The 72,089-nt window shown below is 42.1% G+C and overlaps 2 protein-coding genes across 4 annotated transcripts in view; one reads left to right on the forward strand and one right to left on the reverse strand.

The window, feature by feature from the left end:
* The first annotated feature begins 17,040 nt into the window (after positions 1–17,040).
* LOC147628966 (uncharacterized) lies at positions 17,041–42,254 on the forward strand. Its single transcript, XM_086812146.1, has 8 exons — positions 17,041–17,392; positions 17,477–17,934; positions 18,051–18,248; positions 19,152–19,424; positions 39,799–39,901; positions 40,013–40,131; positions 40,747–40,950; positions 41,025–42,254. The coding sequence occupies exons 2-8, from the start codon at positions 17,641–17,643 to the stop codon at positions 41,880–41,882; spliced, it is 2,049 nt and encodes a 682-aa protein (XP_086668272.1). The 5' UTR covers positions 17,041–17,392; positions 17,477–17,640; the 3' UTR covers positions 41,883–42,254.
* Positions 42,255–59,851: 17,597 nt separating this feature from the next.
* LOC147628967 (uncharacterized) overlaps positions 59,852–72,089 on the reverse strand; it is a 37,643-nt gene continuing 25,405 nt past the window's right edge. For 2 of the 3 annotated variants that reach the window (XM_086812149.1, XM_086812147.1), the window contains 3 exons: positions 61,334–61,654; positions 60,907–61,224; positions 59,852–60,357 (listed from right to left, as the gene is read on the reverse strand). In XM_086812149.1, coding sequence (XP_086668275.1) covers positions 60,006–60,357; positions 60,907–61,224; positions 61,334–61,654 — 991 coding nt within the window. In that variant the 3' untranslated portion in view covers positions 59,852–60,005. Of the gene's footprint in view, positions 60,358–60,906; positions 61,233–61,333; positions 61,655–72,089 lie in introns of all 3 variants that reach the window. The other variant, XM_086812148.1, reaches the window with a different exon arrangement.

The following is a 72,089-nucleotide window of genomic DNA, read 5'->3' on the forward strand; positions in this document are numbered from 1 at the left end:
AAAGTTAGTATGGAATCTAGTTAAGTGTGCTTAGTGGTGTAAACGCACTAGTAGGTGTGAACACCCTCTTTTCTCACTCTTTTGGTTCGCAGTCGTTTTTGCGCTATTTTGGGTGATTTTTAGTGCTTTAAGGGCTATTTTTTGCCTCGACTTTTGGGTCGAATTTTGAGGCTACTACTGGTCAGAGGCCAAAACAATCAATTTTGCCTTCAGACGGCCAAGACCAAATTCGAAGAGCTTGATATCGACTTTTTAATGAGCACTAGAGTACATTCATTAGACTCATGGTTTAGGTGATACGAGCCTCCGAACATGGGTGTTTTCTAAAGGTTTTTTTTTGGCCGATGGACCCCCTTTCACATCGTGAACTAGCAAGGTACAGTTCACGACGTGAAGCGGACCACGGATTTTATCAAATTTGATTTTTATTTTCATTTACCGCGTGAGGCCTTAATTCGTGAGACTCTTAAGGCGTGAACCGTGAAACCCATGGCTCACACGTTTTTTGTTTTTTTTTGTGCGCACCGACTGTTTCACGGCGTGAGAGTCCAAATGGTTCACGGTGTGAGAGTTCAAATGGTTCACGGCATGAAACACATGGCTCATGCGATTTTATTATTTTTTGGGCACACGGACTCCTAGGGCATGAGACCTTCCGGCATGAAAGTGTAGAAATGGTTCACGACGTAAGACACGTGTCTCACGTGGAAAAAAAATAAATTTGTGGAGTCTAGAGGGAAATTCGAATTCCCTTGTTTGGGGAAGATATTTTTTGAATTTTGAAATGGAGAGATATGGGTATTGTTCCAAAAAGGTAAGTGGGAATCAAAAAAGTACCTTTTATGACACCCCCTTACACCCTTCATAAATGACCCCAAAAATGGACAATTGGACAACCCATTGGCATCTTCTCATTCAATGCTCATTATCCTTAATGAGTTATGTAAAAAAGTGTTTAGAAATTAATCAAAGATTAATCCTTCCATTGATCTTTCTCTCTTTTAGACTAATCAAAGGCTCTAATTAACCATTAGTCAATAATTAATTCACACCATTGAGCACATCATTGGATAGAGCATAGAATTGCTAAGCTATATACATCAACTAATGTGTAAATTAATGTATAACTAGAGATTAATTAAACTCTTAATTAATGTCTCTTCTCTTTATGCAAAATTAAGCAAACAAAGGAAAGTTCATCCAATTGATGTAATTAGATGTTTTGATGCATCTAGATGCTCTCAAAACACTCAAAAACATTAATTTCAACTTCTTTCATGATCAAATTAGACCCCAAAAAATATATTTTCTAAATGTTTTGTCTCTTGAATTGGATTAATTACTCTTAATGATAAAAACCAGTCAATTAAGAGACATTAGTCAATTTCAAGCGTTTTTTAATGGTTTTGATCATTTTTTAAATTATTAAGCTACTCCTAATGCTTACTAACACTCTAATACATAAAAATCAAACAAAAAATACACAATTTAAGCAAAAATTAATGATTCTAGTTCTATGTTTAACTCTAAAAAGAGCTAAAAACCACTAAAAATTGTATTTTATTGCATTGTTTGATGCAATGGATGCAAACTAAGCCTAATACACTCTATGTACAAGCCTTAGGAACATTAAAAACTACATTATAAACAATAAAAACAATAAATTAAGCTAAAAATTAAGCAAAAAAATCTTTACAAAATAAAAAAGAGAGCTGTTTCTCGCACAATCACACACAAATCTCCATCAAATCCACATATTTTTCATGGAAAACCATTAATCAAGACAATGTGTAATGTGTAGATTAGAGAAAAATAATGGAAAAATCCAAGGGATGACTCCCCAACAGCGGCGCAAAAAATGTTATGGCTCACCCTAACCCCCCTTGTAACACATCCAACAAGAGATTACTTGGTGAACCAGAATTGTCGTGTGAGGATCTTTCCAATGGCCAAGCTCATAATTCTTGAGGTCTCTAAGCTCTACAACTCCTTGAGAAGCAATTCCATTATGCCTCCCGCGAGCGTTGTCACACTGCTACGTTGCACTATGGGTACTCATCCCTCCTCTCACCTCACTTCACTCACACACACTCACTAGCATGCATTAGAGAGAGAGAGATTAGCATGAAGATTAGCAAGAGCAAGACTCTATTGCACAATGGGAGAGTATATTGTATTATGATCGAAATTCACTTATATACATGGCCATAAGCATTCACACTCACTTAAACTGTGGGCCGACTAGGCACTTTAGGCTCATAAGAGGCCTAATGCTATTACAATGACTACTCTTATAATATATCCATGAAGTACATCACTTAGGACTTCATCCTAACTTACTACCGCACGATCTTGAAGCAGGAATCGCCATAAGTATTCTGTCAAACCATTATGGGCACCCATCCAAGTTGTAGATTTGGACGCCATTGCTTCATATCTTGAATGTATGACCTTTTGGTGTATATGCCTTGACTCCTTCATATAAGATAATGGTAGTAGCTCTTGTTAGCCCTAGAAATGGGTTAACACCAAGATTGCTGCTTTTAAGAGATTTAGTTGTGAACAGAGTCTCAATCTAGAAATCCATTCTCAAGACCTTGATCTTTACATTCATTTGAAGGGTTTAAAGGAAGACCATATTAATTTTAGGTTTTATAAGGACCAAGATTGACGCTTTTAAGGGATTTATTTGCAAACATAGTCTTGATCTTGAAAATCCATTGGGTTCAAACTATGGGAATAATTAAGACCTTGATCTTTACATTCATTTGAGGGGTTTAAAGTAAGATAAGGTGTGTGGGATATGTTGTGAATCCCATCGTGTTTAAAATGTGAATGCATCATTTTACACTTAAGGGACAAGAATGTATATAAACCCATGGCTTCCTATCTTCAAGAGAGGGAAATTAATAGTCCAAAGAAATGTGAACTCAAAGTCTCGATGTGGAACAAGTCTTATGGAGCTCCCCTAATACTTAGAGCATTCCACAAGGCTCATAGAGAACCTCTCTTGAATCTTTGAATTAGAAAAGAGGCATCAGATGAAAAAAGAACTCAAAGGAGGGTACCCTATAGAATGTTGTGGGAAAGAGTTATGGCTGGCCTGATCAATTCATAGAAGCTTTGAACATGATAATCTAGGAGAGGGATATGGACCCCTCCAAGATATCCCAACAATAAGTGTGTGTTTTGTTAAAAGAGTTACATTTCTAAAAATAAGATTATTATAATAAGACACTATGAAGCATTATCTGGTCTATTTTTTATTTATGCATAATAAGAGGCTCTACGAAGTCATTTGTTAAGCCTCACTACTACGTTGGGTCAATATGACACACTATTATTATAGGTGTTAAAGCTTCCATAAAAGTTTATACTTTGTAGAGCTAATATGGACCCCATTTGCGATGCATATTTGACTTCTAAGGAAGTCCTAGTTGCACCTCTTTGGGGGGATAGTGTAATAATGTCCTAAATTACTATAGGATTATGAATGAAACATTGTGATGCATGTTTAACTTCTGATGTAGTCCTCGATTAGTGGGATTAGTGGAACTACCTACCTTAGTTAATTTAGTTATCTTAGATTAATGAGATTAGTGGAACTGCCTACATTAGTTGAAAGTGGTCTCACTTACCTCCTTTAAGGTTTATAATATATTAATTTTAGAAACAAATGAAGAAGCTAAATTACAAGGTCATGTAGTTTACATAAATCTTACAAACCTCTTGCTTTGTACTTATTAGCTTAACACCATATTATAATAGATTTTGTTTAAGTATATTCTATTGTTCTTGTGTAAAAGTGTGATCCTTGTTTATAGTGGTGTCCGTTATTCTCAAAATTAGAATCCCAATATTTTCCTTCAATTAGTATCACAGCCTTAGCTTGTCTTAGATAGTGAGCTCCTTTGTGTTCTTGTTAATTAGCTTTAGACTAGCTTCAACCTAGTCCTTTGATCTTGTGTTTAGTTGACCTTAATTTGTCTTGTACCTTCTCTACATCACCTTTTTGGAAAGCTCATAATCTTTTCTTTGGCCCACAAATTGGAATTCAGTCACATTGAGCTATTTTTATCCATCATAATGCTCCCTTATATCCATTATTTAAGCACTTTTTTTCTCTGTTTCTAAGTACTCACAAAATTGTTCCAAGATTTAAACCATTATATCTTGAGTTTGACAAAGAATTTGACTGTGTACATGACATTATTGGCTATATTCATACAAGTTTTGGTGGGTTATTTAAACTCATTAGAGTGTGTTTAGGTCCACCATGTTGAAAGAAGAGATGTTGGCACTGAGGATTAGTGGCACTTAGAGAAATCCATCATTATCGAATGACTAATCACCTCTCTTGATTCAAATGTATACCATTCTAAAAGGTAATATATGAGATTACCCAAGCCTTGAAATTCATCAGATGTGCATTTTAGTGTGGTGGCAATAGAAACACTATAAGAAGCCACAAAATAAATGTTACTAGTCTTTTAAAGACTAACCTTGGTGTGGTATTTGACAAACGTGACAAGTACATAGGCACACATTGATTTGACCGTGCACCTTTGTGGATGGAAGTTCTTATCGCTGGAGGCATTAGAATGTTTTGAAGTGCATAAAGCTGTTAGTGTTTTCTTATGTAATAATGGTTTTCCACAATAAATGCATGTCTATGGATATTAGTGTTTTCTTATGTAATGTTGGTTTTCCATGGCAAAGGCTTATCAATGGATATTTTTAATGTTATAATCATCTCCTTATGGAATAAATATTTTGTTTCTTTGATTGTACACTACAAGAGATAGGCCTAATAGTAAAGAAATCGTGCATAAAGCAATCCAAAATGTGGAGGTACTTTTTGGTGCTTTTTTGTGTTATGGGCTCACTGTTATTTTTGCTGCACTGCACCAAATTAGTAACTTACATAGCAATTAATTTTTTAAGAAAAAATTAGGGCAAATTGGGGGACTCCAATCCACCCCATATTTAGAAATTATATTAAAGATGATATAACATTAATGGAACTATTCCAAAGACAAATAATACTTTCAATAAATATGTTGTGGGCTTGTTGACATATGGGCTTATGGGGGCTTACCAACTTACCAACTTGTGGGCTTGGTAACTTGCAAACTCTTGTGCTTGCGGGCTTGTGAGCTCACTTATATGAGATAATGGGCTTACCACCTTACTAGTTTACACGCTTGGAAAATTATAAACTTGTTGGATTTTTTAGTTTGCAAGCTTACCGACTTATGGGCATGCAAATTTACAGGCTTATTAGCCTGCTAAATTATGGGCTTGTGGGTTTACTAGCTATTATGACGAGTAACTCATGAAATTTAATTCCCATTTTTTATATTATTTATGGATTCTCTTGTATGGGTTCAGATGGGGATGTCGAACTTAATTACATGTAGGTGACTCTATAAATGCTTGGGATATTAGTTGCATCATCTTGATTATATTTAGATTTTATATGGTATTTCATCAATTAATTTATTAAGTGATTGTCATAGTTGATGTAAACTTATGATCCTTGGGTTGGATAATAGAAGTGAGTCAATGGTGGTGGTCATGTAGATTTTGAGACCCTTGACTTTGGTTGTCAACAGATAATTATTTCATTGTGTTGGATGCCTCCCATTTACTCTACTTTAGGGAGCATCCATATTATTTATTGGCATCGAATAATTGTTTTCATAGGGCATGTGAAAGCTCTTTTGTAGACATATAGATCTCAATGCAAAGGTTATAAACATTATTGGGTTAAAGGTTACCAACCCAATTTTGAGAGAAAGACTTGCAAGTAAATAAAAGCAAGCTATTTTTGTATTAAAAGCTATTTTGAGCCCCAAAAGTTATTTTTGAGAATAATGGATTAAAATATACCATATGAAAGCATGGGCTCACGATTAATCCAATTATAGGATTAACAAGAGCTACCACCATTATCTTACATCAAGGAGTCACGGTAGATACACCAAAGGGTCATACATTCATGATATGAAGCAATAGGGTCCAAAGCTACAACTTGGACGGGCGCCCGTAATGGTGTGACAGAGTATTTATGGCAATTCCCACTTCAAGAGCGTGTGGTAGCAAGTTAGGATGAAGTCCTAAGTGATGTACTTCATGGATATATTATGAGAGTAGTCATTGTAAGAGCATTAGGCCTCGTAAAGTGCCCGACCAGCCATAGTTTAAGTGAGTGTGAACACTTATGGCCATGTATATAAGTGAATTTCTCTCATAATATACAACATACTCTCCCATTGTGCAATTGAGTCTTTCTCTTACTAATCCTCTTGTTAATCTCTCTCCCTAATGCACACTAGTGAGTGTGTGTGAGTGAAGTGAGGTGAGAGGAGGGACGAGGACCCGTAGTGCAACGCGGTGGTGTGACAACACTCGCCGGCGAGAGACATGATGGAATTGCTTCTCAAGGAGTTGTGGAGCTTGGAGACCTCAAGGGTTACGAGCTCGGCCATTGGAAAGATCCTCGCGACAGTTCGGTTCACCAGGTAATCTCTTTTTTGATGTGTTTCAAGGAGGGTTAGGGTGAGCCATAACACTCACTCACCTGTGGGGGTGAATTGGACCCAATCTTAAGTATCATTGATGCTTTATGCAAATTGATTTTATTGGTATTCTGCAATTTAATATGCTTAGGTCTTTGTCTCCCAACAATGGTATCAGAACTACCGCAAGGTCAATTTGTGGAGGCAATCAAAGAAAAAGGCCTAAGATTGAAGGGCTGCAAGAATTTACACAAAGGGAAAAGAATAAAGGTTCAAAGAAAGGTGGAAACCATCTCTATAAGACCAAAACCACCTTTCTTTCTCAAAAGTGATTTTTCCCAATTCTTCATAAGAGCAAGATTAGAACCTATGGATGGAAACATGTTGAGGAGGTAAATAATCAACTCTTAGAAAAAGAATCGAGCAACGGTAGTTACAATTAGGAATTGGAGGGCTCAAAACCTCTCTCCCACTCTCCATGAAGAAAAGTGCATGCTGAAATTCCCCCCTCCCCAAAAAAAAAAGTTTTTGCAAAAGCTATTTTTTAAAAGAATTGGGCCTTCCCTAATTTTCAGTTGGTTTTCCACTACTACCAAGTAATTTATAGTAATTTTAAATATTTTCAGCATTTTAAAATTGTTTGAGCCTAGGAATACCCCAAAAATCATATTTTTAGTACCTTTTAGTGCCTAAAAAGCCCAAGAATGCATAAAAATCCCCAAAAAACTCAAAAATTTACAAATTTTTCCCAATCTTCTTCTACAATTTTCGGTGCATTTATGACTCGCACATCATCGAACAACCCTCATCAACCTTCAAAGCTTTTTTACAACTCATTAAGGAATGTATTCGATTAAAAGTCATATATGACCATGATGCTTTTCTTTTTCAGCTACTTTGCATCTTCAATGACAATTACAAAGAAGGTTTGGTCATGAGATCATGAGGTATGTCATGTATTTATTCCGATAGGAAGCACTCAATTATTTAACAAAAAATTTAGATTTTGTCAAATTATGAAGCAAGATGACATTATCCTTAAATATCATATAAAGGATGACCAACCATTATGAATGAGAAATTCCATGAGAGGTTGGAGTACCTCAAATCCTAACTCCCCCCATAAAATATTGTTATCCTTTATCATGTCCATGTTGATAGAATTCTTTAAAACTGGCTTATAGTACATGTATAGAAATATCATCAAAAATTTCATACAACATTGTAGTTTTGCCTTATAAAAGGACTTCCTAATTTAGTGAAATTTTGTACAACCATTTTAGTTTTGCCTTGTAAAAAGACTTCCTAATTTAGTGAAATTTCATACAACCATCGCAGTTTTGCCTTATAAAAAGCCTTCCTACTTTAGTGAAATTTTATTACGACATATTCCAATCGATTATTACCATGCAAACTAAGTACCAAATTTTTTCATTAATTCTTTTTATGAAATTTGAATTCAAAATTTTAAATTATTTTTTATGTTTGTTTAGACTAATCTACTAATAGTTAAGATCATTGTTATGTGTTTGTTTAGACTAATCTACTAATAGTTAAGATCATTGTTATGTGTTTCTCATGATATCAATATTTACAAGGCTTTCTTGGTGAAGTATAAAGGCCACCTCATAGAAGAGGCTCAATGGATACCTAATGATGCCCTCATTACCTATCCATCCTTGATTGTATCTTATAGGCATACATGGGCTAAGAAAGCCATGGAAGCTTGAAAAACTATAATTGTGATTAGTAGTAATTAATGGTAATTAGTAAACCTACAAAGTTATACTTTATACCAACCCCCATGTTCATATTCACTTAAGCCTTTGGCCCCTACACTTGGCCTTGGCCCAAGCCCGTTACCCATGATCTTGTCCTCCTTATTTGATCCACAGCCTATGATTATGATATTACATGTGCCATCCAACCTCCCACATCATTACAATGTGTGGTATTTGTGTGTATATGTGTGTGTGGTGAGAGAGAGAGAGAGAGCCACCCATGCAGCACCAACCTACCGCCCATTGTTGTTGCTTCTGCAATGCCGGTCTTCTGCCTGCTCTGCTACCTTTTCAGTGCCTATTTTCTTCTACCACCCCCGTTGTCACCTTTCTAGCAACTTCTTGTTGTTGTTGCCCCACTGATGATGTAGCGCCTATTGTGTGTTACTTTTGTAAGGCTATAATGCTCATCTTTGTCGATGCATGCAACACTCGTGTGATGTGTTTATGTGTGTGTGTGTGTGTGTGTGTGTGTGTGTGTGTTTTCATTTTAAACATAATACAATACCCTATATAGCTGAATACCAAATTCAAAAGACACTCTATACTCAAGATATGAATGGAAACATGATATATTTCATCATCTGTGTAATACATCATGTTTTTGGAGCACTGAGTCTCAAGTAAAACTTCAAGATGAAATTTAGATCTAGTGAGATAAAAAAACACAATAAGCCGAGGGCAGATCCTCAGCAGAGAAACCCTTTTTCACACATGCAATCCAGCGAAGGTGAGTCCTATTACCTGCATCCATGCAAATAGATAAACAAAAGTGTTAGTCTGGATGTGTATTGCGCGTGTCAAGGGACTCAACCACTTGTCATCAATGTCACTCAACACTACACATGTCATAGGTCTCTATATAGTAAAGAAATTTTAAACATAAGTTATATCAAGAAAGGAAGCTGTACCCAATCAATGCAGCCATTGATTAGACCAAGAGCATTGAGAGAATACCATTAAGATTTCTCTTTTATCAGTCTAAGCCAAACCCAGATACTCGCTATCAGAGCTATCTGTAGATTCAGAATCTTTGTAGAAAAAATCTAAATCCTAATTCCAACCCTGTTTGGTCAAAAAATCTTAATATGTACCTATACAATATACAGATGATTGTTTCTTGATTACAAAGGAAATAAGAACTTTTCCATTCTATACAAAATTTGCCTGTACAAAATTAGCCTATTGAGGCAAATCTTTAATTGAAGCAAAGTTACCCTAGTCTTTACAAAGTTCCATGTAAGGTTATTATTCAGATTATTTCATTAAAGTTTTTTTATTGTTTAGATTTAAGATCATCCAAACTAGTCTAGAATTATAAAATTTTATCTTTTTGGTAAAGTAAAAGTGAATCTGTCAAAACAGAGAATTGAATTGTGTAACATTATAAAATCTGAGTGAGTACCTACCATACCTACCATGTACCAGAGTGTAAACAATCTATGCAAAAAGTAATTTGGAAAACTAAAAAACATCACAGCTATGTGTGTATCAATAGGCTTTGCAACAAAGCTAGTTTCAACATTTTGTCAAAAGATAAGCACTTGGCACTTTTAGCACACTTACCTTAATAGTACATGAAAAAGGGCACTTGACCAAAAAGGATGAGCACTTAGCCCAATCAAGTACACTTACATATAAACAAATTTCAACAGTAACTTCAAAAACCAACAGCATCAAGCCACTCATGTTTAGGAGCAATACTAGCTAGTCCAAGATAAGTATAGCAATCCTATAATAAAAAAGGCCAGCTACTAGAGGCAAGATAAGTATAGCAATCCTATAATAAAAAAGGCCAGCTACTAGAGGCAATAGTTAGCCTATACAATCTGAAATACTACAAGAAATAAGAAAAAATTCTACAAGTAAGAGCCTGCAAGGCACAGAATGTCCATGTTATAGCATCAAACAGGCCCACCCACCACAGTCATAGCAAGGGAATGTGTGAAACACAACCCTATTAGCATCACAGCATACCATGTGCAACAGAGTATAATCATAAAGCATGAACTAGAATGTGTGAAGCAGCATAGCAGAACCACACCAAGTGATAGAGCTAATTCTCTGCACATAGAAAACTAGTAATGCCCAGAACCCTTATAATATGCAGGGTACCTCCAAGTCAACCTATGACATGAGTAGTAAGACTCATGGTATAATATCTCCACAAGGAACAACACTGGCTAGCATCGGCCTCATCTAAAAAGGGTAGCTACTAGAGGCAATATTCAAACAATCCAGTTTTGAAAGCATAGAAGCTGCAAAAAATAGTTCAGCAGTCTGAGCCTGCAATTCAAAAAGTATGCATGCCAAAGCAACAAACAATACCTCCTATAATCATAGCAAGAGGATGTGTGAAACTGCACTAGTAGCAGCATATCATAATATGTGCATCATAGTATGTGAATCATACTGAATATCTCAGAATGTGTGAAGCAGCATATCAAAAACCTTCTACATGCAATCAAGAGAATCCTCTGCACACACAGCAACCTACAAATACCCAAACCCCATCCAATATGTAGGGTACCCTCACGTCAACAAAAGAAATAAGTCTCATGGTAAAAATACCTCTGCAGGATTTTGCCAAGCAATATCTAGGTCCATGTCTTGTGGACATGTATTACCCATTAATCATTAGAAGTGAAAGTCCAAAGGACATCTATCTCAAAGAGATGAAAGCAAATAAAGTCCCTAATACAGAGCTACTATGCTAACAATACCTACAACATACTAGTATTCAGACCCTATCTACCCAAGTAGTGAGCTAGGGTTTACCATACATCATGAGGCCAAGCAGATTATTTAGTACATAAGCCACAGGTTCATATGTGGAACCATTCTGATGAGATCAAATAATGGCATGTAGTCTGTACAAGTAATGCATTCCACCAGCAAAACAATTATCTCTTATGTGCTATGTAATCATTAATGAAAAGCAAAGGGTTTTAGAATAGAGCTCCATTATCCAAATCAAAGACATTGTGCAACCATATTAGGTAAAAACAAAAATTCAAATATACATTGTACTTGTGAAGAAGGCGCACCGATCATAGTAAGCAATAGAGCTATGATCATAAAACATACCCAAGGAGCTAAGTGAGGGACCCGAGTAAGCAATACACAAGCAGACTAGTGAGTGTGTGCCACTCACCCCACATTTGTCTTGATTTATAGAAAATCCTCAGTCGAGGCATCTTCATGCATGAGCAGCCCATGTGGCCTCTCATTATTGCAGGCATATAGTGGAGCCTTAAATAGAGCAGTCCAAAAGCATATAGTGGAGCCTTAAATAGAACAGTCCAAAAGCAGAAACGACGCCATCATCTTCTCTGTCTAGTGCTGCCCGTCTCCTTAAGCCAAATTCATTATTGCAGGCATATAGTGGAGCCTTAAATAGAGCAGTCCAAAAGCAGAAACGACGCCATCATCTTCTCTGTCTAGTGCTCCCCGTCTCCTTAAGCCAAATTCATTTATGGTCTCCAGATGAAAATCCAAGAGAAGCTAAAAAGAAATCTCAGCTCATACCAAAAAAAGAATGAAACATAAATTCTAGCATTTAGTCATTAAGTGACCCAATATTGGGTTAAAGAACATGTTCAACACTGCCCACAAGTTCCCAAAATTATCAGAGAAACAGGTTAGAAAATTCAAGGGTCCAATAAAAACCCTTAGTTTAGAAAAAATCAGTAGCAAAATTGTATAAGTTAAGAGATGTGTGTGTGTGTGTGTGTGTGTGTGTGTGTGTGTGTGTGGCTTCTTGCTCACTGCCTCCTTTCTTTCGGGTGTGCATGTGTGTCTATGTGTGCCCTCTTCTTTGTCTCTCCTCATCCAACTGTGTTTAATAGTTTGCCTTCTCTTTTTCTTCTTTTTCCTCTTTGCTTCACCTCTCTCCTATTCTTCTTTGCTTCTATCTCCGCCTTCTCTTTTAGTTTTGTGTGTTTGTGTCAGCTTATCTTTTGTGTTTCTTGTGTCTGTTTCCTATGTTTTTCATCTCTCTTCCTTCATGGCCCAATCTGTGGGCTACTTATCATAGAAGGGAATTGTTTGTTGATCCCAAATGTAGACAATTGCATTCTAAGTTGTAGCCTCTCCATTGTGACAATCCCAAACTGTAACAGAGCAGTAGTTCTGCAATAATCTTGAGGAAGGTTTTACAGATATCCAACATGCATGGGCTATGCCTATGTCGGATTTCCATTTGAAAATCATGGGTCATGTTCTCTTCGACCCTATAACGAGAATATATAGGAAAACGGTGATTCTTTTTTTTCCCTGGTCAAATGACTACTGCGAGCAAATGTTGGTGGTCAATGGATAAAAGCCATGCTTGACAAATATTTTGTGGAATGGGTTTACTATGCAACAAGAGGTTTTTATGAGGTGATTCTCATTGAATCTAAATATAAACAAATGCTGTTAGAAAAGTCACCCTTGTTCTTTGGACAACAAATGGTGCATGTTTTTACCCTTGGTCGCCCACCAAGGATATTAAATACAAGTGCCCTGTATGGGTGGAAGTGGTGGATCTCCTGGTTTATATGTGCCTTGCATTGCCTTTTTTGGCTGAAGACCTTAGCTGTGACTTCTAATTTGATGTGTTCTCTAAAATCTTCCTTGACCACCATTTTATGATGCTACTGACGGTCTTGTGTAAATCTTACTGATCACTTCTTTCAATAAATTTCATTTTCTTCTCACAATTTTGTTAAGTTGTTCGAGTAGGTAAATGTCCCATGTGCTTTGTCACGTGGCCAATGGTATTCTTGTTGATGCCAAAGCCACTCCATAAAGGAAAGCGTTGATGTTCTTGAATGCAAACACATGTTCTTGAACCCACTCTTAAAGCTTGAGCACAGATAAATATCTTTATTTATTGTTGTTGTTTTTTTGGTAGATCTTGCCACAACCACGAAGAGGTAGATAAGCCGTATTTTAAGTTTGCTATATCATGATACGATGCCTTGTGTGATGAGTGTTGGGACATGCTTGAGTTGGATGGCTGTTAACTGGGGAAGTCCATGTGAAATGACCTCACAAAACCTTATCTCAAGGTTTTGTTTTGTTTTTTTATGTGGGTGATGTTGCTTTAACGAGCGTCAATTATTACTACTAATGTTGGCTCTTGCTTAGGTGGGTGAGAGAGAGAGAGAGAGAGAGAGAGAGAGAGAGAGAGAGAGAGAGAGAGATGCAAGAAAGTACTACTTCATGCATCAACTACCTTTGACATCTTTAATAAAAGTAAAGTAGCTTCTAATGGGTGGATAGCCCACTATACATTTTTTAGTTGCTAGATTTAAATGGCTTCTTCACACTAGGTATTTGCTTATAATCTTTGCATTTGGAAATGGTGTGATGCATATTAGCTTCTAATATATTGGACTAATTATAGGGGTGCTATATATTCATCTTCTTACAAGAATGTATATTCAAATACGCTATTACTACCACCCATATATAGATGATAGGTGGTTTGCTTAGAAGTGAGCTCCTTGGCTTGATTTCCATAGTGGATGAATCATGATTACCATAGTATTGTAGCTAGTATAAAGACAAAGCTACACAACATGATAATGATTGTATTATTCGTGCCTTTTAGCAAGAAACGTTGAGAGTGTTACTCAAAATGTGTGTTACGAAAAAGAAATACAAATAAAGTGACACAATATAGTAGATCTTTGCATGGGTGATGGGTGCCTCAACATCTTTTTTTAAAGGGCAAAGTTACGAATAGACATCAAAGTCTAAAGCTCCCTTACCATCATCATGAGGCATAAGTTATACCCCTAAAACGATGTTGAAAGTAGCTCACCTTGTACAAATAAGTTGATGTGTCTTACTTTGTATTTTCATTTTTAAAAACCAAGAAAGCACATTGGTACCCCTTAGACACATTTGATAAATTAAAAGCAATGCTTTAAACTTTGTCATATATAGAGATTTCTAAAATGATATATTCATTAAATATCATGTTTTTTTTCAAGCTTCCTTGAACTTCTCTTTTTATATGTGCTTTCTTTAACTTTTGCACAATTTTGAGCTTCCTTTAACTTCTCTTGTTATATGTGCTTAATAATTTGTCATATATAGAGATCTCTAAAATGATATATTCCTTAAATATCATGTTTTTTGCACAATTTTGAGCTTCCTTGAACTTCTCTTTTTATACGTGCTTTCTTTAACTTTTGTCCCCATCGAAGCCATTCTTAAGGTTACATTCAATCTCGAGTGCAAGCATGTCCCATGAAAGCGCATTCCCTTGATCTCAATGACAAGTACTTACACATGAGTCTTAGCCCACCTTTTTTTTTGCATTTCATTTATGAGGAATTGATAACGAGAGTACTAACCCCATAAGAGAGAGCTATACTACAACACACCATCTTTTAGGTCACATGTTTGAAAAAAATCAGTGTGTGTGTGTGTAAAAGAGGACACTCTCACTACCTTTCTGCCACCCATTGTGGGATAGAAATGGCTAGTGGGATTGCCCTTGGGATGACATGGACCCACCTGGGTTCAAGTCTCTCTGTCAATTGGTCTCTCTAGATCAATAAGTTGACGTTAAGCAGTTCTCGTCTCTCAGGTGTGTGTGTGTGTGTCTCACTACCTTTCTACCACCCATTGTGGGGTAGAAATGGCTGCCCTTGGGATGACATGGACCCCCTGGGTTCAAGTCTCTCCGTCGATTGGTCTCTCTAGATCAATAAGTCGACGTTAAGCAGCTCTCATCTCATCGCTCTCTCTCTCTCTCTCTCTCTCTCTCTCTAACATGCCGAAAAAGCTCAATTTTGTGGCCGCCCTGAAGGCCCTCCCCACCACTCATGTAAACAAGTTAACAGCATACTTGATCGGGCAAATAACATTGCTCAAGGATCTGGTGCATGAACTTGAGGATCACCTTGCAACCATGGAGAACAATTCAAGATCGAAAATTGGAACACAAGACGAAATTATCACCAAAGTTTACCAACAAGAGATGGTGAGCAACATCAAGATAGGAATCAAAAAAGATTTGTGAGAGCACCTCAAATCAAAAGTTGCAATCAAGGTCAGGGAAAAGCAACTAAGGTAGTCAAAGGCCCTTTAGATCCATGTGGACGGTTTCCCTAAAGGATGACATATGGATGGAGACATAAATGGGAAAAAAGATGAATTTTTAGATTAGCAAAGGTAGCCAACCCAATGATAAAATGGAGTCCCTTTCATGCCAAAGTTTCTACAAACCCAAATGTAAACCCGAAAATTAAGTTAAGGTGAAGGTATTGGATGTGTGGCATCATAGCTTTATTAGATGGTATATTGGCTTATGTATTGTGTATTTGTTCTCATAGGCAATTTTTGGTGTTCCATATATGCTAATATAATTTTCTTTCTCTCTCTCACACACAAAATCTCAATCCATATGATTTTTTAATGCAAATTTTTTCAACATAGCTAGTTTTTATATCACAAGGCAATCCCACTGGCTATTTCTACCCCACAATGGGTGGCATAAAGGTAGTGAGAGTGTCCTCTTTTACACACACACACCCGGGAGACGAGAGCTGCTTAACGTCGACTTATTGATCTAGAGAGACCAATCGACGGAGAGACTTGAACCCAGGTGGGTCCATGTCATCCCAAGGGCAATCCCAGTAGCCATTTCTACCCCACAATGGGTGGCAGAAAGGTACTGAGAGTGTCCTCTTTTACACACACACACACACCCGAGAGATGAGAGCTACTTAACGTCGACTTATTGATCTAGAGAGACCAATCAACTTATTGATCTAGAGAGAGAGAGAGAGAGAGAGAGAGAGAGAGAGAGAGAGAGAGAGAGAGAGAGAGAGAGAGAGAGAGAGAGAGAGAGAGAGAGAGAGAGAGAACCGAAGGAAGGGGGGCGTTGGCTGCATTGTTGGAGAAGCAACATGCACATAATTGTGAGGGATAAATCATATGCTTGAGTTATAGATGTGATTATAGCTAGATTACTATTTTTTTCCTTTTAATTTTTTTAATAAAAATTTTAGATGTAGCCATGGGCATTTCATTCTCTTCCTTCTCTCCCTATGCAAACAAGTTGTGGTAGTGAATGCTCTTTCCCCCCGGCTTGCCACCCCTTCTCCATAGCAAGAAACGAGGTCTTAAAACATTTGTGTAACCCTCTTAGGCTTTGATATACAAACACTGCACATGACCATCACAATCTACTGGGAGGTTTTCGACTTTTCATCTTCATGATTTAGGAGATGTCCTATGGTACATGCACTTGTGTCATGATTAGTTCAATGGGCCTTTTCGGCCATTCATAGATTATCATTTTCTCTCTTTCAAAGCGACAAGAAGTGTTTTCCTCTTCCCCTATGTGAACAGTATCCCCCTCCCTCTCTCCCTCCCTTTGCACCCTCAAGTGTTGAATATGTTGTGAGACGAGCAAGTATCAGAGGAGCGCCCGTCAAGATTAAGAAGCCACCTTGTGCCCAAAATCTGGGATGGTTAGTGTTTGTTGTTGTGGTCACACCATCAGATATAAGACAACCATCAACCAATCACATCATTTATTGAATTTTGCACCGCTTCAACTGTTCTTGTGCCTTAGGGGGGTATCGATCAGCTTCCAGCTGGCACGTGTCGAAGATGATGTGGCATATAAACAAAAAATATACACACATTTTAATTTGTTAAAAAGATTCCCATTTTCCACGGCTTATGATTGGTGCGTTTCTACAAATTCATAGTCGGCGCTAGTAATAAAAGAAGCAAAACGGCATATTTCCTTGCAAGCGAAGGGTTTTCCAGGATCTGAAATTAGGGTTTGTTGCAGGATCGGCAAAATCCCTTAGAGAGAAGAGCGGTGCGCTGGTGAATATAGTTAGATTTTTGTTTTGTTGCAGGACCGTTTGTTGCAACAGAGGTTTTCTGCACGGAGCGCAGGTACGGATCGGAGATCAGAGGCGACAAGAGCCGCAGAGGTTTAGGGTTTTGAAAGGCTTCGAAATCTGGAAAAGGGAGGAAAGCAAAAAGCGTAAAGCAGAAAGCAACAACGGGGGGGAAGAAAGCCTTGCATTTACTTATTTATGGTTTTTGATCGGCTTTTTGCAAACACAGGTAAACCTCCTACCCGCCTTTTTTCTTTGGGAAGATATCTCTGTGTTTATCTAATAGTCACTCAAAGGTTAACACATTGCCCAGAATGTACATGAAGTGAGCCCACATATGAGATCAGTGGTAGTTGATATCAGAAGCATACCCGTCACACACTAGGTTTTCTTCTGATCCTTGAAGGAAGATTGTGATTTACATACATCCCATCATCAGTTGCGTACATAAAACGTACATGGTTTTGAGTGCCTATCATGGCCACTGCAACAATGGCAACTGCAGCAGGAGCTGCGGCTCTCTTATACTACGCGCTTCGGCGGCGTGTTTCCGACAACAGCCCGGAGATACTGCAGGATGGAACATTGAATTCTACCACAGACTCGAGCAGGGCACGAGTTAGGCTGGGGCTTGCTCGGCATGCTCCTTCCACATGGTTTGAAGCCATAGCTACTCTGTCAGAGACTCTAAGGTTTACTTATGCAGAGACGCTGGGGAAATGGCCTATTGTGGATTTAGCTTTTGGCATCAATTTTTTAATGAAACGTCAGGTAACTGTTGTTTCTTGCCTTTCATTTAATGAAGACATGAAAACTGACTTTGACAGCTTGATTGTGGATGTTGTTGGGGATTCCGTAGGGTTCATGTGGCTGGTACCATTGTGCAGGGCCAATTACAAGCTTCAAGTGTCTATGCGGGTGAAGGCAGCCATGAGCTGAGAGGTCCAGAGGTTATTGCAGAATTGAAGGAGCTGTTAACCTTGATTACGGCATGCATTCATTTCTCCAAGAAGCCTTTCCCACTGTTTTTGGAGGCTACAGGATATTCACAGGATTGTGTACTCCTGCAAGAACCTAAAGCAGGGGTATGCTCTTTTTTCCTCACGTCCTTTTGAATGTATCTCGCATTTGTGTTGTAAATAGATGTAACATATGTGAACAAGTTAGTTGAATCAAGAAAAGATCACAAGGGGCCGCATGCCACCCCGATTTGTGTATACTGCATGTATGGCTGAGATGCAGGGTAAAGCCCCACTTCCTCTCCTCTTAAAGCATGGATTTAGTTGTTTCTTTGGTGCTTGGGAGGGAAGGGGGTGGTCACTGACAAATGAAGACAGAGACCGTGTCAAATATAAGAGTGAAGCCTATGTAAATGCAAGCTGAGGTAATAAGGCATTGGTTGTAGATACTAGAAAACTAGCAAGTGAACTGTAAACATAGTATATGTCTGGAAACAGGGCTCTGAACTGAGCTGTAGGGATCTTTTCTGTTGGTTAGAGATGTTGAATATCAACAACCCCCCATTTTCTTTTCCCTTCTCATCCTTTTTCCTTGGACTCTTTTGCTTCATTGATGGTGAGTAAACGTGCAAGACTGTAGGAAAGAATAGTACAAGGTGTTCATCGGGGCTTGGAGCGTGGAGGCCTCAATTATGGACAATTTCAGTCCCTTCAGAGTTGATCAGCTTGCTGCACACTTGCATCTGACCAGTCTTATGCATGTTTTTATGCCTTCAAGGTCCCAACATTCATCTTTTTTCCTGCCATCTTTTGATCAATCATGCAGGTGTGATTTCTGGCTGTTTTACTTGCTGGACACATGATTGTTCTCCAACTTGGATGGTCCTTAGAACGCAATTGTGATACTTTTGTTTATCAAAGTATGGTTAATTTGTATGCAGAAAGGCTGCAGCCTGATCAAATCTACAACTTAGAAGATGGGCAAAAATAAATTGAGATTAATTCAGTGCTTTTTGTCCAATTATGCAGCTTTTGAAGCCGGCTTTTACAATCTTGGTAGATGATAAGCTGCAGTGTATTCTTTTGCTAGTAAGGGGTACACATAGTGTAAAAGACACGCTAACAGCAGTAACCGGAGCTGTGGTTCCATTTCATCATACGGTTCTTGATGAAGGTGGTGTCAGTAATATTGTTCTTGGCTATGCGCATTGCGGGATGGTTGCAGCTGCACGATGGATTGCCCAGCTTGCGACTCCTGTTCTGTTACAGGCCCAGAATGACCACCCGACATATAAGCTTAAGGTACGTGATCAAGCTTATTTTTCACTCATTTTGGTTAAAATGAGTTGTGTTTTGTCTCTCTCTACCTTTATATGTAAGATACATATTTAAAGACTGGTGAAGATGGATGTTAGTCAAGTATTCTTATACACCTACTTTAAAATTACTTTCTATATTTCGTCTATCAAATCAATTAAAATCAATTATGTAGGATATATCTCCCTCTTCCAAGATTGTTCTCACATTGGGTGCTCTTCTGGAAGTGCCACAACATCACTGCCAAATTCTTTACCTCTCATGTGGCTTGCACACTAGATAGTACTTCCATTATGTAAATCTTTTAATGGTTTGAGAGTTTCTAAAGATGAGGCAGTAGTTATAATATATATGCTGTCTATCCACCTTGACTCTTCTGCGTTTCCTCTCTGTTGTTGATGTGTGTGTAAGCTAATTCCACACATACACTTGCTGTGCTAGGGTTGCCATAGAGTACACCATCAAGTTACCTTTTGGATGAGCATTGAGCATGTTGTGAGCCCTAGTCCAGGGACAAGTGGCTAGTTGCCATCAGGTCTAAAACATACGTGGTGTCACTTAGTATGTTGTCCCGCACACAATTATAACCCATTTGGGTTATTCATTGGACAAAGGTCGAGGCAACTTTTTAGGTTAAAGCTGGGCACCGGACACAGTGCAGAACAGGTCTAGGATCCTCAAGACAGTGGAAGGGCTGAAGACCTAGTTTTGGTGTGTTTTCACATCAAACAGGAAGGGCTGGCAGCAATGGGCAGGAGGTCAGGTCCAGGATTGGCTGAGACTAAGGGGAGTTTACCCTACTTTCCCCCCATTTTCTTTGGTTGTGGATGTGTAGGGCTGGCGGACCAGCTGTAGGGGGCTGCCAGGCCTCAATATTAAGGATCCTTGGCGCTCATTATTCCTCATGTTTCAAGTGTAAGTATGAAACTGGGTTTTCTTAAAATTGTCACTTAAATATGCTTAAACATTAAACCATGAAAATGATTGAAAAGACGATTCCGCGACACACTCAGTCTTCCAGCACTTGTTCAAAATGCACAAGAGACCACACTAGGGCCGGAATGGGCCGACCCTCCCTAAGGAATGTAGAGTGATGAACAAGTATGGGGTGCCAAACACCAAATCTCCAATTGGAAAATGAAAGTAAAACAAGAATTGTCTTGACCGTCTAGGTAGCTATGCAAGGAATAGGAAACTTGTTCTTCACAGTGATCGTGTTAAGAGCCCTGTAATCAATACACATACGCCAAGAACGATCCTTTTTCTGAACCAATAAGACTAGGGAGCAAAAGGATAATGAGCTAGGTCTAATCAAGCCCTTTTCCAATAGCTCGGCCATTTGCTTCATAATCTCCTCTTGTTGAGCTTCTTGGCATGATGTCAATCTGATGATCTTCCAATCTCTTTGGTTTCTTACTTTGGCTTGTCGGGACAATTTGCAGCCAAGTGTCCCTTCTTTTCCTTAACTGTTCTGAAGAAGCGGCATCTGAGATAGCAGGCCTATGAGTAGCCTCGTTGTCTCCTCCATGAGAAATAGACCAAGTAGCTTTAGATCCTTATGAGAGATAAGCTTTAGTAGCTTCAACTCCTTCGGCTTCGGTGGCTCGATAGTTGATGAAATCTTCAAACATTTGAGCCCTTGTTTGGTCCCATTCCCTCTTGGTTCTCCAAGCAAGGAATTCTTCATCTTTGAGAAATTGTCTGAATTGCTGAAAGTCATGGTACTCTTTTGATGACATGGTTGCGGTCTCATGAGTAATGACACTGGTTCTTATCCTGAAGTCCTGGATCGGCTTGATAGTTATTCCCTTCATTAGACCCTTGGTTTCCCTCTTCTCTCAACATGGCTCTGTCACCCCAAGAACGTTTCTTGAAGAGAAATCCTACTTTGATACCACTGTAAGCCCAACAGCGGGGCGTGCAGTGACAGACTCAACCATCTCTCCAAGAGATAAAGATATAGAGATAGAAGGGAACAAGGATCTTGCACAGTACACCACATTGAGTGGGAAACAAACCCCGCTCCCTTTTATGAATTTATTCAGGAACAATTTACGGGCACATTGGCCAAGATCAATACAATCAATGAATACAAAACAAACAGATATGCCAATGTAGGATATCCAAGTCGATGTTGATGTCAAGACACGAGATCTTTGATGCTAAGCACACCACGGGAATGACCCACAAGTATCTCTTACCGGACTAGTACCAAATCTAATATCCAAATCCAAATCCAATGAATCCAAGTCCAATGAATCCAAATCCAAGTCCAAGTCCAAGTCCAAGTCCAAGTCCAGATCCAAGTTCAAGTCCAGATCTAAGTTCCATGTTTCATACCCAAACTTCATGCCTAAGCTATATATCCAAGTTCCATGCTTCATGCCCAAGCTTTATGCCCAAGCTTTATGCCCAAGCTGTATATCCAAGTTCCATGTGTAAGTTTCATGCTTCATGCCCAAGCTTTATGCTCAAGCTATATATCCAAGTTCCATGTTCATGTCCAAGCTTCATGCCCAAGTTCAAGCTTCCAAAGCTGGGTGGCGGTTGGTTGGATCTGGGCAGAGCTAGAGCGGCTCTGGAGTGGCTAAGTGGCAGCGACCGCGGCTCTGAGGTGGCTGAGCTGAGTGGCAGTGGCTTTGAGGTGGCTGAGCTGAGCGGCGGCTGGGTTGAGCTGAACGACGGCGGCGGGTGGATGAAGATGAGGGTCTCCTTGCTCTTCATAAGCTTGATGCCCAAAACGAGAGGGCTCTAGCTTCTGTTATACTTGAGAGGATCCCTGCTTTTTGCCAAAAGCTTGTTCATGCTTTTGCTTTGCCTTTTTATGCTTTGCTTGTTCCTTTTTGCCTTTGCTTTTGCTCTTTTTATTTTTATTAATAAAATATTACTCAACTTTTGGTGCTTTGCTTTTATGGCTTTAAGGCCTTGCTTTTTGGCCTTAGAGTTGCTTTTTGAGAAAGCGCCTTTTAGCTTTTTGGTCTGGCTCAATCTCCTCTTTCCAATGGTGCCCTTGGCTCGCGGTCAACCTTGTTTGACTTTTTGCTTTTTCTTGCTTTTTGACCAGCTTTTCCTTAATCAAACAATATGAACCATGTCCCCATGTCTTCTTCCACGTGTTTGTTGTCTGGGCATGGGTTTCATCATGTGAAATAGAGCTAGGAGGGCCAAATAGTTACACCCAAAGCTTGTACCTTCCAAATATTTAGACGTCTTGGAGTCCACTATGTTAGCACATTCATCCCCAGTTTCTGCCCATCTCTGGTGTCCTTTTGGTCCCTTTTGCATGGCCCTTGATTGTGGGTTGGCCACCCGTATTTTATATATTTTTCTGGGATTTTTCCCAGCCTGTATGGTTTTTTCCCAGTCGGCCAGCTTCAGTGTCTCCAGTCGGCCAGCACTCCCCACCTATAAATAGGTGGGCTGGCCTCTCAGTCTAGTATCTTGCCTAGTCTCCCTTACTTATGAGACTGCTTGTGTCTCTTGCTTGGGACTCTACCACTTCAGTATATTCAGCATAGTTGCTCCATATCTCTCTCTCTCTCTCTTGCACTCTCTATTCAGCACACTCTAGTGCTCTTTTACTTCCGCTCTGTGCACTCTTTCATGGTATCATCGCTCCCGGTTCAGCGATTACATCTGCTGCCCCAGATTCAGCCCTATTTACAGCCCCTTAACCTTTGCGTTTTTCTCAAATTTGCAGCCTTCTACTTGCTGTGTTTTCTGGACAGCTTCTGCTGATTGTTTTCCTTCAGTTTGGCTGCATCGCTTGCAGCCAGAAGGTAACTTTCTCCTCAGCGTTTTACTTCTACTTGGATTTTGGATCTAGGTGGCCTGTTTTTTTCAGCACAGCAACCCCTCTTTGGCTGCGTTTTCCTCTCCAGTGGACATTCCCTTTTGTAGAGGGGGTATTGTGGTGGCTCGGGCTTTGGTGGCAACTTGGTACCTGTGGTGGACACTACTTCTTCTGAGATTGTGCGTTTTTTTTCTTGAGAGCCCAAGCTTATAGTCCTAGTTGATGCCTTTCCCTCTTGCACCCTCTTACAGCATATTCCCAGGTCCTGTGTGGCTGCCTTTTCTCTGTATATCAAATCTGCATTTTTTGCTTCCCTCTTCTGGTGGCCTCAAGGTTGGAGGTACAGTCGACAAAAGCTTTTGCGTTTTTTGCTATAGGAGGATTTTCGGGTGCTGTCCAGCCTCTTAGGGCCGCGTTTTGGTGGGAGGAAGGGACCTACATCAGCGTTTTCTAATTTGGACAGTTTTTTTTTCTTATGAGGTTTGGTCCTATTGATTGGTGTTGGGTTTTATGCTGTGTATGCACCTAGAGGAGTGCTAGTGATCATCAGTAGATTACTGGGGCACTTTTTACTTCAGTTAGTGGAGGTTTTTTCCCCCAGTTTAGCTTAGTTACACTTATAAACAGTTTATAAGTGTTTTGGTCCACTCGGCACATTTTATGGCCGGACATGTGAACACATCTTTTAGGTCACTTTATTATGTGGCTATTGTACTTCACATTATTAACTGAATACACAACAAGAGTCGTGTTCTCTCTCTGCTTTCCACGCTTGTGTTTGCTGTACCTCCAAACCCTAACCCTAACAGCTGAAAGCCTTCATTTGGTATCAGAGCCTCCAGGTTGGCCAGCCCTTGCCCTGCCCGTACTACTCATCACCACCTTCCGTACTGCACTGACCGTACAGCTTCGCCTGAAAAGCCCGTACACTGCAGCCCCCCGTACCAGTTCGCCGACAGCAGCTTACTGTCCTGCTCGTACACCTGTACCTGCCCGTACACAGTCAGCGCCGCCTTCAGTACCGTACTGTACCTGCATAAAGTCGACTGCAGCTGCCGTGTACTTGCTTGTCCAGCTCCGTACTTGTACTTGCTACGAGAACCTGCAGCTACCTACGACGTGTACCTGCTGTGTACCTGGTCGCCCTGCTCCGTACAGTGCTCCGTACAGACCACGACTGCAGCCGTACAGTCAACGTACCTGCACAGTACAGCCGACCAGATTCTGCTACGTCAACAGTCGACTGCAGTTTCGCCTTCTGTTTCCGTACTGTACCTGTTCGCCCACCTTCCGTACTGCTTCCGTACCTGCTTCCGTACAGCACCTCGATTGTAGCTGCTGCGTATCTGCACAGTACAGTCGACTATACTACTGCTCAGCACAGTAGTGGTAAGCATTACATATTTTGAATTTTGGGCATTTTTATTTTCTTTGTGAAAATCTTCAGGCAGATACAGGCAGACTTTCTTGCAAAGAAAACTCTACAGGTTTCTTGCAAGGTTTTGGGTGCAGTAATTTTGGGCAATTTTTGGCCATTTTGGCACTGTGTAAGCCATTTTTGGTGCTCTACTCAGTCAGTGGTGCATTGTGTTGCACATTCAGAGGATTGAGAGTGCAAGCATATTTGGGTTAACTGTATTCAGTGGAGTACAGTTGCTTTCAGGGTTCTTGCTATTGGGTTTTTTGATACACAGGTACAACATTGTGCATTGGCATAATGGCAAATCAACAGCAGAGTGATGTATTCACGTATTTGTCTAAGGAAGACAAATTGGACGGCCCGAACTACTACTTGTGGAGTTTTATGTTGAAAAATGTGCTCGTGGCAAAAGGTCTTTGGGATTTTGTTAGTGGTGATGAACCACGTCCAGGTCCATTGGCTCCAGAGACTCCTCCCCAAGGGGGTGCTCGTGGACGAGGACAAGAGGTACAGGCTCCAGGTCAGCCATTGCCTGTTCAAAGAACAAATGCTCAGAAGACATGGGATGCCAGAGATGCACAAGCCTTGTCACTCATTGCATTGTCAGTACAGAGGTCTATTATACCTCATATGCATAGGTTTTCCTTCCCACGTGATCAGGCTCTACGAGCAACTGCAAAGTTGCAGCTTATACATAGTGATCTTTGTGGTCCCATGCAGACGAAGTTATTGGGTGGTTGCTTCTATTTTGCTACATTTATTGATGACTTCTCTCGTATATGCTGGGTCTATCCTTTGACACAGAAATCACAGGTATATGATGCATTTTTGGCCTTTGTAGCACTTGCTGAAACAGAGTCAGGATGCAAGGTTAAGACTCTCCGTTCTGACCGAGGGGGGGAATATATGTCACACATGTTGAATTCCTTTCTTGAGAGTAGAGGTATAAAACATCAGTTTACTACTCCTTATACTCCACAGCAGAATGGGGTTGCAGAAAGGAAGAATCGGTCACTCATGGAGATGGCCAGATGTATGCTAAAGGCAAAGAGGCTACCACATATCTTTTGGGTGGAAGCTGTCATGTGTGCTTGTCATATTTTGAATCGATGTCCCACAAAGGCATTGGTTTCCATTACTCCTTTTGAGGCTTGGCATGGCCGCAAGCCTTCGGTATCACATTTTCGTATCTTTGGGTGTCTTGCATATGCACATATACCCAAAGAGTTGAGGAGGAAGTTGGATGATAAAGCCACAAAATGCATTTTTGTTGGGTATAGCCGTGAGAGCAAGGGCTACCGGTTATATGACCCACTATCCAGGAAGATATTCACTAGTCGGGATGTGATTTTTGATGAAAAATCAGAAATATCCATGGCTGGTTTTGATGCAAATCAGGCTGAAAATGATGTGTTTGAAGGTCTACTACCTATGGAGTTTCATTCCACAGTTGGTGATCCAACTCATGAGGGTACAGGACAGCCAGCAAATCATGAAGGTGGTGCAGAAATTCAGCAGCAAATTGAACCAGAAGCTGAACCAAATATGGGGCAGCAGGCACCACAGGTCAGACACATACCTAGATGATATTTGAGGACATTACAGGACAGCCATCTAGAGGGTCCTCTTGCTGGTCGTACTCGTAGGGAGACAAGGACCAATGAACATGCACACATCATGGATTTGAATATGGTTATGGCAGCCAGTTTACAGGATGATGATGAGCTTGATTCATTTGTGGATGCACGAGATAATGTGCATTGGAATAAAGCCATGCACGATGAGCTTGATTCTATTAAAAGAATCAAACATGGGATTTGGTTGATCTGCCCAAAGGCAAGAAAGCCATTGGTACTAAATGGGTCTATAAGTTGAAAAGACATGCAGATGGATCCATTGACAGGTACAAAGCCCGTCTAGTTGCAAAGGGCTATGCACAGAAGAAGGGCATTGATTATGAGGAGACATTTGCTCCTACATCCCATATGTCGACACTTAGGTGTGTCATTGCATTGGCTGCACATCGTGGTTGGGTTGGTCACCAGTTGGACATAAAGACTGCTTTCTTACATAGGGACCTCGAGGAGGAAGTTTATGTATATCAACCCATAGGCTTTGCAAAACATGGTCATGAAGGGAAAGTATGCAGGCTGAAAAAGGCCTTGTATGGTTTGAAACAAGCTCCACGAGCTTGGTATGCAAAGATAGATGCTTTCCTACTCACTCAAGGATTTGTGAACAGTCCATCAGAAGCCACCTTGTATGTAAAGAAAGAAGAGACAGATCTGCTGGTCATCAGTCTTTATGTAGATGATCTCTTGCTCATGGGATCTAATGATGACAAAATTGCAGCTTTTAAAGAGATACTGACATTTGACATGTCTGATTTGGGGCTTGTACACTACTATTTGGGCATACAGTTTGTGCAGGATAACAGAGGCATTGGGTTGTTGCAATCTCGGTATGTTGCTAAACTTCCGGAGAAGTTTAAATTTCAGGATTGCAAGCCTATTAGCACTCCTATGGAGCCAGGGATGAAACTGTCACTACAAGATGACAGTATTTCCTTTGATGCCACTACATATGCTCAGGCTGTTGGGTGCCTTATTTACTTGTGTACTACATGGCCAGATATTCAGTATGCAGTCTCTCAGTTGAGCAGATTCCTGCACAGCCCGCGGTTGTCACATTGGCAAGCTGTGAAGCGTGTATTCCGATATTTGCAGGGTACCTTGTCTCTTGGATTGCTTTATCCTGAGGGGGGTGACATGCAGTTATACGCTTACAGTGATTCAGATTGGGTTGGTGATTTTGATACCAGACATTCCACTAGTGGAAATTGTTTCTTTCTTGGCTCTTCATGCATTTCTTGGCTAAGCAAGAAACAGACCACAGTGGCCACTTCGTCTTGTGAGGCAGAGTACAGAGCAGCCTACACTACTACTGTTGAGTGTGTTTGGCTGCGTCGTCTCATGACTGATATGGATATTTCAGTGGAGGAGCCTACACCTACTATCTACACTGATAGTTAGAGTGCCATTGCTGTGGCCAGGAATCCTGTGTTTCATGCTCGCACGAAACACATTGAGATTCACTATCATTTTGTTCGGGAGAGACTCCAGGCAGGTGATATCAGTCTGATCTACTGTCCTACAGATCAGAATGTGGCAGACATCTTCACCAAGGCATTACCACGTCTGAAATTCGAAGCATTCCGCACTGCTTTGAATTTGTTTCCTTTTGGTGGATGATGTACAGTGATCACATGTCACTCTAGGGGGGTTTGTTGGGTTTTATGCTGTGTATGCACCCAAAGGAGTGCTAGTGATCATCAGTAGATTACTGGGGCACTTTTTACTTCAGTTAGTGGAGGTTTTTTCCCCCAGTTTAGCTTAGTTACACTTATAAACAGTTTATAAGTGTTTTGGTCCACCCGGCACATTTTATGGCCGGACATGTGAACACATCTTTTAGGTCACTTTATTATGTGGCTATTGTACTTCACATTATTAACTGAATACACAACAAGAGTCGTGTTCTCTCTGTGCTTCCCACGCTTGTGTTTGCTGTACCTCCAAACCCTAACCCTAACAGCTGAAAGCCTTCAATTGGATCAATGATGATAGCTTCAGATTTGGCTCCCGTACCACTTTCTTGTTATTTTCTAGATGAGGCAAACAAGTTGGATGGTGGTAACTTTCAGTCATGGAAGTTGTAGGTTACTTCTATTCTCAGGTCTATGGTTTGATGGAGTTTCTCTTGTACAAGAATCGGTGCTTGCCGGACCTTGCCTTTGCGGAGGATGTGTGTCAGTGGAGGAAGACTGACGGACAGATCTATGGCTTTCTCCTCTTGAATTGTCAGGATTTGGTTCTTCGACACTTCATCTATGCTCCTGATGATGCTTCTACTTTCTATGTGTGGCAGTTGCTTTGTGACCTGTATTGTGATGCCAGTGATCGGCAGATGGTTTCTGCTTCTTCTGGGTGCTATGCAGTTAGTGATCTTATGGATACTTCTTTTGGAGATGTTCCTGCAGTGAAGGATAGTGGGCTAGTTTTGCTCACTGCATCTGAGGAGTTTGTTTCTCCTGTTGCCTTGCCTTCGGTTTCTGTGCATACTTCTCCTTGCCAGGATGATATCTCTGGTAATGTTTTTGAGGAAGACAATGGGTTATCTTTGCTCACAGCTTTCGAGGGGGATTTGTCTCCTATTGCTTCGCCTCCGACTCTTTCTACGTCAACCAGTGACCAGGATGTGTTGCTGGTCCCTTTGCCTTCTATGGAGGAGCCTGCTTCTACGGTCTATTTTCCTTACTCTGTGTGTGAGGATTCTGGTTTGTGGTCAAGTGTGTCCGTGACTGTGCCTGGGACATAGTGGTACTTCCAGGGCTTAAAGGATTGGGATTTGGATTTGGTTGGGCTTGTGGAGTCCCGACATCAGTTTTCAGAGGGGGCAGTTGAGCTCTTACATTTGGCGATGCCGACCTTCGAGGTGGATGCTATTGTACAGCATTTGGCTACTCTTGGTACAGAGTTGGAGCAGATGGACTCTATTTCTTTTGAGGGTATTATCTTCTTGGAGCTACAGGCTTCTAGGGATTTCTGTGGCACTGTGTTTACATTTGGGTTTGGCACCGATGTTTGGAGCAGCACGATGCAGCCTACATGGTTGTTTTCTTCTAGAGGAGCAGTGTACCTGGCAGCTTGTTCTGTTGCTTTTGTAGCTGAGTTGTTGTGGCAATTGCTTGTGGAGCTTTCCTGGTACCTGTTGTTGGTGCATTCTTTTGTCTTTGATAGAGGATGACTTCTTCGGCTTCTCAGAGTATGTTCAGCATCTGGTGTTGAGAGGGGGTGTTAGCACATTCATCCCCAGTTTTTGTCGATCTCTGGTGTCCTTTTGGTCCCTTTTGCATGGCCCTTGATTGTGGGCTGGCCACCCATATTTTATATATTTTTTTTGGGATTTTTCCCTGCTTGTATGGTTTTTTCCCAGTCGGCCAGTTCAGTCCTCCAATGGGCCAGCTTCAGTGTCTCCTATCGGCTAGCACTCCCCACCTATAAATAGGTGGGCTGGCCTCTCAGTCTAGTATCTTGCCTAGTCTATCTTTTACTCTCTCACGGATCCCCTCGTGATCGATCTTGGTTCGAAACTTGAATCCTGCAACAAACAAACAAACAAACAAGCAAGGGGGTGCAGGCCTGACTCACCTCCCAACCATGACAGCCGTGGGCGAGCCCACAGTCTTGGCTGTCCCCACCGAGCTACGAGCTGAGCTAACTAGGTTGACGTACCGACCAATCTCCTCCTCGTGACGTCCCATATCGCCACGAAGCTGCCCTCGCAGGCCTCGAGACTGCTGCCGGCCTCGGCTGCATAAAGCAGGTGCACGTCTGCACTAGATCCAGGCTCCAAGACCATAGAGCTCTCACAAACTCGCGAGACTCTCTATATTACAATAACTAACCTTGGCCGGTCATCGGGCGTCCACACTTGGGTGCCCGCCCGTCCATACTTGGGTGCCCGCCCGTTAATATATCCCTAACTCAGCTCGTCAATCAGCCTGCCTAGTTCCAAGCGAATCTGGATTGGAAGCATCTCGACCTTGCGATCCCAAACTTGTCTTCCCGCAGGTAGACGTACCTCATAGGTATGGTCGCTGAGTGTCGTATCAAGACTCAATTTCTACACAACTTTGTAGTTAACAAAATTATGCGAACTGCCAGGGTCTAAAAGAATGTGAATTTTATGGCCATTCACTTCTCCATAAACTCGGAGAAGATCATGCATGCCAAATACCTTAGAATTGAACAGACAATCAGAACAAGTACTAGGGTGAGAAAGTATAGTAATTGACGTACTTGTCAAAGACAACTGGTTAGCTGCCTTTGGCTTGGGTCCTGCGTTTGACTTGGTACCCTTCTGCTTTGGGCACTCGTTACGCATATGTCCTTTTTCTTCGCCGATAAAACAACGTCCTTCCTTCTTGAGCTTCAGAGCCCTAAGGAGTCGTTTCTTCTTCGCTGGTGTCGAACTTGTATTCTTCGAAGGTTGGTCCGAAGACTTTCCTTCTGACGTGTTAGCCATAGGTGCGGAGAACTTTCTTTTATGCTTGTTCCCCTGCTCGGTAACGGGTTTCCACTTGGAAGAGACCATCGTATCATCATAGATACGAGCTGAATGAATGGCCTCGTCCAAAGTTTTACATTTGTTATTTTTAACCTGTAATCGGTACGAGTCTGGTAAACCAGCTACGAAAAACCCCAAAAGAGTAGTGGGATCCATCTTTGTAGCCTTCATCTGCAAGTCACGAAACTTCTGGAGGTAGACCTCATAAGTGAGGTGCTGCTAGGTCATGGTCAAAGCTGAAAACCGGGCAACAACATCGTAGTCATCCTCTTTCTTGAGGAATTCTTTCTTGAAAATATCTTCAAATTGTGCCCAAGTCGTTGGCTTTGGGTTCAGTTCCTTCCACCAAAGTAAAGCTTTGCCGGACAGGAAACCTGCTGCTAACTGTATCTTCTTTCCATCATCATATGGATGAAACTGAAAGTGAACTTGCCACTTGTGTAGCCAAGTGTCCACGATCTCCTTGGTTCTCTGCTTTTGCTCGCCCCCGAACGGTTCCGGAGTAATATTGGGGCCTAAAGCAGAAGCCAAGGTATCCATTCTCGAGAAAGTAGAGAGGGTAGTGGTCAATAGAGCGATGGAGTTCTGCAAAGCCTGCATCTGGGCTACGATTTGTGCCTGACGTTCCGTCGAAGAAGCTTCGAGAGCTACTTTGAACTCTTGGAAATCTGATTTTGACACAAACTCGTCAAAAAGATCGGCATCAGTGCCTTCCGTAGCCGGCAAGCCTTCGCGTTCCACGAGGGGCTCCAACTCTGATTCTTGGGTCGACATCGTGAAGAGGGTACGTGGAGAGAAAATTCGATCTTTGCACAATGAAAGTGCACGGGACTTGAGAGCTTGAGAGCTTGAAAACTTGAGAACTTGAGAACTCGAGAGATGTGTGGCAAGAAGCCCACTTGAGGGGTTTTATAAAGGTTTCCGAAAAGCCAAAAAAAACTCGAAAAGCTAGGCTTAGCTTTTGCTTTAGCTTTTGTGTTTTTTTTTCGTGAATATATATATATATATATATATATATATATATATATATATATATATATATATATATATATATATATATATATATGGATATATATATTCGCTTTTCTTAAAAAAATAAACACCTTTGGAAACCTTGGAGAGGGGAGGACTTTTAAACCTTAAAAAAAAATAAAATTAAACTCCCCTAAAAAAAACAAAAAACGAAAGCACTAAAAACGATGCTTTCCTTATGTGTTTTTTTTTTCTCAACCTCCTGAATTAGCCCGTGAACTGCCGGCTGCTGACGTCGCCATGCTGCAGTCGCCAACCACTACAGGCACCCAATCGCCCGTCGACGGCTGTTGCTGACACGCTGTCCTCCGCCTGCAAGAGTCCGCGTGGGCCTGGGTTTTCATGGCAGCGTGGCCCTGCCGGCCTGGCTTGGGTTCGCTTGGCCTAAGCGCCGCCTGGGCTGGCTGCGCTAGCCTGGCCACAAGGCCACGTGGCCTGGCCTGGTTGCTTGGCCGCCTAGTCTTAGGCGCCTCCAGCCCGCCGTTAGCCACTGCTTGCAAACATGCCAACGCATCCACCTACCCGCGTAGCCACGTGCTCTCTCGCTCATGCGTTCAACGAAAGCAACATGCTTTTTCGCTCTCTTTTTTTTTCTGTTTTCTCTCCCTGCAAGTTATGCGACTGCACACAAGGCCTCTTCTTTGCAAAAGCAATCAACCCTATTCAACCTACCATCTCCCATCAACATGGGGTTCTTTGATGAAGAAAAAACACATACAAAATCTGAAAACTGCAGTATGCACAGAAAAACAGCAAGTTTTTAACACATACCGTTCTTCGACCTCTTCTTCTCTATCTACTGACTTGCTCATTCACGAGGTATGCTCTGATACCACTGTCAAATCCCCACGGATCCCCTCGTGATCGATCTTGGTTCGAAACTCGAATCCTGCAACAAACAAACAAACAAACAAACAAGCAAGGGGGTGCAGGCTTGACTCACCTCCCAACCATGACAGCCGTGGGCGAGCCCACAGTCTTGGCTGTCCCCACCGAGCTACGAGCTGAGCTAACTAGGTTGACGTACCGACCAATCTCCTCCTCGTGACGTCCCATACCGTCACGAAGCTGCCCTCGCAGGCCTCGAGACTGCCTGCCGGCCTCGGCTGCATAAAGCAGGTGCACGTCTGCACTAGATCCAGGCTCCAAGACCATAGAGCTCTCACAAACTCGCGAGACTCTCTATATTACAATAACTAACCTTGGCCACCCTTTTATAGGCTCTTGGCAGGTCATCGGGCGTCCACACTTGGCCGCCCGCCCGTCCATACTTGGGTGCCCGCCCGTTAGTATATCCCTAACTCAGCTCGTCAATCAGCCTGCCTGGTTCCAAGCTTCCCCAAGCCTCGAAACTAGTCTTGCATGCGTATAGCACACGGTAGATACCCACTGTGCACATGACACTCACTTATGAGACTTCTTGTGTCTCTTGCGTGGGACTGTACCACTTCAGTATATTCAGCATAGTTGCTCCATCTCTCTCTCTCTCTCTCTCTCTCTCTCTCTCGCACTCTGTATTCAACACACTCTAGTGCTCTTTTGCTTCCGCTCTGTGCACACTTTCACACTAGACCCCTTTCATATTGGGAAATGTCCAGGTTGGTGACATTTTTCCCAGCTTCTTAAAAGTTGTCCGCAACTTTAAGCTTCAAGCCATATATCCAAGATATAATCATATCCCATCAAGTAGGCGAGACGAGACAGTCTCAAAAATCCAATATAAGTGAAAGAATCCATGTCCCAAATAAATGGGTGAGACTAAATAAGTCTCCATAATACCAATATCAAAATCATGTCCCAAAATAAATGGGCAAGACAAAACAGTCCCATAAGTCTAGATATCATAATCATGTCACAAGTAAATGGGCGAGACAAAGCAGCCCCATAAGTCTAAATATCATAATCATGTCCCAAAATAAATGGACGAGACAAGTCTCAATTTCATAATCATGTTCCAAAATAAATGGGCGAGACAAAATAAGTCTCCATAATACCAGATAATAGTCTACTGATCCTTGGTGTAGGCATAAGTCCCCTGCCAACAAGGCGTCAGTCCACATGACCCTTGGTGTCGACATAAGTCCCCTGCCAACTAGGCGTCATTTCCACTCTACCACTTGCACTCCGTGTAGGTGCTCTGACCACACACCTTGGATCAGAGGTAGGCTCAAGTAATAAGATAAAACAATCACTTGCGTAGACATAGATAGCCTCCGCTTCCAAGAAAGCATGTGCTTTGATACCAATGTAACTTTGGGTGCCCCAGGGGCTCAACACGCAAGGGTTTCGTAAAACATTTGACCATTAATGTAAAACACTGAAATTGGCCACAACGTCAACACATACGCCACTTAATCCACAAAATTGTAAAAGAGAGATGTACGCAATTGACACTGCATAGAGGCCGAAATCCCCCCCTTCCCCCCCTTTCCTCTTTTGGAGTATTTTATTACCCAAGGAGAAAATAACATGGATAAGCTTTGAGGACCTTACTCTCTCCACGGGAGATGTTGGATTATCCATATACAAATGGAAAGAGAAGGCTATGATGACAAGTGGAGAGCCACACAAAAGTTGTAGTGACAAGTGTGAGGCTACTTGTCTCATTTTGATTCACTTTTTGACAAGTGTGAGGCCACTTGTCTCACTTTGATCCACTTTCTTGCCACATGTCCCAATTAAAGAGATGGGTGCGATCCTTTGTATTCCAGGATAATCCCCCATTCCCAAAGCTTGTACTTTTTAAATATTTAGACCCCTTTTATACTCATCATTCTCTAGCAAAAATCCACTAATGCATTCACATGCATCCATGATTTAAGCAGGGTGGAATTCCCCCCGTTCTTAGTACTTGCACTATTTTTAGGCATCCTGTAATCCCAGAGCCATTCACATTGAAACATGCCCAGATTGGTGACAGAAGCCATGCCGCCACCTCGCAAAGAAGGCTTGGGTTGTACGCAGTGCGACGGGGCTTAGTTGCATGTCACGACCCTGTGTTTTTCTCTGGACAGTATGCAGGTGTGCACGGGGACATGGTGGACAGTGTGAATGGCATCAGGTTGGAGTCAAAAAGGAAGCCCATGTGTGGACAACCCCAAGTGTGAAGGGGGCAAAGAGACTTTAATTTATAAAAGGTTTTAAAACCTTAGGAGGCCACTAAGCAATTTATAGAGGCTACTCCACTTTTGGAGGCCCACAACTCTCTTCTCCCTCTATCTAGCTTTTTGGGAAGGGTGCTGGTTCTCATGCGTGGAAGAGAGGAGAAGTCGGCTGCTTATGATGGCTGCTGGTTGTTGACTGCGCACAGAAGAACCAGTGCAGAATTGTACGATTGCTGCAGGTACAGTGTACGGCTGCTGCAGGTACATGCTGCTGCAGGTACAGGCGGCGCAGGTCAGGCAGCTGCAGTTGCAGATTCAGGCGGCGCAGGCAGGTGAACGACTACAAGTACAGCTGTACGATTGCAGGTACAGGTGTACGCCTGCAATACAGGAGGTGGGCTGGATTGGTAGCACACGTGCCTTATTTATCTGGTGACTGTTGGGTTGCAGAACAGAAGGTGGGCTGGACTGCAGGCGCAGAGGGCTGAAACTCATGCTCTTTGGCACAAGAGTCAGGTTACAGGTTGGTTTCTCTAGACACACAGGCAGCTAGGTGTGTGCTTTTTGGAGGACGCCATGTTTTTGCAGAAAGGAGGGGCTGGTTTTTCATGAACATAGACATCATGTCGATGGCGTTCAACTGATGGAACTTTCAGCTTCTCTTTGCTTTGGGTTCGGGGCTGTTTATGGACTGTTTATGGGCTGTTTTTGTTTGGCTGCAAATTTAGCTATGTACTTGGGTTTTTGGTTGCAAGTACAGGTCACTTGGTTATGTTTCTTAGCATGGGAGTGATGCAAGCTCGCATGGCTGCGTGCTCATGGAGCAGATTGTTTTCTTCCTGCTAGAAAGGAACAGAGGGACCTACAGTTATGGGCATCTCTATGTTGCTAGATGTTTCATGAGGGAACAGGTAACTAGATGTATGTTGTTGTTGGCACTGTTGTTGAATGGTGCCATGAATGGTTCTGTATGGAAACAGGACAGAAGTTTCAAAGGGAAACAAGCCCAAGGGTTTCATGTGGAAACAAGTCGTAGGTTTCTCGAGGAAACATGTTTTTGGGTTTCTCTAGGAGACAGGTCACATGCAGACAGAAGGTACAGGAATGGACACATGTTTGGTACAGCCTTGCTACTGATTGGGCAGGGGACAGGGAATCCATGACAGAGATGGATAGTACCCTTGGAAGGTAGAGAAGGTTGGTATAGGTGTGTCGACTGTATGGTATGCTGTGCTGTGATACGAGTTCTCTTTTGAGAGACAGTTTGGGTGTCTGTGTTGTGATGTAGAAGCACTGGATGTGTCAGGGTGTGATGTTGTTCATAGTGTGAGAGGCTATGGATGGTTGTGGCAGCCCTGATCATGGGAGAAAGCTTCTGTATGCGGACTCAATGTGAGAGAGTCTTTCGATATGAACAATGGCTGGACTTGTTTGTGGATGCCGAGTGGATATGAAGCCATGATGCAGGGTATTTGCAGGCTTCAGGAGTTCTACTGTGACGGCTGAGTTCCCAGCCTTATTGTAATCAAAGCTCTTATATCAATTAAAGAAATACCGCAAGGGGCGCCACTGCGTTTTGGGACCAATCGGTGTCCGTGTACTGTTTGCAGGAGCACTCTAGCTCCCCCTGTTTGTTTTCCTTTCTAGGTCCTCAATGGCGTTGAAGTGTTATTTGCGAGTGTTTGTTTCACCGCCCGTCAGGCCGGTTTTCATTGCATGACTCTATCTGACGTTGTTGGCGAGTCAAACTCAACCTGGTAGTGGCCATGCCCCAAAGGATGGATACAGGCGCTCCAAGGAGGTTAGCTTGTAAAAGATCCTTGAGGTGTCCGTGGGCTGGGCGGCTACCAACAATCTTCCATACTAGAGTGGAGGCCTCTAAGGATGCGACTGTTGAAGCAAGGAGCTAGAGGTCCGCTTCTGAAAAGAATAGGCAAGGGACGACGATCTTTATCGGGGATGACGGAGTGGTTGCCATGGAGTCCTCTTGAGGGGTGAAGACCAAAAGAGGCTGAAGCTTGTCGAAGGAGAAATATGCCTAAGTGTAACTATTTGGCTCTCCTAGCTCTATTTCACATAATGAAATCCATGCCCGGACACCAGACAGGTGGCAGAAGACATGGGGACAGGGTCCATAAGGATTGATTAAGAAAAAGCACCATTCTTGGTCAAAAAGTAGGAATAAGCAAAAAGTCAAATAGGGTTGACCATGAGCCAAGGGCAACATTGGAAAGAGGAGACTGAGCCGGACCAAAAAGCTAAAAGCCGTTTTCTCAAAAAGTAGCTCTAAGGCCAAAAAGCAAGGCCTTATAGCCAGAAAAACAAAGCACCAAAAGTTGAATAATATTTTAGTAATAAAAGTAAAAAGAGCAAAAGCAAATGCAAAACGAGAAAAGCAAAGCATAAAAAGGCAAAGCAAAAGTATGAAGGCTTTTTGGCAAAAAGCAGGATCTCTTACAAGTATAAAAAGGATTGGACTTCACTTGTAGAGATCATTGAAGATTGAAGGAGATCGTGGAGTGTGTGTGGGCATCATTATGATCATGGAGAGATTCTTCTTGGCCATCAACACCTTCTCCAACTTGCTTTTCACATGTACGGTTAGCCCTAGACTTGTATGGGCATATGCATAGACAATATGGACGCGTGTACGTAGAGAAATTTCAAAAACCTTAAAAACTACTTTCTAGCGGTTTTTATCGCCCAAAAACCATTAAAATAGGTTTTATATCAGTTTTCTTGCTAGAAAGAGCTTCTCTAGGGTTTTCATCATCGACAAGGCTATAGGAATTGTGGAGATTATTCATGGGATGAGCGAGTGGATTTAGAGCTTGGACATGGAACTTGGGCATAGAGCTTGGACATGGAAGCGTTAACTTGAGCATAGACATGAAGAACTTGGACATGGAAGCGTCAACTTGAGCATAGACATGAAGAACTTGGACATAGAGCTTGGGCATGAAGCTTGGACATGAACATGGAACACAGAGCTTAGACATGGAGCTTGGATTTTGGATTGGGATTTTGGACTGGACTTGGACTTGGATTTGGATTCATTGGACTTGGGATCCATTGGATTTGGATATTGGATCTGGTACTAGCCCGGTGAGAGATACTTGTGGGTCATTCCCGTGGTGTGCTCAACATCAGAGATCTTGTGCGTCGACATCGACATCGACTTGGATATCCTACATTTGACATATTTGTTTGTTTTGTATTCATTGATTGTATTGATCCTGGCCTGTGTGCCCGTGGATTGTTCCTGAGCCTGTTTCACGCTCAATGTGGTGTACTGTGCAAGATCCCCATTCCCTTTTCTCTCTCCCCTCTCTTTATATTTTTATCTCTTGGACACATGGTTGAGTCTGTCACTGCACGCCTCGCTAGGCTTACACCAAGAACTGAAAGCAAACTGCTTGCTGAAAACGGAGGTGACGAGGCAAGAATAGAGAGCTGAAAGCGAGACGAGGGAGAGGGAATAGGCCTAGGGGAGAGGAGAGGAAGAAGAGGAGGGGGGGAGAGTGTGAGCAAGGGGGAGCTAGGTGGCAGCGCGCTGGGGAGGGGCAGCAAAGGCGGAGCACACACGGGAGGGAGCAACGAGCAGGGAGGGGACACGTTGGCGGAAGCGTGGAGGAGGGCAGCTAAGGTGGAAGGGGAGGAGGGGGGAAAACAGGGGCAGCGAAGGCAAACAGGGGGGGTAGCGTAGGTGGGCAGGTGGAGGCTGCGGCTGTTGGGGGGGGGGTGGTGGGGCAGGGCGGGGCTCACAGCTCCGAGCTCCACCAATAGATGGGGCTGGCCACCCATTCGGTGTTTGGCCGTCGTGTTTTTCTTCATGCCTCCCTATGCTTATAGGTCAAGATGGGCTTGCGGGGCTTGAGAGAGAGAGTGGCTCCCATGTTCGGACACGAACACCGAAGCTTTCCACTATGAGTAACCTAGAAGAGCAGTCCGAGGTAGACATGGAGTAGCTTGAGCCTCACGTATCTCTACAACAAGCCTCTACTCCAGTCCCTCCGCTTGCTTTCAATGGATACCTACATGGCTATGATGCAATCTATGCGGTTATCTCTGAGTGAGTTGCCCAGTAGACTCACTTAAGAGTTGACTCCACTCGACACGGCCATAGCCGGTTTTGGCACAGACATGCGTCGGTAGCACGTAGTAGCTTTAGTTTAGTGACTGAGAAGGAGGCTTTTGTGTGTGATTTCATAGTCACACCCTTGACAGATGTAGACGTGATTTTATGCACGAGGTGGTTCATCCATACCAGCCTAACATTGACTGGGGCAAGCAGAATGTGTGTATATTCATGAAAGAGATAACCTCACAGTTCTCATCTCAGGCATCATGGGTACCCCCGCAAATTCAATTCATTTCTAAACGGGGTCTCATAAAAACCAGCAGGTCGTCGTCTTGTTTGATTGCGGCAGTACAAAGGATGTTATCTCTGATTGAGTTGTCCAGTAGAGTCACTTGGAGTTGACTCCATTTGACGTCCATTTTTGGCACATACGCACATAGCATTATTTTAATGATCCAGAAGGAGGCTTTCGTGCGTGATTTCATACACCCCCTTGACAGGTGTAGACGTGATTTTAGGCATGAGGTGGTTTCATCCATACCAGCCTAACATTGACTGGGGCAAGCGCAATATGTGTATATATATATTCATGAAAGATAACCCCGCAGTTCTCATCTGAGGCATCATGGTTACCTCGCAAATTCAATTCATTTCTAACCCAGGGTTTACTTAAGTATAATATATAAAAATAGATTCCATACATTACATTTTTGTTATCTATATTAATTAAACCTGAATTTTATTATTCCTTGGGGTATCCACATTGCCCATGTGAATCTTTTGTTGTCTTCTGCTGACAGATTGTCGGTCATTCCTTGGGAGGTGGCACGGCTGCATTGCTCACGTACATACTTCGTGAACGGAAAGATTTTTCATCAATTTGTTGCGTTTGCTTTGCTCCGGGTATGTTAAAATTTTTGCGTTGGCTATTTTTGTAAACGAAGTTTTTGGGAGTCCAGCAAAGAGGGAGTCATTTCTACTTTTATTAAAACCCGTGTTTTTGTGCACTTCCAGCGGCATGTATGACATGGGAGTTGGCAGAATCAGGAAAATCTTTCACTACCACGGTGGTCAATGGATCCGATCTTGTGCCAACTTTTTCTGCTGCATCTATGGATGATCTGCGTAGAGAAGTAAGTATTCTGCCTTAAGGTCCATTTGTATGTATGGGTGCATGCATGCACGCATGCACATGTATGGGGTGTGTTTGTAAGTGTATGTATGTCTCCATGTGTGGATGTATGAACACACATTTGTGTCATGTAATTTACGCATGCACATGTGTATGTATGTTCTACCTTAACATTCATATGTATGTATGTATGTATGCATGCACGTATGCACATGTATGGGGGGGGTGTGTTTGTAAGCGTACGTATGTGTATGTATGTACGCACGTCTATGTGCTTGTATTTACTTTATGTATTCATGTACGTACATATTTATGTATCACTTTTGCTGCCATGCATTTGTGTATGTATTCATGTGATTTACGCATGCACGTGTGTATTTATGTACGCACGTATTCTACCTTAACATTCATATGTATGTATGTATGTATGTGCACATGTATGGGGGGGAGGTGTGTGTTTGTAAGCGTATGTATGTGTATGTATGTCTCCGTGTGTGTATGTATGTACGCACTTATTTGTGCATGTATTTATGCATGTATGTACGTATTTATGACTTTTGCTGCCACTCTAGTACCTTCCTCGCGGATCGCTCAAGATTCTAGTTGTTTTCAATAGGTTACGGCTTCTGCCTGGCTTAACGATTTACGCGAACAAATTGAAAGAGTTAAGTTTTTGAAATCCGTCTTACGCTCCACATCAGCCCTAAGCAATCGTCTCTCATCAATTGCGAGCGCTTCTAGACCATTCTATCCTTATCTAGGAGATGCAGCAAAAGCTGGGGTTGCCAATGCATGGAGGCCTGTTTCAAATGGAACACAGGTATGATCAGTTGGTTTAAGATTTAGAGTTGTGTAGATAGCCAGTACTTAAGCAGATATTTTGTGTTGCTGTAGGTTGTGATGAAACGGGCTCAGACTGTTGTACAGGCCGTAGTCAAAACCCACCCATCTCTCGGACTTGCTGGCTGGTCTTGTATGGGTGCCCGTCGCCGTACAGTGGCATCGCACTCACCTTTGGAAGCTGGCGATCAAATGGTGGAAAGAGGGGAAGGGCTAAAGGAGGACTTGATTGAAAAGGAGGGTCTTATCTTATCATCCAGGTGGTCAAATAGTGAGAATGAGCATGGCTTTATTGGGTCAAACAATGGAGATTATCCAAGGGATGAAGGCTGTGATGCTGAAATACATGACAATCATCATCATGAGTTTGACGATGAGGAGGACGACGACGATGACGATGGGTTGCCGATGAGTCAGAAAAGTGATGATACGGCAGAGATTACAGAGGAGTATCTGCTACAACACCTGGAACGCGAGCTAGATCGGCAGCGGGAAGCATGCATCACAGAAAGGCAAGAGGAAGAGGAGGTAGCTAGGAAGTTGACACAAGAGGAGGAGGATAAGGTGGCGGCAACAGCAGCCGAGGCAGGCAGCAGCTGCTTTGTCACAGACAGTAGAGCCCAAGGAAGGGAGCTCAACAGGTTCTTTCCACCAGGTCGAATCATCCACCTACTTGCCTTTGATCCCGAGAAAACTGGTGAAGTAGAAGAGGAGAGTACCTCCACTGCATCAACCTCAGAGGAAAGGCCTGCTCAGGTTGGCTTGTATATGACTGACCGGACCCTTTACGGCAAGGTACGCCTCTCGCGTGCCATGATCAATGATCATTTCATGCCAAACTACAAAAGGATGATGGAAACCTTGGTTAAAGATCTTGAGAACAAGATGATGCTTCAGGAAGACATGCAATAGCCATGTGCAGCAGAGTCCAGAATGATGCTATGCTGCTATAGCAGTGTCTGAGTAGGCGCCCATGTCAACTGGGCCACTTGATTTATTGATATGATTAAATGTTTCTCTGATCTTATATGGCCTCTCTAAAAAGGCAGGCTGGTCGGTCAGTTTTGTGTAATTACAGTTTTTGAAGTCCATGCAAATTATGTACAGGAGTGACCAAGAATTTGGTCCGATTGGGTCATGTGGTCATAGAGCGCATTAAAGTTTTTTTTTCTTGAACTTAATATGCAATTTAACTCAGCTTTCCATGCTGTAGTCAAATGTAAGATAATCCTCTACACGGGATTGCAATACATCGTCACTTACTGATTTGAAGTGTTCTACAAAGTCCTCATATTTCTTACCTAACAAGCAATGTTTCCCACCTTACTGACAAGTGTAGCTTTGTTGGGATGTGCTTGTGGCCTTTCCATGTGTCAACGATGATCCGTACCATTGTGGGCGGTGGGTGTGAAGTCTCTTAGAAGTGTTATGCTGATCCAACTTCTTCATGTACTCGAACTGTACTATTGTCATTTCTATTTTGTTATAACAAAGAAAAAATTAGTCACAAGAGACTGGTCTTTTTTGCATTGCATAGCATATTGCTTGCAGACGAGTTTAATCAGCAGCTCAACAACAACTTGAGTGTTCTTGAAGAAAGAGATGAGATATGATGCATTTGTGATAACAAAAGTACTTGCATTATACGTTTGCCCTTAGTTGAGCATAGAGATTTTCCTTTAGGACTTGGAAAAGATTTATAGAAAAATAAGTCGATAGTGATGCATTGGAATGTCGGCAAACTCTATTTGTTCTTGAATTTAAACAACAAAACTATTATTTTAGCATGCTCCTCTTCCTCAGAGTGCTATTCTCCTCTTACCTTATCTTCGAACGTCCCTCAAAACTGGTCTGTTCTCTTTGGTACTGCCATTTCCTCCGTCACCCTGTCTGAGAGGCAAACCGCTTACGGAGAAATTCTCCTCTAGTTGAAATATGGATTCGTTGAGTACTCTTTTGAAGCGTGTGTGTTTGTTAGCTTGATGTGTTATAGTTCAATGTGCTACACAATGTGGGCGGATGCCTTCCAAACATATATGTAGATTCTAGCTCATGGCCAAGAGAAATCTTCCCATGGCTGACTACCTGTCTCAGGAATTGTTGGGAGGGTCTTGGCATCTCCGATCGAAATGCAACTGTTATCTCTTCAGTCTTTTTCAAATCTTGAAGAAAGTGGGGGGATTAAATGTTGAGCACTAGATTGCCCAGTCTTTTTAAAGTCTTGAAGAAAGTGGGGGGATTAAATGTTGAGCACTAGATTGCCCATCACCATTTCTTGTACTCCCACACACACGCGCAGTAGGCAATACTACCTACAACCTAGGTAGGCAGACCAAAAATTGTTCACGATACGCTCATGCACTCTCACAAAATACCTTTATAGTCAAGTGTATATTGAAGTGAAAGTCTTGCCCATTTTTTATTTTGCAACTGATGCGGCTTGTAATTGTTGTCAGTGTAGCTTGTAAAGGCAATGAAACTTTCGGGCTTTGGGTGTTATTTGATTATGGCCATGATGAAATCCTTGTGGGTCTCCTCTAAAGATGGCGCTTTGCAAAAACAAATATTTGGGTCTCAATTAAGGAGAGAAATTATGCCTTTCCCAACATGTAATTGATTATGCCTTCCCCAACTTGTATTGGAGACTTCATCTGATTAAAATATCATTCACATACTATGTTAATACAAATGTTATCTTAGCTCATTCTATATTATGTTAATCCAAGTGTTAACTATCTGAGCTCAATGTATAAGTTTGCTTTCTTGTTTCTTGTTTATGGTATCAGATATTCAAAGCTCATCCATTGAAGAATAAGCGCTCGAGGTAACTTGATAAAGGTCATTCCCTTTGTCAAGGTGAAAATATCAACAAAGGGGAGAATATAAGCATCATTTTGATTAAAGTCAATTCATGTGATTTTCTAGGGGGGAGTATTATTTCATCACACCATTTTAACACTTCAAAGGAGATGTCACTTTTGGATTCCCTATAGTCAAAAGACATCAAGCTATAATATTAATATATGGGGACATATGTTCAAGAAAAGTATCACATGGTATTTCTGAGAATATATTTGAGCTGGATGTGCAACTGCATTGTTTTCACTTGATTGTGGCGTTCTCTTTTATCATACATTTTCAATGTATTACATAAATATGACTGTAACATCATATTATATAAGGAAGGACGCTTGATAGAAATAATTGCGTTTGTTGGCCGTTGAAATACATATATTTAAGAGGATCTGATAATGTTCTTATTACTCATGGATTTTCATTCCGATCCGGTACCTCTTCAAGCTTCACCTGCTCTACTCTGAAATCTAGACATACCCAACTGACCCTATAGGTGCAATCTCCTTCCTCCACCATCATACACGCACTTAGGAAGCTACCCCTATGATAATCTAAGGCTTCCAAGACAAGTAAGCAACCATGGATTTTGAATCTGATAAAACTAAGGTCTCGGATTGGGTTTTATCATCTATGGTTCTTTTTTCTTTTCTTTTTTTGAAATAGTACTCATATAGGTGTCCTCCTTCGTGCGTCCCCTCCTGTAAGAGAGAGCGAGAGAGAGCCCCGCATGCTTGCAGTAGACAAAGCATTTGCACACACAGGAAGAGAGATCGTGCATGGGAACTTCTTGCTAAAAGAAATTAAAGATTGAAGACCTTCTACAACACCTTACTTTAAAACTTGTTCCTAAGCTTCCATTGTCCTGCTGCCAATGAGGTGATACACAGGAGTTTGTAGGACACCAGGAGGTCCTTGGATTCAAGACCTTACAAGGTGCTTCCTGAGGATGTGGGCCGATTAAAAAGCATCTATAAGTGATGGGTGCATGGGCTTGTATATAAGTCATTTTTGACAATAAGCAATACACAATCATTCCTTTGCAAGAGTTTACATGTGAGCTCTCCTTCTTCCCTCTTTTTGCTTGCTTGTATGCTTTTGAATTCATGCTTGTTAGATGGATGCTTGCTTGAATAGGTTTGATTGTAGAATTTAGGCTTCTATTAGCTTCTTTCTCCCTTGCTTTTTGTGTAAGTGAACCATCATGAAGGATCAGCTCCCCCTTCACCCCTTTGGCAAGGAGTATTCCAGTGTGACAATTGAGTGAGGATACGATGGATAAGCTAGCGCACCCACAATGGGAAGGTAAGACCCAACAAGGCTAAAGTAATCTCTTGAGACTTGAACATATTTGGCATCATTATAGGGGACTAGCCTAGGACTTAGCTCCATTTTTTCGTTCATTCCAAGCTATTAGGATCACCAATATTGCCTAGTATTGATTAGGAGGTCACATTATGAAAAACATATGATTTTGGAGCTTTGGATGTGTTTGTTTGTTGCATTTGATTTTGATTTTTTTTGCATTAAGACATTCTAATTATTGGTAGGGAAAAAACTTAGTTTTTTGGTGATTTGCATAAAATTGGACCTAAAGGTCCAATTTAGGCTTAGATTACATTGCTTTGATCCAAGGATAAGTTTAGCAATTGTGATTAGGAGTGGAATCCACTCCGAAAGCATGAGCATTAAGCTCCATTAGGTTGAATAAGGGTGGGATTGCTAATTTTTGTTCATGCACTTCATAATTTATTTATGCCTTGTTAGAATTGGTAGCTTAAATACATGCTAAACCATCAAAAAATAATAAAAAACACGTAATTAGTTATATCACATCTATTAACTAGGATTAGAATCATTAATCATATCCCATCAAGCTCAAAAAGTTACGAAAACCAAGCTAAACTAGCTCTCAGGATAGATAATGTGAGCCTACCATCTTGTGCAAAAAGACATGAGTCTAGACACGTGAGCCTTCAGATGTGAGCTTGGAGCCTTGAGTCTGGATACATGAATTGTGAGTGGTGAGTCTGGACACATGAACATGAGTCTGGACATGTGAACTGCAGACAATGAGCCTGGAGACTTGAGTCTAGAGGTAGATATACCTAATATAGTACGTATGAACTATTACTACCATTAAGATTCATACAAATATGCCTACCTATGTCCTTGGAATATTTTCTTGTACCAGTAATAAATTCCAAGGAAAATTCTTATCCTTATTAGAGAATTAAGTACACTTATTACCTAATAATCATACACCAACCCTGTCTCATAGACCAGTTCCTAGATTTTTGAACCCAATTAGGCTCATTATACAAAGGAAGTACGTGAGCCAAGTTCATACAAAAAGGTGAGCTTGTAAACGTGAGTCTAGAGACGTGAACTTGTATACATGAACCTGTATATGTGAACGTGGACATGTGAGCTTACATACGTGAGCCTAAGATGTAAACTTGGACATGTGAACCTAGATATCTAAACCTACATATGTGAGCTTAGAGATGCGAGTTTAGAGGCATGAGCCTGGAGACGTGAACCTAGATACGTGAGTCTAGAGCAGCCATAAAAAAAAATTCAACTTCATAAAAAAAACCTTATTTTAAACCATTTTTAGACCTGCACCAAAGACACAAAGGACCTTTGATGCAAACCCGATCTGGACTAATTATTGGAAATGACACTACAGCCAACTGTAGTGCATCAAACTACCTTTTCTCAAGCCCACCAAACTACATTTCCTGAAACCCAATTGCAGTGCATCAAACTACATTTCCTCAAACCCACCAAGCCTTCAATCCTAGCACACCAGTAGCACTCAATAGAGTGCTCCCTTGTTAAGAAGGCTAGACTTCTTCGGATCCACCTCCAATGAGGAGCTTTTGAGGTTCAAGACATATTGGTCGTCACAAGGGCTAAAGCTAATGAATTTGGCGTAGTAATAACTTTGGCAAATAATTTGGAAATCACTCAAAGCTCACAAGAAGGTAGCTATGGACTGGGATCAGCAAGAGAAGGTAAGGATTCAAGCCACAAAGGAAATAGAAAGAAGGCAAGGCAAGCAGAAGGAGTATAGCTCATGTGAAGTCATCACAGATCTACCAAAGGCAGGCAAAAATTTGCACAAGATGCGAGCAGAGCTCAACAATGAAAGAAGCTTGGAAGAAATCAAGAAGGATGTTGATTGTTTGCAAACCAATGTAGTATCAATGCTACTAGACAGACAGGTCATATTGAGACAAGTGCTATATTTATGCGAGCAGAGCTCAACAATGAAAGAAGCTTGGAAGAAATCAAGAAGGATGTTGATTGTTTGCAAACCAATGTAGTGTCAATGCTACTAGACAGACAGGTCATATTGAGACAAGTGCTATATTTATGTCCAAGATTCAAGGCTAAAATCTTGATGGTGGCATGCATTGAAGGACTGAGTAAAAATTTGAAAAACTCTGAAGAAGAAGAAACTCTGGAATGCAGTAGAATGCAAGATGAGGAACCCCCAGTTTCCAGAGATGATGAAGTAGCCAAAGTCACAATTCAACTCAACAATGTGCTCATCAATGATGCAGTATTGGATGGGGTGTATCCGGAGTAAATGTCATTACAAAGGAAACTACAGTAGGATTGGGTCTCAAATGGGAACCCATTCCATTCAACATAAGAATGGCAGATAATAGAATGGTGGTTCCTAAGGGAATTGTCAAAAATTTCCAAATGAAAATTAAACAAGTAGACTTCAAGGTCAACCTAGTGGGGTCATACTGAAAATCACACCAGGTCTTACCAGGTGTTATTGGGAAGGCCATGGTTGAGATATGGAAAAGTGAAGCAGGACTAGGGCAGAAACAAAATCTATATTAGAAAGGGGAAGCGGAAAGTCCATGTTATGTTAACCTTTTCGGTATAAGGAGATTAGTAAAACCTACCCAAAGGCCAGTTCATGCGGAAACATTTAATATGTCAGAAGGCTTTGATGATGATGAAGAGGATAGAATACTCCGCGAACATCCCGACTTGGTGCCCTTATACATGTTACATGTAGATGAAGTGATGGGGCACTATGCGGAAATAAAAGATGGATAGGCGGAAGAAGCAACCAAAGAAATAAAGAAAAAATAATTAAATCCTGCTAAACCAGAGGAGAGCAAAACTGAGCAAAACCATGCAGGAGAAAGCCTCGAAAGAGGTTGAATGGGCCCAGAATCTAGAGCAAGAGGAGGAAATACAAGAAATCCATGATTGGATTTAGAAGCAAAAAGAGAACCAGAAGGGAAATGCCGCAAAAGTAAGCCTGAGGACGGACTACAAGAGGTGAACTTGGGAAATGAAAAAGATGAAAAATCGGTGAAGATTAGTCTAGAACTGGAAGAAGAATTCAAGCAAGAGTTGGTGTCCTTATTACGAAAGGAATACCAGGATGTCTTTGCTTGGTCGTATGAGGACATGGACGGCATTGATCCTAAATTCTTCCAAGCAGCACAACATCAATTTGAGAGAAGGAGCCTTACCAGTTAGGTAGTAGAGGTACAGAATGAACCCTAACTACGCCAAACAAGTCAAAGAAGAAATTGACAGAATACTAAGAGTGGGTTTCAATGTACCAGTACAAAAAGCTTCTTGGATATCCCCAATTGTGGTAGTCCCCAAAAAGAACATGAAGATCAAAACCTATGTGGACTACCGCAAAGCCGAATGCCGCAACAACTACCTCGGATCCCTTTCCACTTCTGTTCACAAACTCCTTGCTAGATGAGATGGCAGGGAAGGAAATGTATTCATTTTTGGATGGATTCAGTGGTTACAACCAGGTAAAAATGGCACCAAAAGACAGGGAGAAAATAGCCTTCCATCACTAAATGGGGTGTCTTCGTGGGGCGACTGTCATGACGTTCGGCCTAAAGAATGCACCGGCTACTTTTCAAAGAATGGTGCAAGAGAATTTCTATGATTACCTGGCAAACTTCATGAAAGCCTTTGTGGACTATTTCAGTGTATCTGGGGATAAGGAAAAGCACATCTATCATTTGAGGCTGTGTCTGCAAAGATACAAGGCTCAAGCTAAATCTAGCCAAGTGTGCATTTGCAGTAAAATTAGGAACTCTGCTAGGACACATAGTGTCATCCCAAGGATTGGCCATAGATCCTACTAAAGAGGAGGCCACATCCAATATGTCTTCTCTAGCAAATTGAGAGGTTCCTTGGTAAGGTCAAGTGGCATGCGAGATTCTTAAAATATTTGCCACATGTGGCCAACCCACTATATGCACTCACCAAGAAAGATGCAAAGTATGAATGGAACCCGGAGTGTCAAAAAGCATTCCAATGGAGAATGGTGTCAAATGCACCACTGGTGATGACCACCCCAGACTAGAATAAGATATTCCATGTATATGTAGATGCCTCAAACAAAGTAGTGGGCAGTGCACTGATGCAAGAGAAGCAAGAGGGGTACATGCAACCTATTCACTATGCAAGCAAAGCCCTCACAAGGGCGAAAAGGAACTACAACACAATGATATATGTTGTGAACAAGTTTCAACACTACCTCTTGGTAAACAAATTTGTTTTGCATGTGGACCATAAAGCCCTAATTTATCTGGTGAACAAAGCTTTTTTGGTAGGAAAGATGGCAAGGTGGATGCTCCTGCTTCAAGAATTTGAGTTCACCATCCAGCACATGCCCGGAAGAGAAAATGTAGGCAAACTTTTTGTCCCAGACTAGATTCTAGAGAACCAGCTCTAGATGGAGTGGATGACCAACTCCTAGATGCCAACCTATTCACAGGAGCATCTGCAAAAGTGGGAGAGAACTGGTATTATGATATGATGTAGTTTCTAGAGGATGGAACATTCCCGGAAGGCTACACTGCTGACAGAAAGAAAAGGATCACCTTGAGAAGCAGAAACTTCACAATGATTTCTGGGTAACTCTACAAAAGAGGCATAGACCTGATTCTACGAAGGTGTGTCCCAAACCATGAGCAGCAACAAGCAGTATTAAAGGAAGCACACTGTGGCATAATTGGAGGACACATAGGCAGAGAAATCATTGCCCATAAAATTTTGCAAGCAATCCTTTGGTGGCAAACATTCATGAAGGATGCTAACAACAAAGCGAAGCAATGTGATGTCTGTCAGCAAGGGTCAACCTGGTGATTCTGAATGATTGCTTCTACTATATTCATGAAGTGGGGATTGGATTTTGTTGGACCAATCAAGCTACCCAGAATACATCATTGTGGCAACCGACTATTTCACCAAATGTCCAGAAGCTAAAGCTGTGAAAAGAAATTCCATAGAAGAGGGGGTGAAGTTCCTCTTCAAGGATATTATTGCCAGACATGGATTGCCGGTGGAAATAGTCAGTGGACCAGGGCACACATTTCATGAACGAAGTAATGAAAGGGTTGATGGAAAGATACCTCATCAATCACAAGAAGTCCTCAACCTATTACCCATAGTGCAATGGCCAGGCAGAATCTACCAACAAGGTTCTGACTAAGATTTTAAAGAAGATCATAAATGGCAACAAAAATGATTGGGACCAGAAGCTAAATGCTGCCCTATGGGCATTCTGCACATCTTACAAAGTCTCAACGGGGCAAAGGCCATTCAAACTAGTTTACGGGATGGAGATAGTAATGCCTATGGAATTTGTGGTACCTAGTTTGAGAGTGGCCATCCAAGAAAAGCTACCAATGGAGGAATCCCAGGAGCACAGAATACATGAGCTCCTAGCCTTAGAGGAAGAAAGATAACACAGTTTGCTACTATAGGCTGAGATTGTGCAATGAAGAAGGAAAGCCAGGCATCTCAAGCATAAAATTTTCAAGCAAGGGGACTTGGTGTTGGTCTACAACTCCAAATTGGGCTTGCACCCCCAAAAATTCAAGATCCAGTGGATAAGGCCATTCATGGTGAAAAACCCGATCAGTCAAAATGCCTTTACATTAGAAACCTTCGATGGCATATCTTTTCCCAAAACAGACGGCTTCAGGATGAGAAAGCACATGGGCCAACCGATGGTAGTCACACTAGACAAAGAACAAGTGGAGGACAAGGAGCCCGGTCCGGAGCGTCTGCTGTGGCATGATCTCACCAACAAAAATTGACGCGAAAAACCCAAAAAGCAACAAAGCCACGGAGGGAGTCCGCAAGGTTGTCCAGTCTGCAAAAGATCACAATTCCGCAACAAACCAAACAAGGTCAGGTCAGCAAAGAAACAAATAACCAAGTGTACACCAACTAGATCCATGTCAGCAATGCAAATGGCCATGATATCGACATAAGTGACTGCATGGAAGACAGCGGTTACAATATCATTAAAACTCCACATGCAACAGTAAGGTGGGGAGGTGGCGAGCAAAGTTTAACGCCTTTAAGCCAAGACGACAGTAATGATATGAATCAAGGGTCAAGTCACATTGAAAAGTGGGAAGCCAAAAATGAAAACACCCCAAGAAAGGAAGGAAAGAGAAAAAAGCATCGCAAAAAAAAGCACAAGGAGCCAAAACACACACATTCTCAACTTGCTTTCTTTCTCACAGCTTTCTCACCAATTCACAACACTCTCTCAGAAGAGAGAGCCATGCCAAAAAACAACAAGACTCTAAGGCTAAACAAAAGGCCAGAGAAAAGCCTCGGTATGCCGATGATAGTCCTTGACATGAGAAAGAAGGCACACCAGGAGTAGGCGAGGAAGTTTCTGGAGACAAACACTGTGCACATGGAGGGGAAGGAGCCCATAAAAATATCAAAGCTCACAGTACATCACGCACTAGGGTTGCCAATGGATGGCACGTTGGACACTAACATAAAGCCCAGGGTGGAGGAAGAGATCCCAAAGATAGGCAACATGCACCAGGTAAAGGATGTGGCACACGAGACCCGGAGAGAGCAATTCATCTTTTTCTTATAGAATGTGATGTTCATGGGGAAGCCAAAGGACATGTCGTACAAAAACTACATGTTGCTCAGAGTAGCAGAAGTAGGAGAGAAGATAAATTGAGTTGCCATCTATAAGGAAAATTTGGCAAAATGAGTAGTGACATGGGCCAAAGAAAAACATCACACTTAAGGGAAATCACACAGGCTGCCAGGTCCATGGATCTCAGGTCCAGAGAATCCAATGTGGGACGATCACACCACGAAGCTAGAGGATCCTCATATCGAAGACCACCAAAATGACTTTCAGTTCGTTCAAAGATGATGTAGATGATGAAGAAGAATGGCAGAAAATAGCCCAGAAGGCCAGCAAAAAGAGAAAGCACAGAGTGGATGAAGACCTGTTGCCATACCCGGAAAGAATAAAGAAACAAAGTGGAGGAAGAAAGGAAAATGCAACTGGAGGAGAGACAGAAGCAAGAAGCTTCCTGTAGAAGAAAAAAAGAAGAGGAAGCTGGAAGAGGAGAAAAGGAAAAAGGAGGAAGAAGATAAGAGAAGAAAAGGGGAGGAAGAGAGAAAGAAAAGAGAAGAAAAGAGGAGGAAGAGAGAAAGAAAAGAGAAGGAGAACAGTAGAAAAAAAAAAAGAGGAAGCACAAAAGGGCAAGATGTTTGCACGAGCAGAACTTTTTATACCACTAGAGCTTCGGCCTTGGGTGGCAACCTTGGCACAACAAATGCAGGAAGGTCCGAGCCACAACCCAAAGTTACCCGGAGAGCTGAAGGTGCAACTCCCCACTTAGCCTGAGCATGAACAAAGGGTTGATGATTGTGGCCTAGAACATTCTGTTTCACGCCATCACTGCAATGGAGGAATATGAATCAAAGGCTCAAAACACTATTCACCAAATGTGCGCCCTGAATCATCAACAACACAGGCTGCTCACAAAAGCTACAAACAAAGCCAAGGATTTGGAGAACAAAGCACAAATCATGGCTCAGCATAACGTGGAGATGCAAAACAAACTTGCCATGGCGGAGAAGGCCTTGGTCCAGCAAAAAGAGCTAAGTGAAGGAAATATCAAAACACTCACCAATGAGAAAAATATGCTCCATGCTCAAGTGGAGACACTCAGGGTGGAATTAGTAGAAGCCTAGAAGCCAGCCAAGGTCCGGGGTGACACCATCCAAGGGTTGAAAGAAGAAGTGCTGGAGAGCACTATAGCATCAACAGTCACCCAGACGGAGTTCCAAGCCTTTAAGAACCAAAGGAAGAAGAGATAATGTGCTTTTCGCTCGATGCCAAGATAGCAATTATAAAAACAGCAAAGGCCAGAATCAATAAGGTGTGGGACCAAGCCCTGGAAACATTGTCACAACAACAACAGCCATAGCAGCAGCAATAACAACAGCAACATGCAAGCTAAGGATCCCCCAAGAGCCAAGCACTTCTAGTAGAAAGGAGAGACAAACAGAAGGTGAGGAGCAGAGCTTGGTGCATGCCTTGAATGCCATAGCTTGGAAAGCAACGCACTGGGAGAAGGAGGCTAAGAAACTGGCGAAGAGAAACAAGGAATTGCAGGATGCCACACCCACCCAGGAATACGCTGAAATTCTGAGGGAAGCCTATGAAGCGAGAGACAAAGCAAAAGCACATGCATAAGAATACAAGGAAAAGTTAGAGAAAAGCACAAATTTTTAAATCGACATAATTAGTGAGTTGAATGCCCTTGAATTAGAAATGCAACACTGTCTAGGAAACGAAGACCAACTCAGAAGAGAGATGCCCAGTTACTAGGAAGAACACAAAACATCCCTCTCTAGAGGCAGATAGAAGACGCACGAACAATGGTGGAAAAAGTGCAACAGACCCATAAAACGAGATTGCAATGGAAGCTGGAGCTGTGGGAAGCAAAAGAAGAGGTCACCAGACTCCAAGCAGAAATTGCCAAGGTGAAGGCCGATGTGGAACTAGCCACAGAAAGCCCAAAGATGCTGTCGGCCCGGAGTGCCAAGAAAAGAGCGCAGAGAGCTATTGGTTGAGGTCCGAAAATTGCAGGACGCCAACCAAGCCTTGAATAAAGAAAATGAGCGCCTTCAAGACCAATTGTTTAACAACTCAACTGCTCCATGGGCCAGCACACATAACCCATTTTTTGAAGCTTCCCATGTGATGTTCTCGGAGTTATTGAAGGACAACAAGGAGCTACCACAATACTTTAAAAATGCAGATAGAATCTAATCCATACCGATTAGGAAACCCCTCCCTTCGAAACATCCATGCTCTCAATTCTTGTTCTCTCAGACTTTGGAGGGGAGGAAATTGCTCCCACCAAGGATATGCAATCACCAAGCAGCACCAATGTCTGGAAGTGGGACACCGGAGACCCAAATGCAAAAAAGCACAAAGCCCACTTCCAAAGCATCTAGAAGAGTACGAAGAAGCTGTACAAGTTGAGTGGAAGCCAATACCAATGGCAAAAAAGAAGATCCTAGGGAAAACCCCACATCGACCAGTGGGTGAGAGTGTTTGACCAACAAACTCCGCAGAGTTGCTCACATGGAGCAAGAAGACCTGACGGACAAGCTCATGGCCCCAGCAATGAAAGAAGAAGAACATCTCTTTCCAAGAGGAAGATCCACACAAGAAGACTGGAAGAAGAGGAAGACATGGACGCGTGGAGAGAAGCTGCCACGACAAGAAGACTGAAGACAAGAGAAGATGTGAGGCTCCAAAGAGTGAGGAGCCATGTGAAAATCTCTGAGAGAGAGAGACCCCACAACCCAATGTAACCTGCCCCAACAAAGTAAAACCACCTCTAAGCCACCGATGATATGTAGGCCACGTGGTAGATAGATGTATGTGTGAGCACTTTAGTCAAGGTCGCGGGCACTTGTAGTAGCCTTGGACACATAGAGAGAGAGTGTCAAGGACTATGAGTTTAGGGACTTGAGGCACTGGTCGTCGCGGACTATCAAGTAAGAGAGAAACTTGGTACAGGGTCCAAGTGTGCTAAGTTAACTTGAGGGGAGGTGTGCTAGACACTGGTCGCGGACTATCAAGTAAGAGAGAAACTTGGTATAGGGTCCAGGTGTGCTAGGAGTATTCACTTGAGGGGAGGTGTTGAAATATACAAGTGAATAGGGTGTGTGCGAGAACAAGCCCTTGGTTAGAGGCTGTAAAAGAGAATTTGTAAATGTGAGAGAACCTATGAAAAGGTGAGAAGAATCTACTGGGAGAGAATAAAGGGTAGCATGAGAAGATTTAGGAAGTGTGGAGATATTTTGGGAGAGGTGGAATGAATCAAGGAGAAATCAGTGGGATTAGATGCTTGGATGTAAACTCTATAAATTGAGGCATTGGCCTGATGAGAATTTGCTGGGTTTTTTTTTATCCATGCCTACATTAAGCTAATTGTTAATTACTCACTAATCACATCTTAATTACTCATCTAATCACTTTGTTAATGATGTTGATTCTAGAATTTGATCCACCATAGCTCATCACATTGCTGTAATTTTAACATACTTTTGGCTATTGATAGTTGATTTTAGTGGAAAAACTCGATATACTTTTTCAAGGAAAAGTCTCAAAGTTTTTGAAAAAATCAAAGGCTATGCTACACACAAAGATTAGGAGTGGGACCATAGTAGTCTTTTTCATGACTGCACATTATGAATTTTTCGATAAATTTTAGTTTTGCATTTCAAAATTTTGGGATATGTTCACTTTATGCATGCCCTAATTGTACCACTTGTCCAAAGATACGAACATGACTCAAAAAGTCACAAATACATGATCTTTAAGCCACTGTACCAATACCAAGGATCAAGGATAGTATTACCCAAGAAACCATACTCTCCATACTTTCATTAATGCATGAGCCAATTTCACCTTTATCTCCAAAGAAACTAGATGCTAAACATCTTTGGCAAAAAATGCTAAAGGTCAAGAGCTTGAAGTTACATATTCCTACAACCAATGCCTTGTTACTTCAAGCATATCTTGGATGGCAAGGACCTATGTATTATTGATTAGGTGTCTTCTTGTGTCTGTAGATCTAAGATGATACAAGAGAAAAACGTGACATAAGTGAACCTCTTCAACTATGCTCTCATGTCTTGGATAGCAAGGACCGCGCGTTAACTATGCTCTCATATCTTGGATGGCAAGGACCTATGTATAATTGATGAGGTGTCCTCTTGTGTTTGTAGATCTAAGAGGATACAAGAGAAAAATGTGACTTAAGAGAACTTCAAATGCTCTCATGCATGAGGTGATGAATGTCATGAGCCCACCTCTATTACGGAGGTACAAGAGAGTCCTCATTGGATGGAGGCTTTACAAAAAGGATATTCATTCTTTAGATCTATATTTGGGGTCTTGCGAACCATCTAAAGAAATGTAAGGTTATTATGAAAAATTGGGTGTGCAAAATTAAGTACAACTTTAATGGTGCTTTGGACGTGTGCAAGGCAAGGCTCATTGCAAAAGGCTTTACTCAAGTGGAAGGTTTTGACTTCTAGGAGACATTTTCTCCACTACAAGCTTGACCACAATCTAAACAATCCCATCTGTAAAAGTTGTGAAGAGATGGCTGGTGCTTTAAACAGATTTGAAGTACATTTTCCTCAACATAGTTCTTGAGGAGGTGGTATATATGGAATGGCCCCCAAGTGGTCTACAAATATATATATATATATATATATAGCAGGCCCCAAGAGAATGGTACCAAAGGATTAAAAACCTCTAAGGGGATGCATATGGTTATTGTGCTATATAAATGTGGATGGTCTCATCATGATGGGAATCACATAGAGAAGGTCTCAAATGTGAAGCAGTTATTGAAACAAGAGTTTGAAATGAAAAAACGTTAATAGATGCATTATCTTGAAATCAAGGTTTGACAACACCTAATTATATCTTCATGTCTAGAGATATGCTAGCAAGATACTAAAGGCATTGGGAATATCAATGCAAGTTTGATGGAAGCGGATCATAGGCTGTTAGTGGGATGCATATGGTTATTGTGCTATATAAATGTGGATGGTCTCATCATGATCAAATGTGAAGGAGTTATTGAAACAAGAGTTTGAAATGAAAAAACGTTGATAGATGCATTATCTTGAAATCAAGGTTTGACAACACCTAATTATATCTTCATGTCTAGAGATATGCTAGCAAGATACTAAAGGCATTGGGAATATCAATGCAAGTTTGATGGAAGCGGATCATAGGCTGTTAGTGGAGGACACCTTGCCACTAGTTGACGAGACCATGCACAGTAGGCAGTCTCATTTATCTCTCAAAACTTTGTCGCTCCTTCATTATGAGTGTGCTGAGTAGGTTCTCTTAAAATACCCAGAAGAATTGTTAGAAAGGAGGGTTGTAAGTGTCATCAAGTATACAACAAGATAGTTTGCTATATCGCATCCTTTATACTTTAGGCATGACGTTGGTGCATATTGTGACTCAAACCAGAGGGTATTGTTTCATGCTTGGTTCATATGAGTGGTTTCTTGGACCAGTAAGAAGCAACTGATAATGGCACTCTCATTAACAAAGTACAAAGCTACATGTTTTGTATCTTGGAAGACACTCTAGCTTACATAGACTCTAGAGAACATGGAAGTAGTGGGAGACCATTTTGATAACCAAAGCCACATGGCTATTGCAAAAAAAACCCCAATGTTTCATGCTTGCATAAAGCACACTAAGAGTCACTATCACTTTGTGTGCTAGATGATCATGGATAGAGATGCCAAATTGGTGTGTGTGTTTTTCAATGGGAAAAAAATGCTAACATGTTCACCAAGGCTCTTCACAAAGATTAATTGGCCCACATAAAGCACATTGTGATTCATTGTCACTTTGTGCGCTAGATGATCATGGATAGAGATGCCAAATTGGTGTGTTGTCCAACGAAAACAATTATGCTAACATGTTCACCAAGGCTCTTAGCAAAGATTAATTGGAGTGGCATTGTCATCAACTCAACATCAAACCTTGATGGCCATGATCATATTTGAGGGAAGGTATTAAAAATCAATACTCCGGATTATCAATCAAATCCAAGGTTATTCATACAAAGAAGCATATATATCATCCAAATTTTTCCCTCATAAACAACATGTTACCTCACATCCCAATTAGTTCTTTCCATAGATATAAACACCAATACTAATCTTATGTTAAAATAATTCCAATTTGTTCATTAGTGGTTTATGTAAGAAACATGTGGGGTGTAACCCATTTCACTCTCACATAATGAGGATCAGTTATAGATTGTCTGATTATCTCAATGTTGACTACAAAAGATGGCGACCTCCTTAAGAATGTCATCGAGGCTAGATATTGTTTTAAAAAGGTGTGATAATAGAATGACTTATAGGCTGAATGAGTGAATACGTGGGTACAACCCCCTTCCCATGCCCCCCCCCCTTTCCTACAGACCTCTGTTCTATTGTACCATAATGAATGGAAAAGAATTGGAGAGATTTTTTCACAAATTGTACAAGCATCTTTTAAGACATGCAACTTTCTAGACTTTTAAAGTGAGACCTTTTGCTCTTCTTGGGTGTTGCTTTTAGGAATAGACAACACCAAATGTAGTTGATGTTTTTGGGAAAAACAAAATTGAGGGCTATATCTATCTATATCCTTAGCTTTCTCATGGCACTTGACATCTCCTTACTAATTCAACAATAGGATTGGTCAATTTAATTGACGATTTTGGATAACTTTGGGAACATATATCTCTTGCATTACTTCGAACATATTTCCACATGACAAAAGTATTCGTTATTTCTCACTAGGTAGCTTTGTTGCCTCTAACTATGACATCAAGTGTCATGAATTACCCATACCTTGTTCACCTTGAATATAAACAATTTGTTCATTTTCTTCAAACTTGGAATTATTTGTCTCCATACTATGCAAGTTAATAAGTATTTATCTAAGTAACATTGAGCCCGTATCACCTACTATTAGTTCCATGCCCCCAGTAACAAGCTTGCCCATGTGGCTCATGGGCAAGGCCACAAGGCTTTTGCAGCATGACCACTGGGTTGCATGTGCCCCATGGTAGAGTGTCCCAAAGAAGAGCATGGAACACAGCTCTTAGAGATGTTCATGTGACCAAGTGATCATGAAGTCTTCCAATTCCCCCAATTTGTTCCAATTCCTCCCACACCCCTCCAATTCCCCCCCAAGCCCCTCTGTTTTTCCCAAATTTCCTCAATTCTTCCCATATCCCCAAATTCCCCAAGCCACCTCAACTTCTAACAAATTTCCCTCAAATTTTCCCAGTTACTTAATTCTCAATGTTTTATACTTTTTATTTGTATGTTAAAAAAAAAGCATGAGCATAGTTAACGTGCCTTATCTTGATGAGATAGTTCCGGGTTCGTGCTTAACACTTTCAAAATGTATCGTACCTAACATTTCTTTCCACCTTGCTCCCTCGCCTTTGTAATGGATGAGTAACTGAGGAGTGTTCCTTGTGGCAATTGTGAATTATGTGCAATCATGAGAAATTGGTATGTTTATAAAATCTTAGTAGGTGTGTTGGCTGCTAATGGGATTTTGGGTGAGAGAGAGAGAGAGAGAGAGAGAGAAGGGGGGATCATCGCCGCATTCGATCAAGAGATGGAGACCTTTCAAGATGCAGAGGAGTTGAGAGGGTTGTGTAATCTTAGATTTTGTAATCTGCAAGCAAGCGTTGTTTCCTTGTAGTGGGCAGTCACTTCTTCTTGGCCCAGCCAGATGCCCCCTCCTTGCAGACCTTTGACCAGCTGGGCCAAGTCACCACCAACTCTGAGTTCATTCACAACAAAGCAGTGAAGGAGAGGACCTAACTGAGCATGGGTTAGGGCATGGATCCATGTGCATATGTGACCAATATTAGTCCCTTGATTGGTGCAACTCTAATGGATGTTTGGAGGTTAATAAGCACCTTTTAGGTGTTGTTTTCAGCTCCCTTAGGCAACTGTATCCAAAACATGATTTCCGTATGCCTACTCTTATTGAAGTGGTCTGCTTTCCGTATGCCTACTCTTATTGAAGGGGTCATTAGCTGTAAAAATTAATAGAAATGGAGTACACCTAAAATATGCATGGACAGAAAGGTAATGAGCCAGAGAACAAATATAAATGGCCTCAAATTGGCCCATATCTTAGAGCAACTGCACTAAAGGTAGCCACCCTTTTGGTTTACATTATCCACCTCTTCCTGCAACTACACGTCATCTCCACGCACAGTACTGCAAGGGATTTTGTACAACCACAGTAGAGCTAAATTAGCATGCAGCTCTTGTAGAGGAAACTCTATGCTGTGACTCCATGGAGTGGATAACTTCCCCATTCAAAGGTGGGCACACAGACTGTAGGGAGGAATCTTCACATTGTGAGTTCTTTATCTCAGAGGCCGCCCCAGTACAAAGCGAGTCATTATGCAGAGTCTCTTTAAAGCCTTCAACCTCCAGTAAAGCAGCATTGAGGCCATAACTTCCCAACCCTGCAGACTCAAACGAGCGAGCTGCCTCCGCCAGAAGTCTCCGTGTTTCTAATAGAGGAGCTATTGCGTACTTATCTTTGGCTGCTGCTAATTCGAGGGCATTTGCAGCTCTCTTTGCTTCTGCCATGAGGACCCTGATTGCAAAACGTTTCCAATTCAGGACAGTTGAGAATACCAGCAAAAGAGAAAAATATTGAACAGTAAGATATACAAACATACATGCACACGCACAAGGATACATACACCCATATTTACATATAGAAACGCAACAGATACATATATATTTAGCATGACCTAAGGCCAGACACCATGCAGTTTCATTGTGAACCCTAGTCCAGTGACGAGTTGCTGGTGTACCACCAAGGGTGGTCAAGTCAGTGTTTAACAGTGTTGAGTGTTACACAGTGACCAGACAGTGTCATGCCCGTCCCGCATTAACCAGATGAACCCTCTTGTAGGATTACTGATGTACAAAGGCATCCTGTAAGGTGTCCGACAGTCGGTCAATAGTCACGTCAGAGTAGACAAGTCGGGTGTGTGTGAACCCATTTACAAGTGATACGAATGACACCCAAGTGGGAAAAGCATGTTTTGTGGCCTTGGTATGGACGTAGACACACGTGCACCCACACATAGATTTAAATCAATTGAACATGGAAACTGAAGCCATTTCAAAACCATACCTCGCCCGTTCAGTCAGCTCCTTTCGTTTCTTCTCCTTGACAGAGGCACGACTGGCACGCATTCGCTTAAGTTTCTCAAGCTTGTTCAGGGTCAAAGGATCCTTGTATGCTTGGAGAGCATTTTTGGCTGAATTTAATTTTATAACAGGTGATTTTTTCTCTGGCATTGCTATACTGCCAACATCATCATCATCGAGTACGGAGATGCCGCTTTGTTGATTGACATTGACCCTCTTAAGAGTCCGTCTGCGCCTCCTTTCCCCAGGTTGTGCACCACGATTTGACAAGTAGGTGTGTAAACCACTGTGCACACTTTTCCTATAATTCTGATATATGTAAGAATAGGGTGTCAAAAGGCAAGCACCAAAAGCATACAACAAAGCTAGTTTAGAATAGCAACCCTAACAGTCAAAAAAGAGACACATGCCTCTGAGAGATCCTATAGTCCCTTACAGGATCAGTCCATTTGGCTTTAATCGCTTCAGATATTTTGGTTCTATGATCAGCTGATTTTTGGTCCGTCGTAGCTCTTCGTCGTCGCAGCTCCTTCCATGCAGCTTTTAGCTCCCCCAATATGGTAGTATAACTGTCCCATTGGTACACCACATCCCCATCACTGCCTCTCCTAGCTGCATCTGCAATCATCTTGTTCCATTCTACCACACAGGATTCTTGCCTCTTCTGCACCTTTCTCTTTGCATCCCATATGTTGATGATAGCAGTCCTTATTTTCAGCTTCGTCTCAGAACTGCAGAAGACATGTTTGAATCAGTATTGGAAGTAAACCTCACCAGGAACCAGCTCAACCAACATACTGAACAAATAGCAGCAAGGAAAAACATGTATTGAACTTGCATTAAAGTAGCCCTGCATGTGTACCAACAAGTCCAAAAAGTTTTTATCCAAAAACTGGACATGCAACCATACCCTCTGTGCAACAACTGTTTGACGTGACTGTCCAAACTAATGCACTCACCCATCACAAGAAAACCCTCACCACGCAGGTCACCTCTGTAGACCATCCAGGAATGATGATCCAGGAGGGCTGGACCTTAACCTGTTTGGCTTGATCAGGGTCACCAAATGTCTTTGAAAATTAAAGCAAAATCTACTAGTTTAGGGATTGCAAGAATAGGTCAAGCCTACCTTTGTCTAGGTCTGTGCCTTTGATAGTGTGTTAGCAAAATGCGACGAATACCCCTCGGGGGCTGGCATTTCAAGCACAAACAGTGCTGGCGATCAGTTTACAGGCCAGCCCCATGATCCTGACTTGCTTACTTTGAATCTGGGCGTCAACAAGGCGGTTACCTTAACCCACTCACAAAAGCACTTAAATCAAGTAGACTCTCCTCCTTTAAGCATCACTCCTGACATCACGTCCTCATGGGAATCAGCATAAGAGTCACCATTGGAAAGGGCATAGTCATCACCAATGGTCCCCATGGCAGGATCCATCTCCCCCCGTGTGTGTGCGTGTAGGTTGTGTTGAAGACATCGCAAAGACCAATGCTTTTCTACACGTAAGGTTTCACGATGTGGAAATGTTCCGTACTTAATGGGTAAAGAATAGGAAAACGGAAATCTTCACCTTCAAAATCCAATCCCTGGAAATTGGTATTGATTGATAGTATGCACAGCAGATCTAAGGAAAATGTATATGTGCCTCCACAAAGCATTGTATCCACTTTTTAGAATAAAAGAATACCTCAACACGGGACCAGCCTCTAAGGTGCCGAAGGTCGCATCTACGCATGAAAAACACATACGCATGCACCGCGTTACTTTTAGTGCAGATCATGTTTAATTGAGTGAATTATTGCGATCTTACACGCAAACCCTCTTAAAGTTTATGTATGTGAATATTGCATGATGGTCATTGAGGGCTTCAAGTATGAGACTCTCGACTCCAAGGGCCCTAAAGGAGATAGGTTCGCTCTTTAAAAACTCTAGATAGCCACAATGTGACACACCTCACCTATAGTACACAGAGGATAGCATGTACAGGTTCCCGGGCAAGCGTAGGTGCCACATGGCAATGATGATGTGGCAACGATGACATGTGGCAGGTCGTGGACCTAGCTGACAACAATAAAACAAACCGACCAATAGCTTTGGTGCATATATATACGTGGGTGGCCAAATCATCATAATCATCTGCTTTCCTCAGAGTTGGACTTCACAAAGCGCTTCTCTGTAGGCAAGTGCTAGCCATGAGTGTACAATAGGTCACACGACTACAGTTGACCTTTTCACTCAGCCGTATCCATTGTACTAGTTTTAGTTGTATTACTTCTTTCTTGTACATAACACATACGGTAGGTTAGGATTGTGTTGTGTGTGATTCCGCCGCATTGACATTTTCGAAGACGAAGTCGCAAAACTTCCCAGAGGAGGGTTTTTCCACTCCTTTGGATGCAGGGAGGGATGTATTGGACGAGCTTCACTCCCAGTCCAACAGTCATCATTTTACACATGCATGTAGTTGGCATGAGAGGTGCCGTTCACATCAACTACGGTCTCCCAAATTCGTGCTTCCTTCACCGATTTGGCGTTGGGGGACTACCCGTTTGCTGGGTTCTTTCTCCATGCCGCATAAGAAACGAAATCAGTTATTGACGCTTCTCAAGCCATCCAAGTTCAATGGGAGGATTGACGGAGAAGAAGTCACGGACTAGACCTCCAAGATGGCTACCACGTTGGTGGCAGTAGGTGGTTCCGATGTTTTTCAGCTCCATTTGGTGCGTATGGCTTTGACAGGTACCGCCCATAGTTACCAGAAAACGGGAACGGAGGAACCTTTTTAAAACCCCGGAACGGGAGTGTTTTGAACCCCCAGAATGGAAAGGGAACGGGGGCCACATCAGCAAACAAAACTAATGGAATTCTAAAAAAATGTCATTTTAAATGATGAATTTTAATTAGGATAGGCTAAAACTTTGAAAATTTATGTTATGCATGCATAGTTGACTGGAGAAAATAGAGGAAAATTGCTTTTTTTTTACATTTTTCCCTTTCTTAAAGGGTTTTTGGGCTTGTTACTAGGGGGAACATTTCGGAACGTGGGGGAATGTAACTCATCGCACGGGAGTGGGTGTGCATCGCTTTGACCATGAGCACAATTAAACATTTCAGCATTTAATCACAGCCATTAAACAATCCACAAGGCTGAAAATAAAAGTTGCACAACTGACACCACATAGAGGCCGGAATCAGCCGACCCCCTCCCCCCTTCAGAGTATTTCATTATCCAAGGAGAAAAATTACACGTACAAGCTTTGAGGGCCTTACTCTCCCCATGGGAGACACCGGATTATCCATATACAATCATAAACCTGTCCTTCACCCAATATGGCTATCCATCATGTCCTTCCATAGGTGCACAAACATGTTTAACAACCCACATGGCTCTTCCATACACGCATAAACTTGTATGACAACCCATATGGCTCTTCCACGAGCACATAAACCTGTAAACCAGCCCATGTGGCTCATCCATGAACTCATAAACCTGTAGACCAGCCCATGTGACTCATTCATGAGCTCATAAACCTGTATAACAGCCTGCATGTCGCATCCATGAGCGCCAAAACCTATAAACCAGCCCATGTGACTCATCCATGAGTGCTATATATCGCATAAAACCAGAAATTTCAGCAAGCTTTAGGACTGTTTTGCTGAAAAACAGCCATCCGGGGTGTGCAAGATGGTGTAGAGTAGTGAAAATCATCTTCCCCAAGCTGGATATGGCTATGGTGGGCTTAGAAATGAAGAGAAATGGAGAAAAATCAGAGTTTTCAGCCTCCAAAAACTTGCTTGAAGCTCAAACTCGTCCAAGAGATAAATCTCTCATGTTCAAATAAGCAAGAAAATGCTACAATGCCATGTGTAGAGCTGAATTGACGAGTGTGAGGACACTTGTCTCACTTTTATCCTCTTGTCTACCACATGTCCCAAATCCAAAGGCCAAAAATTCCACAATCTTCAGCTCTAAAAATATCCTAGATGATAGCTAATTTCACATCAGCGCTTTGACAATACTTGATCTCTGTCGAATTCCAAAGGTAATGATGCAAACGGAAATTCCATTAGAGATTGCAAAAAATAGCAACTTTCCCTAAAATTTAGGAGATGATCTCTTTGTGTTCCACCACATGAGAAATACATGTAAGCACCACGTAGAAACCTGTTTCATTGCTCAATCTCTCCCAAATCCTCCAGAGTTTGCTATTGACACTTGAGCTCCAAAGCCCATTTCTATGTCCAAGAAACCGTCTCGAGTGCCTGGACCATGCTACGAACACTTAGTTCTTTGTACTGGATAATCCCCCATTCCCAAAGCTTGTACGTTCTTGATCTTTTGGGCATCCAAAGCCCATCCACACATATGAATTTTGGAGATGCCCAAAATGATGACAGGTGATGTTTCCCCCTGGCCATTCCTAGTGGGGGAACGTTCCGGAACGTTACCCCACGTTTCAGAACATCCAGGATTGGGGAACGGCATTCCCCTGTTCCCTAGAGAGGGAAGGACGTTCCCCAATAACTATGGTGCCGCCCTCTTGTGGTGGGAAGACCACCTTAGACACCACCCCATAACTTGTTGGGATGATTGCCGCAAGGTGGTCGTCAAGCACTTTATCCCTGTAGACTACTACCGTTAGCTAAAGCAACAATGGGAGTGCTCTGCCTAGAAAAAGGGTGAGCGGGGAAACCCACTACCAAGCACGTTTTTTAAAGCTTCTTCTCATGCTCCCAAGGACAGTCCGACGGTCGGAGCAAATGGAGCGCTTTGTGGATGGTTTGAAACTATCTTTGGAGACACATGTTCATGCATATCAACCCCGTGATCATTCGGTTGCAGTTCATCTTGCTACGACCCTCTATTGGCTAATTTTGGGGTAGCCCCTTTGGTCCTTGATGCCCTATTCTGAACCATCACTTCTTCTTTTTTCCGAGAAAAAGATCCTTCAATTAATTATAGAAAAAACAGCCACAAAAGGCTAAGTACAACCAGGAAAGGCTAAATACAAACTCACCTCATATAAGGGCGGGAAACAAGTGATCATAGGGGGAAGAGATGCTTCTCCTCCGGCTGGCCGCTCTATGAGGAGAAGGCTATCTCATACAAGTAGTCTGTAATGCCAAATGGGGTCACCGCCTCTATCTGTGAGGAAAGGGTCACGCCTCCAAAGTCTCAAGAAGGCTTCCCGCCGCTTCCACATACGGTCGGAACCTCCCTGCAGCTTCCCCCATTGACCGCGGAGGGTGTGAATGATGTCGAGCCATATGCTCTTGATAGTCTCAGCCGACGGAGTGTGGGTACCCTCGATGGCCTCGCTACATCTAGCACACAGATGTGCCAGGCTGTCACCATTTGGCCACCCAATTGGTCCACCCGTGCTTTCTTATCATGTATGTACATTGGACTGGTGTCCATGGCAGTTGTTTATGCCGGGGATTGATGCCACTCATGTGATACTGTAGACTTGGCTTTCCGTTGGGACTTGTGCCTCCGTGTACATGCCCGGAAATGCTTGGTGGATTGTTGTTCCATTGGGTCTAGTACCTCCTGTACTTGCCTAGAGCACGTCTATTTTGGTATAGTCTCATGAACGCGGATTGTCCATACCAATGCTGCATTGCATAGCATCTTTATGTGCTTGCCTGCAAATGAAATTGCATGTTGTTTTCATGCCTGCATGACCTATGTGTAGTTCCGGGCTAGGGGACGTCCGCCCGTGAACCGTGCGTGTGAAACTGTCTGTTGACATGGTTGTGTGGCATGTGAACAGGTGGTAAGTATTACCCAATCTAGGCTCAAATAGCCCTTAGGACTTAGCCAATATTTATAAGTGAGTGCATTTGGCCACCCAATTGGTCCACCCGTGCTTTCTTATCGTGTATGTACATTGGACTAGTGTCCATGGCAGTTGTTTATGCCGGGGATTGATGCCACTCATGTGATACTGTAGACTTGGCTTTCCGTTGGGACTTGTGCCTCCGTGTACATGCCCGAAAATGCTTGATAGATTGGTGTTCCATTGGGTCTGGTACCTCGTGTACTTGCCTGGAGCACGTCTATTTTGGTATAGTCTCATGAACGGGGATTGTCCATACCAATGCTGCATTCATAGCATCTTTATGTGCTTGCCTGCAAATGAAATTGCATGCTGTTTTCATGCCTACATGACCTATCTGTAGTTCCGGGCTAGGGGACGCCCGCCCGTGAACCGTGCGTGTGAAACTATCTGCTGACATGGTTGTGTGGCATGTGAACAGGTGGTAAGTATTACCCAATCTAGGCTCAAATAACCCTTAGGACTTGGCCAATATTTATAAGTGAGTGCGTTCCCACTTCATTAAAGTTTGGGCACCCAAAAGTCACTTATAAATTATGACCGCTTCCAAGTTCACACTCATTGAAGTCCCGAGGCGGACAAGACTCAATGTCCAGGACCTGATCCTCCCCTTTTACTCATAAATGGACATTTTCCCATGTCCCTTCGCCTGATTGGACCCCAATTCACTTATTAAGAGAAAATTCGTGTTTTCTCTTCATGAAGATTTTTGGAGGCTGAAAACTCTGTTTTTCCACCATTTCTCTCCATTTCCAAGCTCTCCATAGCCATACCCAACTTGCTAGGGTGTTTTCCAAGCTTCCAAGAGTGTTTCTAGGTGCTAATCACTCTCCTACTCACTCCCAATGACTGAAATTCAGCAAAACAGCTCTCATTTTTGCTGTAATTTCTGGTCTTTTTGTTGAAAACCCTAATTTCAGTCTTCCTTTCTTAAGTTGAACCATAGGGAAAGCTTTCCCAAGGTTCCCTTCATCCTCTTGAAGACTTTTGTCGCGAATAAGAACGACAAATCAAAGATCTCAACACTCCAAGGACTTCCATCGCGAAGACTTCCACTGTCATCAACTCTACTTGCTGTTGGTAAGCTTTTATGCTTAAATATGGGAGCAAGTAGCAGGAGAGAGGAACCGGATTACAAGATCACATACCTTGTGTAGTGTTCTCTTGTCCTACGTGCTCTCTTGCAGATTGTTGCTACCATGTGTTGGTGGAACAATAGAGAGCAGATGGTAGGGAACATGGGCACTTGAGAGAGTAGTGTGGGTTGCAAGTCTACATCGACAACCACTTGTTTGCAAGACTATATTCATATGCATTGGTATGGAAATCTGGTCAGAAATGCCCATGACACTATGTACTTGATTCTCCCAAGATCAATATACTTTATTTGAGGGAGGGATTGGCCGTTCCGGCTCATTGTGTGTCTCTTGTCAATTCAGCAATTTACTTCTTGTATTTGAGCAAGTGTCCATCAAATCTTAGTGTATTTAAGTGTATTGATTAGCATTGTGTTCAACCAAGTTACATTGGTATCAGAGTATACGGTTCTCTTTCACTTCTATCGTGAGAGACGATCACCGTGAACACTAGCTATCTCTACACTTAGAACATTATGGACAGCCATACAATGAATGTTGGAGATGCTAATACAAGAGACAAGGACAATGAAATGCATGCCTCCAATGCTTTACAGGATGAGCAAACTCATGTGGTGCACAATAGGAAACATGAATATGTGGGACAGCCGTCCCGTGGCAAAGAGAAGATGCAGGAAGAAGAGTCCATAGTCTTGAGGACTGAACTTACTCGTATGCAGGCTCTTCTCCATGCACAACAAGAAGAATTGAATCTCTACCACCACGAGGATCCATTGGTACATGACCGTTTGAAGGCCAAGAAAGCTGAATCTTATATAGATCATGCAATGGCAATGATTGCTCAAGAGTTACACATGCAACCGAGGGATGCAACACGTGCATACTTGGCTCGTACTGAGGATGCCTATGCAGAAAAGGCAACCATCCCACATGTCTTGGAATCCCCCCAAGTGCCCGAACAAGAACTTATGTCTAAGAGGATGAATGAATCTCCATGCTATGGGAGAGGAACAATCAGTGACTTCACGCCATGCAGGAACACCTAATGTAGCCCGTGAAGGATACAATGTTTATGGCAGTGGTCAAAATGTATGTCAAATGCAATGTGCATGCACAACACATGCAACATGGGCTGCAATTTTCTGTTGGTGCAGGTATTCCTCGTATCTCTCATGCCACTCATGCCTTCCAGTGTGTTCGTGAGGGAGAAGTTATGGCTGAAAATGTATCAATGCATGTTGAGGGGTCAGCCATGCCTTGCTTACAGGGCACATGTATCTATGCCTTATGCATCACCTTTTGGTCCAAAAATGATGCCAGTCATCACAGGGGCTATCCCAATGGACAAACATGGGGGAAAACATGTTGAGATGCACACACATGTATCAAAGTCTCGTGACTTCAAAGCCGGAGACAAGTCTGTGAAGTTTGACACATATCATGGGAAATATGATGCATCAAAGGCACTTGCTTTTATTGCCTAGTTTGATATTGCTTTCAGTGATGAGGATTTCACTCAGAAATCCATGATCCGGCATGTAAGCATGTTCATGAAAGACACTGCTGCCCATTGGTGGCTCACGGAGAAGCTCTCACCGAATCCTGTTAGATCATGGGAAGAGTTCAAAGAGAGGTTCTATGCTCAATTCTTACCTCCCAATGCATTGAATGAGATAACAATGAAGTGGGATTGGGTAAAGCAAAATGAGAGGGAATCGGTAAATGCATAAGTACAAAAGTTTTGGAAAGTGCTTTTGGAGGTGTCTCCATTTATGCATGTCACCGAGGCGAAAAGAAAGAGAAGGTTTCAATCGGGATTGCAACCCGTGTACAAAGCGGGACTACAAATGTATCCTGGTCATACCTTACACCAATTAATCGCAGCCGCCACCACCACCGAGCAATTGGAACTCAAATTGAGTCGATCCAATAAGGCTAAACCCTCGTTTCAAGGCAAAGAGAGGGCTGTCCAAAACCTGCAAAATGATGGACAGCCACCTATAAAGGACCAAAACCAAGATAAAAATGGTCCAAAGGAGGAATCGGTAAATGCATATGTACAAAAGTTTTGGAAAGTGCTTTTGGAGGTGTCTCCATTCATGCATGTCATCGAGGCAAAAAGAAAGAGAAGGTTTCAATCGAGATTGCAACCCGTGTACAAAGCGGGACTACAAATGTATCCTGGTCATACCTTACACCAATTAATCACAGCCGCCACCGTCATCGAGCAATTGGAACTCGAATTGAGTCGATCCAATAAGGCTAAACCCTCATTTCAAGGCAAAGAGAGGGCTATCCAAAACCTGCAAAATGATGAACAGCCACCTATAAAGGACCAAAACCAAGATAAAAATGGTCCAAAGGCTCAAAATAACACTACCAAGAAGCGTCCCTTCAAACTGAGAGACTATGGTCTCACTCCGGAGTAGAAAAAGCAATATATGAGTGAGGGGAAATGCTTTACTTGTGATAGCACTGAGCATATTGCAAAGGCATGCCCAAACAAGAAGTGTGATAATGCAAATGCATCAAAGCCTAATGTGCATATGGTTCCGGATGTGCAGGGCAACACTTCACATGATAGCAAAGATAGGGTTATATGTAAAGCTTGGGGACAGCTCAAAGATCAGCCCGCTTTGTTCATGTTTGATGATTGTGCATCTGAAAATTTCATATCCACACAGATGGCAACTGCTTTGGGTATTGAAGTGGAGGACATGGGTCCTCAAATTGAAGCAGGGACTCCCTTTGTTGGTAGAGAAGTGCAGGTCATGCCTATTTTTGGCAAGTTACGCATACACATTCAAGGCTATGTGGATCATGAGGATTTTCCTGTGGCGCCTTTGAATGGCTGTGATGTATTACTTAGAAAGCCTTGGCATACACGTATTGATCCGTGCAAGGCTTACAAGACTAACAGGATCACCTTCATGCATAAAGACCGAGAACATGTAATTGATGCTGGTGAAGAGGGTGATACTATTCCCCTTGTATCTCATGTACAAATTAAGAAAGTAATGAAAAAGAGTGTTTTTGCGTACTTGATTTTTGTAGTAATGAAAAAGAGTGTTTTTGCGTACTTGATTTTTGTACGAGATCATGTTGAGGAAAATAAGGTACATGTAAACACTCTTAGTAATGATAGGCTGAAATTTTTGCAAGAGCACAATGATTGTTTTGCTGATGAGTTACCAAATAAGTTACCACCTGTACCACCGGAAGATCGTCGTATTGATCTTGTGCCGGGTAGCTCACCACCTAATAGGCCAGCCTATCGTGTAAGTGCATCCCAAAAAGAGGAGATCATGAAGTAAGTGAATGAGCTTCTTAAGAAGGGTTTGGTTTAGCCAAGCTCTTTCCCATATTGTTCACCCGTCCTCTTGGTTCAAAAGAAGAATGGATCCTTTCGTATGTGTGTGGACTATAGAGCTTTGAATAAGCTTACCATCAAGAATCGGTTTCCGATTCCACGCATAGACGACATCCTTGACAAGTTGGATGGATCGGCATACTTTAGCCGAATTGATTTCAAGAGTGGATATCATCAAGTGTGTGTAATGCCTGAGGATGTACACATTGCACAAAACTGCTTTCAGGACAACATTTAGACTTTATGAGTATCTTGTTATGCCTTTTGGTCTTACAAATGCCCCAGCTACATTCAATAGAATGATGGATCGCATATTCCGAGGGTACAGGAAATTTACAGGTGTCTTCTTTGATGACATCCTAGTCTTCTTGAAGACCGAAGAAGAGCATAAACCTCATTTGGCTATTGTTTTTGAAGAGCTCCATAAGCATAAACTCTTCATAAATGCAAAGAAGAGTGAGTTCTTCTTGTCAGAGATACATTATCTTGGACATATTGTGCCCAAAGATAGAGTGCGGATGGATCCTGCAAAGATTGATGCAATTCGGAATTGGCCCGAATTGAGTTCGGTGCATGAGATCCGTAGTTTTCTTGGATTATGCTCTTACTACCGTAAGTTAATTCGGCACTTTGCATGGATTGCGTCTCCTTTACATGATTTGACAAAGAAGAAGGCCGTGTTCAAATGGACTAATAAATAGAGAGATGCATTCCTCAAATTGAAAGATGCAACTACTCATGGTCCAGTATTGCTCATTCCGGATTTACAAAAGCCTTTTTGTGTGGAATGTGATGCATCTGAAAATTGCATAGGAGCTGTCCTAAATCAAGAGGGACATGCCGTGGCTTATGAGAGTC

This window comes from Cibotium barometz, chromosome 18, assembly GCF_041138505.1.
Source record: "Cibotium barometz isolate CiBa-2024 chromosome 18, ASM4113850v1, whole genome shotgun sequence".
Lineage (NCBI taxonomy): Eukaryota > Viridiplantae > Streptophyta > Polypodiopsida > Cyatheales > Cibotiaceae > Cibotium > Cibotium barometz.

What these genes read in the sequence shown, in the direction of transcription:
- LOC147628966 (XM_086812146.1), top strand. Translation starts at nt 17,641, where the DNA reads ATGGCCACTGCAACAATGGCAACTGCAGCAGGAGCTGCGGCTCTCTTA. An exon ending in TGCAAGAACCTAAAGCAGGG is followed by an intron (nt 18,249 to 19,151) that starts GTATGCTCTTTT and finishes CCAATTATGCAG; the next exon opens with CTTTTGAAGCCGGCTTTTAC. An exon ending in ACCCGACATATAAGCTTAAG is followed by an intron (nt 19,425 to 39,798) that starts GTACGTGATCAA and finishes TTCTGCTGACAG; the next exon opens with ATTGTCGGTCATTCCTTGGG.